The 72,089-nt window shown below is 27.7% G+C and overlaps 17 protein-coding genes across 17 annotated transcripts; 10 read left to right on the top strand and 7 right to left on the bottom strand.

Annotated features, from left to right (window-relative positions):
* Nucleotides 1–304: 304 nt before the first annotated feature.
* On the top strand, nt 305–3,365 carry PmUG01_11056300 (polypyrimidine tract binding protein, putative; the record flags this gene model as incomplete). Its single annotated transcript, XM_029006237.1, has 5 exons — nt 305–1,787; nt 2,155–2,291; nt 2,472–2,729; nt 2,965–3,168; nt 3,279–3,365. The coding sequence occupies 5 exons, from the start codon at nt 305–307 to the stop codon at nt 3,363–3,365; spliced, it is 2,169 nt and encodes a 722-aa protein (XP_028862747.1).
* A 1,120-nt stretch (nt 3,366–4,485) lies between these two features.
* Nucleotides 4,486–5,329, top strand: PmUG01_11056400 (conserved Plasmodium protein, unknown function; the record flags this gene model as incomplete). Its single annotated transcript, XM_029006238.1, has 5 exons — nt 4,486–4,538; nt 4,629–4,677; nt 4,825–4,963; nt 5,095–5,156; nt 5,258–5,329. 5 exons carry the CDS (start codon nt 4,486–4,488, stop codon nt 5,327–5,329), a joined length of 375 nt encoding a protein of 124 aa, XP_028862748.1.
* Nucleotides 5,330–6,290: 961 nt separating this feature from the next.
* On the bottom strand, nt 6,291–6,659 carry PmUG01_11056500 (conserved Plasmodium protein, unknown function; the record flags this gene model as incomplete). Its single annotated transcript, XM_029006239.1, has 1 exon — nt 6,291–6,659. The coding sequence occupies one exon, from the start codon at nt 6,657–6,659 to the stop codon at nt 6,291–6,293; it is 369 nt and encodes a 122-aa protein (XP_028862749.1).
* Nucleotides 6,660–7,640: 981 nt separating this feature from the next.
* Nucleotides 7,641–9,354, top strand: PmUG01_11056600 (ubiquitin-conjugating enzyme E2, putative; the record flags this gene model as incomplete). The annotated part of the gene is made up of 5 exons (XM_029006240.1): nt 7,641–7,726; nt 8,177–8,237; nt 8,647–8,755; nt 8,929–9,054; nt 9,269–9,354. The coding sequence occupies 5 exons, from the start codon at nt 7,641–7,643 to the stop codon at nt 9,352–9,354; spliced, it is 468 nt and encodes a 155-aa protein (XP_028862750.1).
* A 2,015-nt stretch (nt 9,355–11,369) lies between these two features.
* Nucleotides 11,370–14,065, bottom strand: PmUG01_11056700 (RNA-binding protein, putative; the record flags this gene model as incomplete). The annotated part of the gene is made up of 4 exons (XM_029006241.1): nt 11,370–12,752; nt 12,988–13,131; nt 13,404–13,659; nt 13,941–14,065. 4 exons carry the CDS (start codon nt 14,063–14,065, stop codon nt 11,370–11,372), a joined length of 1,908 nt encoding a protein of 635 aa, XP_028862751.1.
* Nucleotides 14,066–19,531: 5,466 nt separating this feature from the next.
* PmUG01_11056800 (conserved Plasmodium protein, unknown function) lies at nt 19,532–23,464 on the top strand (the record flags this gene model as incomplete). Its single annotated transcript, XM_029006242.1, has 1 exon — nt 19,532–23,464. One exon carries the CDS (start codon nt 19,532–19,534, stop codon nt 23,462–23,464), a length of 3,933 nt encoding a protein of 1,310 aa, XP_028862752.1.
* Nucleotides 23,465–25,279: 1,815 nt separating this feature from the next.
* PmUG01_11056900 (long chain polyunsaturated fatty acid elongation enzyme, putative) lies at nt 25,280–27,137 on the bottom strand (the record flags this gene model as incomplete). Its single annotated transcript, XM_029006245.1, has 5 exons — nt 25,280–25,447; nt 25,725–25,830; nt 26,112–26,276; nt 26,499–26,626; nt 26,829–27,137. 5 exons carry the CDS (start codon nt 27,135–27,137, stop codon nt 25,280–25,282), a joined length of 876 nt encoding a protein of 291 aa, XP_028862753.1.
* A 4,506-nt stretch (nt 27,138–31,643) lies between these two features.
* Nucleotides 31,644–37,568, top strand: RAD50 (DNA repair protein RAD50, putative; the record flags this gene model as incomplete). Its single annotated transcript, XM_029006246.1, has 1 exon — nt 31,644–37,568. One exon carries the CDS (start codon nt 31,644–31,646, stop codon nt 37,566–37,568), a length of 5,925 nt encoding a protein of 1,974 aa, XP_028862754.1.
* Nucleotides 37,569–39,159: 1,591 nt separating this feature from the next.
* PmUG01_11057100 (conserved Plasmodium protein, unknown function) lies at nt 39,160–39,987 on the bottom strand (the record flags this gene model as incomplete). The annotated part of the gene is made up of 1 exon (XM_029006247.1): nt 39,160–39,987. The coding sequence occupies one exon, from the start codon at nt 39,985–39,987 to the stop codon at nt 39,160–39,162; it is 828 nt and encodes a 275-aa protein (XP_028862755.1).
* A 2,809-nt stretch (nt 39,988–42,796) lies between these two features.
* Nucleotides 42,797–49,727, top strand: PmUG01_11057200 (nucleoside diphosphate kinase, putative; the record flags this gene model as incomplete). The annotated part of the gene is made up of 7 exons (XM_029006248.1): nt 42,797–42,853; nt 43,188–43,262; nt 43,623–43,813; nt 43,985–44,264; nt 44,451–44,499; nt 44,658–44,800; nt 44,973–49,727. The coding sequence occupies 7 exons, from the start codon at nt 42,797–42,799 to the stop codon at nt 49,725–49,727; spliced, it is 5,550 nt and encodes a 1,849-aa protein (XP_028862756.1).
* A 1,521-nt stretch (nt 49,728–51,248) lies between these two features.
* On the top strand, nt 51,249–53,405 carry PmUG01_11057300 (cyclin dependent kinase binding protein, putative; the record flags this gene model as incomplete). The annotated part of the gene is given in 3 exon segments (XM_029006249.1): nt 51,249–52,274; nt 52,289–52,936; nt 53,331–53,405. The coding sequence occupies 3 exon segments, from the start codon at nt 51,249–51,251 to the stop codon at nt 53,403–53,405; spliced, it is 1,749 nt and encodes a 582-aa protein (XP_028862757.1).
* A 204-nt stretch (nt 53,406–53,609) lies between these two features.
* On the top strand, nt 53,610–54,086 carry PmUG01_11057400 (calcium-binding protein, putative; the record flags this gene model as incomplete). The annotated part of the gene is made up of 1 exon (XM_029006250.1): nt 53,610–54,086. The coding sequence occupies one exon, from the start codon at nt 53,610–53,612 to the stop codon at nt 54,084–54,086; it is 477 nt and encodes a 158-aa protein (XP_028862758.1).
* A 1,159-nt stretch (nt 54,087–55,245) lies between these two features.
* Nucleotides 55,246–57,488, bottom strand: PmUG01_11057500 (serine/threonine protein kinase, putative; the record flags this gene model as incomplete). Its single annotated transcript, XM_029006251.1, has 4 exons — nt 55,246–56,026; nt 56,466–56,537; nt 56,779–56,873; nt 57,375–57,488. The coding sequence occupies 4 exons, from the start codon at nt 57,486–57,488 to the stop codon at nt 55,246–55,248; spliced, it is 1,062 nt and encodes a 353-aa protein (XP_028862759.1).
* A 1,255-nt stretch (nt 57,489–58,743) lies between these two features.
* Nucleotides 58,744–60,197, top strand: PmUG01_11057600 (conserved Plasmodium protein, unknown function; the record flags this gene model as incomplete). Its single annotated transcript, XM_029006252.1, has 6 exons — nt 58,744–58,920; nt 59,184–59,310; nt 59,420–59,517; nt 59,707–59,834; nt 59,969–60,029; nt 60,153–60,197. 6 exons carry the CDS (start codon nt 58,744–58,746, stop codon nt 60,195–60,197), a joined length of 636 nt encoding a protein of 211 aa, XP_028862760.1.
* A 1,670-nt stretch (nt 60,198–61,867) lies between these two features.
* PmUG01_11057700 (RNA-binding protein, putative) lies at nt 61,868–64,468 on the bottom strand (the record flags this gene model as incomplete). The annotated part of the gene is made up of 1 exon (XM_029006253.1): nt 61,868–64,468. One exon carries the CDS (start codon nt 64,466–64,468, stop codon nt 61,868–61,870), a length of 2,601 nt encoding a protein of 866 aa, XP_028862761.1.
* Nucleotides 64,469–69,669: 5,201 nt separating this feature from the next.
* Nucleotides 69,670–70,254, bottom strand: PmUG01_11057800 (50S ribosomal protein L24, putative; the record flags this gene model as incomplete). The annotated part of the gene is made up of 1 exon (XM_029006254.1): nt 69,670–70,254. One exon carries the CDS (start codon nt 70,252–70,254, stop codon nt 69,670–69,672), a length of 585 nt encoding a protein of 194 aa, XP_028862762.1.
* Nucleotides 70,255–71,332: 1,078 nt separating this feature from the next.
* On the top strand, nt 71,333–71,964 carry PmUG01_11057900 (conserved Plasmodium protein, unknown function; the record flags this gene model as incomplete). Its single annotated transcript, XM_029006256.1, has 3 exons — nt 71,333–71,380; nt 71,547–71,725; nt 71,907–71,964. The coding sequence occupies 3 exons, from the start codon at nt 71,333–71,335 to the stop codon at nt 71,962–71,964; spliced, it is 285 nt and encodes a 94-aa protein (XP_028862763.1).
* Between the last annotated feature and the right edge of the window lie 125 nt (nt 71,965–72,089).

Here is a 72,089-nt window from a genome sequence, read left to right on the forward strand (position 1 = left end):
CTTGATGTATTGCTGGAATTGTAAAAATAAGCAAAAAAAAAAAAAAAAAAAAAAAAAAATTAGAAAAAAAATAGGAAAAAATAAGAAAAAAAATAGGAAAAAACAAAAAAAAAAAAATAAATAAAATATAATAAGAAAAAAATAAAACAACAAAGTAAAGCTACAAAATAAAACAACAAAACAAAGAAACAAAGAAACAAAGAAACAAAGAAACAAAGAAACAAAGAAACAAAGAAATAAAGAAATAAATAAAATAAAGAAGCAAAACAACAAATCGGAAAAAAGAGAAGAGCAAGATAAGAAAATGAATAAGAGAACATTATGCAATGATGAAAATGATGATGAAAAAAATAAAACTGGAGTAAAAAGATACTTGATGAGTAATGACGATCCTTTTGAAAATCAAAAATTATACCATGAAAAAAATTGTACTCCAAAATTAAACTCAAATAATCCATTACTTGAAATGAAGGAAGAGGAGTATATGATAAGTAACATAAATAGCAGCATAAACGTAGGAAGTAGCAACAACATAAACTGTAACAGTGGGAAAATTGAAAACGATGAAAATGATGAAATTAAGGAAAATGATGAAATTAACGAAAATGATGGTGACAATGGTAATAGTATAAGTAACGACAACAATGACGAACTTAACAGGAATTCTAATTCTGACTACAACAATATGATTAGCAGCAATGCCAACAGCAGTGCCAACTATAATGTTAACAATAATGTGGACGAGTTCATGTATAATACTAGCGGCATTATCACAAACAATTTTGGAGGATGTAACAATTTTAACAAGAATAACGAAAATGATTGTAATAATCCCTGCTCTAATATATACTACTCTGGGGATTGCAAAAAAAGGAAGGGTAGTAGATATGTTATGCCATTTTTAAAAAAAGAAAAAAATAGTGTAAATACAGAATTACTTTTAAAAAATGTACCAACGGATGCAGATGAAGAAGATATAAAATCATTTATGCGTCCATTTGTAAATAATAAAATACCTGAAATACTTTTTGATGAAGATGGAATAGTCGTTAAGTTACATGACGATGAACTTAATGAAGCAATTTTTAATTACTTCAATGAACATCCTACCCAAATAAAAGGTTCTTTTGTAAAAGTGAAGCTAGCAAGAACCACTGATGATAGTAGTAATAATAACACAAACGGAAATGCAAATAGCAGCGCGAATAATAGTACTACTAACATTGCGAATGACTGTGCTGCGAACCTTATAAATCAGGAAAATTTGGAGCATGATATTAATAGTAATACTATTAACAAATATAACAATAGTAGTAGTAGTAATAATAATAATAATAATAATAATAATAATAATAGTGGAAACCAGAAGGATGTGATAGACGCGGTGGACAAAAAAAATATAAAATATAATAAAAATGAATGCTCAAAAGTTATCCTAGTATCAGTTGTGAATATACATTACCCCGTTGATATAGAATTAATTTATTATTTATTTAGTAAATGCGGAGTAGTAGAAAAAATTATCACCTTCTCAAGAAACCCAGTTGTATACCAAGCATTAGTACAATTTAAAAATATTGAAACAGCAAAAGAAGCTATTAAAAGTTTGCATAACAGAAATATATATGATGGTTGTAATACTATTCAAATACAATACTCTTTTTTAAAAGAATTAGTAGTGAAGGCAAATAATTCAAGCTCATGGGATTATACTATTTCCAGTGTACAAAAAAATAAATATATACCCAATTTTCAAAATTTGCACGGTGTCTTACCTACACCAACAAGTAAGAAAAAACGACAAGGAGCGCTGTACAGCTTATGTACGACTCATACTGTGCGCAATGTAAAAAATGCACATCGAGTGGAGTGGCACACGTATGGGAAAATTAATGAAAAGGGGGAAATAATAAATGAAAATGAGAAAAAAAGGGGAAAAAATAGGAAAAAAAAGGGGCAAAAATAGGAAAAAAAAGGGAAAAAATAGGAAAAAAAAGGGCAAAAATAGGAAAAAAAAGGGCAAAAATAGGAAAAAAAAGGGCAAAAAATAAGAAAAATGGATGATATTTTTCCATATATTTCTTGATTGTTTATTACACCCCTTTTATGCCTTTTCATTTTTTTTTTTTTTTTTTTTTTTTTTTTTTGACAAAGGAAAAAGTAAAGACTCCGAGTTGTACCAATTAATAGAAAGAAAGTTCAAATTGGGAGATTTTGAAATGAAAAATGCATCGAAAACGCCTGTACTAATTTGCTACAATATACCAAAGGATTATACCGACGTGAATAAGGTGCATAGAAATATGTATATATATGTGGATATATTTTTATATGTTCGTACATTTACGCGCATATATATATTTAAATACGTATGAACGTGTGAATGGATTTGTAATTCTCTTTAATGATGTTTAAGTCTATAATATAACGGCATATCCATTTTATTCTCCTTTTTTTTTTTTTTTTTATAGCTCTTTAACCTATTTAGCGTATATGGCTTTGTGTCAAGAATTAAAATATTAAGAGAAAAACCCGACTCGGCCCTTATCCAGTATTCAAGTCATTTGTTTTCTTCATTAGCCCAGGAATACTTACAGCACGCAAAAATTGGAAATGAAATTATCGAACTGCATTTTTCGAAAATACATGATATAAGAATTTCACCACAGCAAAAAAGGAGTGATATGTACAAGGCCAAACTGTTCAGCAATTATGATCAGAGATATTTGGTTTGAACGAAAGAAAATACATATATAGTTGATGGGTGTATAACGTGTGCACGTGCGTGTATATATGTTTGTTCTTGTGTATGTGTATGTGTATGTGCATGTGTGTGTATAAATGTGTATACATATATGCATTTATTTATGCATTTTTTTATGCATTTATTTATGCATTTTTTTATGCATTTTTTTATGCATTTATTTATGCATTTATTTATGCATTTTTTTTTGTTACAAGTAGATGGCCGATCAAGTGAAATACATAAAAGGAGCGTGCAAACCGACTAAGACTTTATTTATATCGAATGTGAGCGAGGATGTGAATGAAGAATGCATAGTAAACCTACTTAACAAATACGGAGAAATTAATAAGTTAAAATTTCAACCAATAAAAGAAGGAAAAAAACATCTAACCATAACTGTTGAGTTGAATTCTGAAGATTCGGTAAACAAATTGGGAAAATAAAAAGAACACACAAATGACTATAAAAAAAATATAAAAAAATATATATTTATAAAAACGTGTGCTTATTATGTGACCTGCTTTTTTTATAGGCAACGAGAGCATTAATGGACCTGCATAATTTTCATTTAAAAGATCGTTCTATAAAGGTATCGTACACAAAAACTAGATTAGTTTAATTAAAAATGATAAAATAAAAAAAAGATATGAATTGAAATGAATTGAAATGAATTGAAACGAAATGAAATGGATCTAAGAGATTATTAGCTGTAAACTTATCAGCATCAAAACGGATACGCTGCAGAAGTATCTGTTACGCTTTTTAATGAGTTTACTACTTATATAATCTTATTATAGATATGTAGTTGATAATTTTAAGTGTAAATATTATGCACTTTCTAATCTTCTTTTTAATTTTCAATCAACATGTGTGTGCACAGATGACGAATTCCTCATTTTCGATATATTGTTAGAATGAACGTTTTTTACCTTATTCCTCCTACCTTTCGCATCATGTTTTTCGTTTCATTTATTATCCTTCTTTTGTTTTGCTTACTTTTCTTATCTTTTCTTTGCTATTTTTCCTTTTATTTTTTATCATTTCCGCCGTCATTTAACTTATGCTGAAATTATCCCTTTTCTATTAAACCCATCTCCCCTTTTAAATCCGTTAATTTATATTATTTTATTTTTAATTTTTAAATTAAAGAAGGAAAAAATAAATAATTTCTGATAAGATTATAACCTTGCAATTTGAAGAACAATTAACTTTTCTGTTCTTACCTATGTGATACTGATTTTCCTGTTCTTATCTGTGTGTTACTGATTTTTCTGTTCTTACATTTTCTTATTTTTTCTTTTCTTTTTCTTTTCTTTTCTTTTTCTTTTTCTTTTTCTTTTTCTTTTTTTTTTTTTTTTTTTTGAGCATCTTTTTGCAACGTGCGAAAATAGCACGGAATTTTTTAGTTTCATTAATAATAGTTGATGTCGTTTTGGCTGATAAAATTTGTTTATCGTTATGTGTATGATTGTATATACATATATATATATACATATATATATATATATATATATATATATATACATATATATATATGTATATAAATAGAGAGAGATATAAGAGCGTAGATACATTTTTTAAGTGGTTATTACTTTGTTTGTCCTACATACTAACATTGTATTTTTATGTAACAATAAACATTCTGTTGTGATATTTTTGTTTTTATTAGTCCACAGCTGGATTAGTAGTATACACGCCATCCTTTTTAATTTAATTTGATATTTTTGTTTTTCTGCATAATGGATTTAGCTGTTCTTAAGAATGATAAAAATTTATCATTCAGTAGCATTAAGTAAACGAAAAAAGACGAAAAAGTAAAACAGGAAAAAAATTTTATGTCTAAATCTTAAATAACTGACTATTACGAAAACGTTCTTTTTAGTAAAATAGTGGATGACATTTATAATGATAATCTAAATTTTCTTCTAAAGGTATATATGAGTGTGTTTTAGTGATAGTGTTAATGTGTGAGGAATTAATATACACAATAATTATGAGCAGTTCAGGTGATTATTTAAAACTTATGATCTTTTTTTTTTTTTTTTTTTTTTTTTTTACAAATTCTAACCAATCTGAAGAAAAATAAAAATGAATTGGAAAGAAAGGAAATCGATCAGTTCAGCTATAATATTGAAGCCCTGTTAAACTCGTTAGATGAGGAAGGATTAAGATTACATGAAGAAAGGAACAAAATGAAGGAAACATTCCAAACTATAGGTTTTACAAATGTCATTTGGGGTTTAATATTACACTGCCATACGTATATACACACATATGTACACATATAAATGTTTAAATGTTCATAGTGTCCATAAGGGGATTATCTTTTCTTTTTTTTTTTTAAACAGCTCAGCAATTAAAAAACGTGAAGAAATCAATCAAAAAGACGGAACAATATATTGAGAAAAAGGTTCATCTTAATAAGTGTGTAGCCTTATTTACCATACTATATATATATATATATATTTAACGAATAAAAATGTGTACTCTTTTGTTCCTTTGTAATTTTAGGTAAGTGGAGAACTTTTCGAGGACTCACATAAAACATTTGAGGCTATTAAAAAGGACATTGACAATTTATAAAACCTTGTTTTATTTGGATAAAAATTTCTTTTTTTTTTTTTTACTAATTGATTAATTTATTAGTTTATTAATTGATTAATTGATTAATTTATTAGTTTATTAATTGATTAATTGATTAATTGATTAATTTATTAGTTTATTAATTGATTAATTGATTAATTTATTAAATGATTAATTTATTAATTTATTAAATGATTAATTTTTTTTTTTTTTTGTCTGGTTGTTTTATACTATTTAAATATTTGCATAAACTTGAAGTGAATATTAATTATTATACTGTGTATGTACATATACAAATATACATCGAATTAGCTGAACGCCCACGCGGGTACAAAAAAAGGTAAATATGTTTACAAGCTATAAAGGGGTATTACTATATATACATGCACTTATGTGTACATACGTAGGTACGTACACACACATAAATAAATAAATAATATTAACGTTACAGTAACATTTTAAAACTTTGCAAATAAAACGAAAAATATGATATATCCTTTTAGTAGTTACCTGAACATAAAAAAAAATGGACAAAACTGTATATATATATATATATATATATATATATATATAAACACATTATCGTAACTCAAAAGAATAAAAATTAAATAGAAAGGGTATGCAGCGCTGTCATATTATAAACTTCATAATACGAAAATCTAAAACTTATTAATTAAAAAAAAAAAAAAATTAAAAGGATGAACGGGTGAAAGAATGAACGAATTAACAAATAAACGAATGGGCAAATTAACGAATGTGCTAAGAACGAATGTGCTAAGAACGAATGTGCTAAGAACGAATGTGCTAAGAACGAATGTGCTATGAACGAATGTGCTATGAACGAATGTGCTGTGAACGAATGAATGAATGAACGAATAAGTCTGTTACTAAACAAAAAACAATATAAGAGTGGCAACAAGGACTGAAAAATAGATCGTGTAGGGACAGAAATATTTGCGTCTTATCTTCTGAAATACATGCTGAGATATATATCCTTGTACATTTTATTTATTATATCATTTTCAGCCATTAAATTATTAATTCTTTTATTTTTTACTTGTATATCATATTTAAAATTTTTTAATTTATTTTCACATGACCGAATTTTATCTTTTAAATAATTATTTTCATTTTGAAGTGCATCAATTCTGAGTTTATAATTTTGAATTTCTTGTTTTAGTTTAAAAAATTCTTTTTCTTTAATTAAATCATTTTCGGTATTAAAAATATTATTTTGAAATATTACAGCTTTTTTAAATCTTTCATTATCTTCATTATCCCTCTGTATAATCATATTTTTGTAAAACCTTTCTTTTAGCTCAAAATTCATCTTTTCCTTTTTTCAGCGGTGTCGTTTGTATATACACATATGTATTTATGTGTATATTTATATACACATAAATACATATATATATTCATAAATGCATATGTGTACAGTACATATATATCTATGTTTCAAGCTATACATTAGCATTTCCCTTTTTAACAAATACCATGCTTGCTCTCTACTTAATTTAAAAACTTATGCGTACGGTATTCCTTCTTTTTTACTTGTTATTCGGCATTGCCAATAAATGTATATTACGAGCATTCTCAGGTAAATATATATGATTTTTTGTGTGTGGTGCTACCGGCATAGGAATATTTATCTGTGATTGTACTGTTCTCCCACAAATTCACAGAAAAAAAGCAGTAAAACTAGTTGAGAAGCAAACGGATGTAAACATAAATAAAAATAAATAAAAGATAATACACGTAAAAATGCGTAATAAGAACCAAAAATACGCAAAGGGGCACAAAAGGAAGTAAAAGGAGGTAAGACAAGAGAGATAAAAAAAAAAAAAAAAAAAGATTTATGTTTCACGATTTTTCCAATGCAAGTAAACTATGTATAAAATAAAAAAATAAATTGTCAAGGACTCACTAAGAAATCCTTTTAACACATGTTGGTGTGTGCATAAATCTTTTTTAATTACATAAATAAATAAATAAATAAAAAAAAAAAAAAAAATTATCTGTATAAAAAGCGTTATAACGCAAAAATTCCAAAAAATAAAAATATATGCATGTTTGCATTTAGTCCAGAGACCAAAACAACACATAAAAAACAGGAATAGTTTTTTACTTTGTCAAACTATATCACATACAATAAACATATATATATATATATATATATATTTATTTTTATCCCTTTTTTAACTTCAATTTTGCTGTAAATATTTTCATTTGCAGCTTTACCCATCGCCAGCACACATTTTCTTTCTTTCTTTCTTTTCTTTTTTTTTTTTTTTTTTGTTTTTCATGAATTTATATGAAAATTATGACAAAGAACAGACTTTTAATAGAATCTCGTGAAGCTAAAAAGCAAAATGACCCAGATATTATCCTCAGTCACAGGTATACATAACCATTTAAAAGAAATGAAAGAATGAAAAACACTGATAACGCAGCTTCTTTGTTTTATTTCTAAATTTATTTCTGCATCTTTTACATGTAAATTTTTCACGCATTGCGCTTATGCATAGAAGTACACATGTGTATAAAGTGGATAAACCTTTATTATGATTATTATTTTTTTTTTTTATATCCGGGTACATATTTTAAGCATTCACTATTCCATGAGTATGTTTTAAATATTTATGTGTTTTCCTTTTGAATTGTAATATCTGTACACCATATGTGTTTCTACCATGGGTACGTCCATATATATATGTATATATATGTATAGGTATATGTATATGCGCGAACGCTTACCCATTTTAGTATATTTCTAACTTATGAGATAGATAATTTTTTTAACCTATATTATTTTTCATTTTTTCCATTTTTCTGTTTTCCATTTGTTAGTGAATATAATTTGTACGAGTGGCAGGCCATTATAAAGGGACCGAAGGATTCACCATACGAGGTAAAGGGGCATTATATATAAATATATACATATATAAATACATATATATATGTATGTGTTAATGTATATTTACGCAGCTGTACACGTATTGCCATATTTCTGTATCCACCAGATACATTTCCGTACGACATAAATGTGTGTATCCAAGTTTTCATATATGTTAGCGTTATGTTATATTCTTTGTTTTGCCTTTTTTTTTTTTTTGAGAACGCGTGCACGGTTTTTATTCCATATATATGTGCACGTATATACACGTACATACATACATACATACACACATACATACATACATACATACATACATACATACATACATACATACATACATACATACATACATACATACATACATACATACATACATACATACATACATACATACGTACCAATATTTCATATTGATCCAAAGGGTGGACAATGGAAATTAAGCATAAAATGTAAAAGTACCTATCCCATCGATCCCCCCATGATAACATTTATAACGAAATTTTTTCACCCAAACGTAAATTTTGTAACAGGTATATATTTATCAAAATTATTTAATGAAATAAAATGTTGTTATATGAAGGGACAAGCAAGTATATATAGGTGTACATTCATAAATTCATATGTTCATGTGCACACATTTGTATAGACATTTATGTACGTATTATTATGCACACATACGTATATATGAACTTCCCTTCTTCAGGAGAGCTATGCATGGATATACTGAAATCAAATTGGAGTCCAGCCTGGACAATTCAGTCCATATGTAGAGCTATTCTTTTTCTTTTTACGGAACCAAATGCTGAAAGTCCTTTAAATTGTGATGCAGGTTTTTTTTTTTTTTTTTTTTTTTTTTTTTATAATTATATATATGACACTTTTAAATATGTAACTACATGTATGTACATATGTACATGCACATAAATATATAAATATAATACATAAGCACGTGTACATATATACATGTACGCCGTAGAGCGTTTGATTGCTTACCCTTGCCAGTATAAGAATAAAATACAAGTAAAAACATTTTGTGTTTATAGGAAATCTAATACGTTCTGGTGACCTTAGGGGTTTTCAGTCCATGGCAAAAATGTACACACATGAATATGCAATGCAAAATGACTGAAGTTTAAAAAAAGAAAAAAAGGCATTCCTGTTTATATTTTTGCAGTAAATGCATCCATGTTTTAATTATATTTTTGAAAAAATTACGAGATACACTGTACAATTGTGTGCCGTCTGCGTCTTATTATTTTATGAAAGGAGGTATAACTCTTTGTAGAAGAGAAAATATATACATACAAATATGTGTATATATATATATACATATATATATATATATATATATATATATATATATATATATATATATATATACATACATATGAATATGTGCACACGAGGTATTATATGTGCGCTCGTAAATCATATCCGCAGATATCGTGCATTTTTTTTTTTTTTTGTTATTTTAAGTTTGTGTTAATCTTCATTCGCTAATTCGTTAATCCATTCGTTCTTTCAACCTTTTTCTCTTTTTTATTTCCCTTTTTAAAAAAAAACTCGTTAAAACCAACAAAAACGCCATTTCTTCTTTACAAAAATGTGTCAAATGTATATATACTGCTTCACATATGTATGATAATACGTGTTGACGTACATTTAAATAACAAGGATTTAAAATAAAAAGAAAAAAGTGTACTTCTTGCACGTTTAAAATTATAAGTGGAATACATTAGGAAGTCAGCAATATTTTGTGTTCGTACTTGCACCCTCCTACATTTATATCATTGACGGATGTACGCCATTTTTTTAGTAAGGAAGGGCGAACATGTAGTTATATCCTATATATACGGATGTACACATATGCAAATATGCCCAATATATAGCTAAAAAGTTAGCATCATAACTCAGCATTTTTGCAACGTATTATGTGGTACATGTATACATTATATATATATATATATATATATATATATATACTTATACGTGCACATACCTGTTTAATGTTAATGAGGGAAAAAAAAAATTTTGCTAACAAAAAAAAAAAAAAAAAAAAATTTTAAATAGCTTAAAATGGAACAAAAATAAAACACATCAATATGGTTGTATGTGTTGGACGGGGAAGGAAAATAATTGCAATATGTCATTTTTTATGATAAAAAAAAAAAAAAAAATTACTATACAAAAATTTTTCATTAGGAAAAGCAATATTTGTTTCTGCATATACATCCATACATATATATTATATATATATGTATAACTTTTTATAAATGCATTTACAACTTATTCTTTATGCGAATACACAAGTGGAGGCGTCAATAATTTAACTGGATTCTAGGGAATAATAGGAAAACACATATTGCGGATGAATACTTCGGTAGCATATATATATATAAATATAGGAACGCATACATACAAGAAAAACGCAATGTATCAAAATTTGCAAAATGAATACACATATGACTCGTATACATAATTGTCATGCATTTATACATTTAAAAAAAAAAAAAATAAAAAAGAGGTGAGATATGTAAAGCAAGAAGAAAGGCAAAAGTATGTGGACGTTCCCCCTATAATTATCAATACGAATTACATGTTGTTTTACCTTTTAAAATTAAAAGTGTTAAATGGGTATCCAAGAATGTACACGTAAAACAAGTGTACATGCATGCAAATAAATACATACATATATATATGTAATGTATGTACGTATGTATGCACGTATGTATGCACGTATGTATGCACGTATGTATGCACGTATATATGCTTGTACATATACTTGTATGTATGCTTATATGTATGTTTGTACGTATGTTTGTATGTATGCTTGTACGTATGCTTGTATGTATGCTAGTACGTATGTTTGTACGTATGCTTGTATGTATGCTAGTACGTATGTTTGTACATATGCTAGTACGTATGTTTGTACGTATGCTAGTACGCATGTTTGTATGTATGCTTGTACGTATGCTTGTATATATGCTTGTATATATGCTTGCATGTATACACGTATGTATGCATATATATACATACGATGCAGCAATATTTTAAACTTCTTTTTTGTAATTACATTTTACCGCAAAAATACGTGCAAAAGGGTTATAGTACAGTGTATATGTCACAGCTTATAAATAATTAGTATTACCTTCTATATCTATCCCTATATGCCATTTCACGCATCTGTTTTTCCTTCAATCTTCGCCTCATTTGCATCTTTTCAGATTCTTTTACCCACCATGGTTTGTGACTACTAGATTCTCTATGTCTTCTTCTTCTTGATGAATTAGAAGATTTGCTATAACTGGGAGAAGAACTATAATAATTTTTTCTAATTTTAATTTTTTTTTTTTCTTTATTATAATAATACCTATTATTTCTTTCTGTTTCTGATGAACTTCTAGAGTTGCTTCTAGAATAGTTGGGACTTATAGAACGGCTGTTGTTATGCTTTTTTCTTTTTCTGCTTTTATGTTTATTATATATATGTTTCCTTCTTGAAGACGTTTTGCTGTGCCGTCTGTCATTATAGTCGCTTTCGCTTCTACAGTTACTTCTGCTTCTGTAGTTGCTTCTTTCTCTCTTTCGGCTTCTTTCTCTCTTTCGGCTTCTTCCTCTAGTGCGGCTTCTACATCTGCTCCTAGCGCTAGGAGAACAAGATTCGTCACGGCTAACCGATAACTTATTTTTGCAATTACGAGAATAACTCCTTCTTTCAGTAGAACGGGAGATATTGCTATATTTGCTACAACCTTTTTCTTTTCCTTTCTTTTTTTCAATTCCTTCCTTATTGTCATCATTAGAGTTACTATCACTATGATAATCATTGCTATCATGATTGTCCCTTCCATCATGATTATGATTTTTTTTCTGTACATCCGTTTTCCCACTTCTGACACACTCCTCATAACTGTTTGTTAGGACCTTTTTGCATTCAACTATTTTTTTTTTGCCTTCATGTTTTTCATTATTATTATTCAGACTATTGTTATTATTCACATCGCTCTTGATATAATTACTAATGTTGTTAATGTTATTAGTATTACTGCTGGCATTATTTTCACCCCTATCTGTCGTACTTAGCAAGAGCTGATTGGCCTGGACTAGGTTATTTACTAAAAGCAAATTCGGATTGTACATGGCACATAATTTCAGAGTTAATTTTTCTTTTAGTGCTAGGACCTTCTCTACTTTTTCATTAACAACTGGGTTTTTATTTATTACTGTCAGATGATCATTCTTATTTTCTCCTTTCGTATTATTATTACTACTACTAGTACTATTACTATAAAATGAAAAATTGTTTTTTATAATATCTTTTTCATTTATTAAGCTATATGCATCTCTTATTGATATCACGTTTTTTCCTACTTTTATTCCATTTAAATTTAATGCGGCTTTTGCTTGTTCTTCGTTCATAAATTCAACGAATGCAGCATTTACTTTTTTCTGCTCGTTGTACTGAAGTTTGTAACTGGTAGTATTTCCCACATTTTTGAAAAGACTTTTGACGTCTTCCTCGCTGTACTGCAAACGGATGAAAAGCAAAATCAATAAAAGGGAAGTGTTACGCGCATAAGTTAATATTTAAAGTGGTGTAAATATAAGCAAACGGCGGGATACGTACAGCTAAAAATATATATACATGTATACTTCTACGAATATGTATATGTACATATATACACGTCTACTCGCACGCTGGCATGGCGGTACGTTATTATATATGGTATTTGCCGCCATATGTTATGTTTCATTTCCTTACGTTGTGCGGTAAGTTTTCTATATATATAATCTTCGAAAACACATCGAACTTATTATTCTGCTCATTTAACGAATTTTGAAAGTCAACTAATCCTTTATTCTGCTCAGAAATTAGTTGCTTATGCAGCAGAATGTTCTGTAAATTCTGCATACCGGAAACAGGGGGAAAAGTCAAAAAAGAAAAAAAAAAAAAAAAAAAAAAGAAAAAATGAAAAAAAAAAATTTGTACAAGCATGTGCTAATATAAGTACAGTAAATACAAACATACATATGTACTACTATATATATATATATATATATATAAATGCGTGCGTGTAAAAAATCAAGCCAAAGTGAATATAAAACCGGGGAGGGGCATATTCACTTTATGATATATAAATCCATTTTCATAAAACTTGGTGAATTTTTAAAAGTTACCTGATATTGTATATTATTCTGAACATTGTTATTAGTAGAGTTACTACTTCTTAAATCTAAGGGATTGTTTACATTTTTTTCAGTTTCATTAATATTAAAATTATCGGTAACACTCTGACTATGTATAACAGGCTCGATGACTGTTACAACCATGGGGACATTCAGCAAATGCTCTCCATTTAATCTTGATGCTTTTGTTATACCTTCTGAACTTTTAAATTCTATCTGGCAGTATTTTTGATTTATCCCAGGGAAGCTACCAATTTTGAGAAGGAAACCAGAAGGAGCGTGCAGAGGGAAAAAGAAAAAATGATGTAATAATAAGAAGAAAGCGTGGATAAGGAAAAAAGGAGTGCATTTAAATGCTTTACGCTAGCGTTAAATGTTCTACCTCTGGCCAAGAATGCAAAAAACACGACACGTATGTATTCATATGCATGAACAGATATGTACATACAAGCACATAAAATCACGTACATACAACGTGCATAACTCATAAAGCCAACAAATGGACCGCTTAATTTTTAATCAACTTACTTCTTAAAAGTAACGCTAATTATTTCATCGCATGATTCAAACTTTTCCTTTATATCTTTTTCTGTTACGTCTGTTGAAAGATTTTTTACGTATACTACATTAGCTATACTAAAATTTAAACTCATATTAATTTAACTTTATTTTATTTTTTTTTTTTGGACTTCTGCGAAGGTAAAACGTGCACAAAATGATGTAAATATGTACATAATACTTATATTATTATATATATATATTTTGCTATATTTACGATATATGAACTCTTCAACTATAAAATGAAAAAATAAAGAAAAAAAAAAAAAATTGAAATATTAGCTGCTCATAAACTAGTAATAGGCAAAAAAAGGAAAAAAAAAAATTTTTAAAAGCATTATAGTTTTTAATAGCTTATCAATTTTTCTCTTCTGTTGTTGAGTATTAATTAGTATTATTATTGTAAGAGCATGCGCAGCGTATATTTTTTCTTTTTTTTAATTTTTCAAAATCAAAGAAGAGCATGTATGTATGTATGTATGTATGTATGTATTTATGTATGTATGTAATGCGTACAATTATTCAGTACAAATTTATAAGAGAAAAAAAAAAAAAAAAAAAAAAACATACAAAAAAGAAATAAAAAACAAAAGAAAATTATGCTTACAATAAAATTTTATTACATTAAATTACAATCGCATAGGGTTACTAAATCATTTAATAAAAAGAAAAGAGTAAACTTTTTACAAATCACGATTTTTAAGAAAAAAGCAAAAGCATTATACATTGATCATAAATATATGTATACATGTTTAGGTAAATTTTTATTTTTTTGTATGCATTATAATCTACGTGTAAATATACATATATATGTTTATATTTATACATAGCACTCATCACATTGGGGGCTTTTTAGTTTTGCAATAAGAGTTTTGATGCAACTCACTATTACGAAATGACAGTTTATCAGTAGGGTAAAATTTTAGTTATTCGAACTGTGAAAAATAGTAACTTGATACAAATTCGATTACTGTTCTACGTATTCCACATTTAGGAGTAACATACGTATATATATGTAGAAGAAGAATGAGGTTACTGAGCTGGAAAAAAAAAAAAAAAATAAAAAACTATTACTATTGTTGAATTATCTTAAAATAATGCAAAAATGTGGTTATTTAGTGAACGTTATACAATGAGAAATTAATTCAAAATATGTAGCATTTATTAAAATTGTAAAATTAGAAGTAACTCATTTATAAAGCTTTAAAAAGAAAGGTTTACTTCTCTTTACTCACACATATATATATGTATGTATATAAATAAAAAAAAAAAAAGCATTTAAAATGAATAGTTTTTGTATGGATGTAAAGCTAGTTATGTCCTCTTAAGAATGGTAAGTACAGTTACCTACAAATATGTGTTTGTATATATGTTTGACGTAATACAGTCTATACTGTTTTAATTAGTAAGCTCTAATTTTATATAGTCTAAACTTCTTAACGGGGGATATATATTTAAGTTTATTTTATTTTGTTATTTTTTTTTTTATTCGTTTATTTTTCCTCAAATTATGACTTGTACAGGAAACGGCATCGTATGTTTTATAAAAAAAAAATATTGTTAAATGGACATCTTAAATTATCTATTCCCATGTGCTTTTTTATATACAAACATACACATGTGCATATATACGTAGTATACATGTATACACTTATGTATATGATTATACCCCTTTTATGCTTCTTTTCTTATGCATGATTAACCATTTGACAAGGTTATAATATCAGTATATTGTATTAAATTGAGCATATGTAGAATATGTGTGTCATATATTTTTTAACTTCTTAAAAGCTGCTAAAAATGGGGTTAATGCAAAAAGCGCAAAATTTGTGAGGACATTTTTACGAACTCTTTTGAAATGAAAAAAGTATAAACGTTAAAGTAATTTTTAAAAAATAGTACACGAAATAAAAAAAAAAAAAATGATATAAAATAAAAAAACGAGAAAAAAAGGTGTAAAATAAAATAAAAAAAAAAAAATAATAAATTGAAGGCTGACAGAAAAGTAGAGAAGTAAAAAAGGACGCATGCATTCTCCTGTACCATTCATATAAAACGAATACTTTATTTAAGTATGATATTACCTACATAATACATACAAACAATTTCTTTTTACAATTTATGTAAATATATTAGTTATTTTTTAAGTAAATCATTGATATTACTATAAACGGGTAAGTCGTAAAATTATTTATGATGGTACACTGTACAACTGCTCTTACATTGTTGTACATCCATACAAAAATTTTGTTTATTTCAATGCAAAAGATGAATATTAAACAGAAAAGCGCTGTTTATTGTCCTGTGTGAAACTCTAAAAATTGGCAGTTATAACCTTAGTAGCTAAAAGTACCTCGTTGGATAAGTACTCATATTTCAGCATATACAAGTATATGTATATAAATATCTATATATGTATATATATGTTTATGTATTTATATATATTACATGTATGTCTGTGTATGACCCTTATATATCATCACTTATTTTGGTTAATATAGCAAGCATTTGCCTTAATGCAAAATGCACTGAGGTGGTAAAAATGTTGTTATAGGAATACTTTGACATACCCAGAAATGTATTAACAAATTGTATTTAAAAAATAAAAACAAAAGAAAAAGGAAAGAAAAATTATATGTTTTTAATCGATGCCATTCATAATATTTTTCGAGCTCATTAAAATTTAAGTAAATGCATGCAGCTTACTGTTTCTTCCTTCATTCGGGGTTAAGACGAATGATCATTTACATTTAATTGCAAAATTGTTCCGTTCATGTTAAAATAATTTAAATAAATAATGTATTTGTGTAATAACATCGCTAATTTGGGAATTATGCACATGTTGATATACATATGCACGCAAACATGCGTAAATATTGCGTATATATACTTGCAAGCTTTTATTTTTTAAATGGGAAAATGCATATGAACTCTATTCAATTTTTTCCTTACAAAAAAAAAAATAAATAAACAGTTCCATTACGGTTATACTATTTTTATGCATATGTTGTAAAAAATGTTTTTAAAAAAAGCCTAATAGGTACTTCTATATATATATATATATATATATATATATACTTATTTTGTTCCTTTCCCTTGTAATAAATTTTATGTCATGTTATTATTATAGCATCATCTTAAGAATTTTAATATATCCGTGAAGCATTAAACATTTTAAAATGTATTTATATACGTGATGTTATATTATAGTTAATGCTATATATAAATAAATTTAAAAAAGGGAATTGCTAATCCGATGAAATAAAAAGTTTTCAAAGAATGTCTTTATATTTACATACAAGCACATATATGAACAGTATACGTAAAAATTATATATATATATATATATGTATGTATCTTATGTATAAATAATATAAATGTATATGGTTACCGTCGTAATTTCCTTTTCCTTATTCCTTATATTTTTTACATGCGTTAAAAAGGATAAAAGGGGAACGAAGTTGAAAATAAGCGCACAAAAAAATGTAACATACAATTTTTGAAAATTGAAGTTGGAAAAAAGTAAAATAAAAAACAATCCAATAATTTTGTCATCATCATATATGCATAAATATATGAATATACGCATTTTACATGTTCATAATAATAAAAAAAAATATATACATATATATATATATATATATAATGACCTTCAAAACGATATATACAATAAAATGCTTTAATTTCCTTTAAGCATTATCATTTGGAATTAAAAAATTGTATGTGAGGAGTAAATGTTTATTACATATAAAAGTATGTTAGAAAAAAAAAAAAAAAGAAAAGAAAAGAAAAAGTGCACAAGTCTTTGAATTCAAAAATAGTCATATTTCCTTTTTTTTTTTTTTTTTTTTTTGTATAAAAAAAATTAAAAAAATTTCTCATTTTGCTTTGTTTCTACCTTCATTAAGAAATAAATAATAAAAAAAGAATAAATAAATATATATGTATCATATAAATACTATGTATTATATATTATATATTATAGTAATATATACATAAATATATATTTGTTTACCTTTTTTAATTAATAACACTGCCATATATTATGTACATACGTATATGTATAATTTTTATATACATTCATAAAAATATAAATATATATATATATATATATATTTTATTTATGTTAATATATTTTTTACCACAGATATTTTTTTATTTTATTGTTATAAAGATATATATACGGTAAAAAAAGACGTTCTGTTGAAAAGAAAAGGGAAACAGTAGAATTTTCAAATTTTTATTTTTAATAGAATAATTATTTAAGAAAATTTTTCTTGTTTTCTGCGTTGTATGTTTTCCTTCCGTATTAGTATATACATATATGCATATTATATATATTTATATATATGTAATTACTTCAATTCACATTTGCTGTTTTTTTTTAAAATATTGCATATATACATCTTACATTTATATATATTCACTGCAGGTTTTCTGTTCATTTCTATACATTTTTTTTTTCCGGTTTTTTAAAATAAATTTGCATCATTGATTTTAACACTTTTATTTATAGAGGTGTTTTACTTCATTTCTCATCGTTTTCCTATTATTTTATTTTTTTTTTATTTATAACGGATTTTTAAAGTTTTAATTTTTCTTCCATATCAGTATATGGTTGATATGAATATATTGTCCCTGCGGTGATATTATTATTTAAAAGTATTTAAGTAGTATATATGTATTAATGTACATTTTGGAATATAATTAAAAGAGTAAAATAAAACAGAAAAAAAAACAAAAGTATGTACTCAGAAGGTCCAAAATTTGAGCATACTTTTGAAAATACAACAAATAGTTTGGAATATATTGCAAATATATTTGTAGGTTTAATATATTTGAAATATATGTCTATATCTGTTTAAAGCCCACAGTTGTGTTTTTACAATATTATTAGGTGTATTTGAATTTCTTTATTTTATGTATATTTATGTGCAATATTTAACAGATTCACATAAAAATAAATAATTAAAGAATTCGAGCTTCAGAATACACAAAATATTGACAACTATATAAAAATTACTACCAATTTTTTTGTTTGTTTTAGTTGTTTTATTTTACACTTTTTGTTTTGTTTTATTTTTTTTATACTTCATTTTGTACTATTTTTACTTCTCCTAATTTAACTTCCTTTGATTATTAATCATATTTTACTGCACTTTATTTATCTTAATTCTGCTACACGTTATCGTGATTTTTACGTGCATTCCTTCTCATTCCTTTACTTCTATTTCTTTAATTTTTCTTCCCTTTTATTGCCTTGATTTTTATTTCCTTAAATTTTATTGCCTTGATTTTTATTTGCCTTGATTTTTATTTCCCTAATTTTTATTTCCCTAATTTTTATTTCCCTAATTTTATTTCCCTAATTTTTATTTCCCTAATTTTTATTTCCCTAATTTTTATTTCCCTAATTTTTATTTCCCTAATTTTTATTTCCCTAATTTTTATTTCCCTAATTTTTATTTCCCTAATTTTTATTCCCTTAGCTTGTCTTTCCTGCCCCTTCCCCCCTTACTTCCTTTACTTTTTTTTTTTTTTTTGGTATATGATTGCAAAAAATGAATGTGAACAGTTCTGGTAATAATGATAATAACAACGAACAAAATAATGACGTTTTATGGGAATCGTTGTATAACGATTTTAACGAAATAACAAACACGAATAAAAAGCACTTTAACTATATTGAAAACAGTTTGTACAACTTTTGCAAAGGAGTCAGCTCATCGGAAAATTTAAGCTACGATGTAAAAAGTAGATCAAAAAGTGTATTCTTAAGTGATAAAAAAAAAGGGTACTACTACAACATGAGTAGTACAGGAGATAACGACACAGGGAGTAGTAGAAATAATATAAGTAACATCAAGAACAATAACAGTGACGTTATGGATGGTTGGAGTTCTTCGAACGGGGAATTATTACTGAACAGAAATCAGCACAAGGAAGGGGATTATATTTTTAGTAGAAATAACAGTAATTATAGCAGTAATAGTAATCCCAATAGTAATCCCAATAGTCATCATAATAGTCATCATAATATATATCGTAATGGTAGTAACAACATTGTTAATAAGAGGAGCACGAACCTAATGATGTTGCACGATGATAGTAACACCGACTACTCCAAATTGCCTTATCATCAACACAGTTATAAAATCGATGATTTCGAAATAGAATATTTTAAAAACAATTATTTTAATGTCGATAGTGAATATTTAAAAAATGAAACATATATTAGTTGTAATGATATTATGAACAGTGACAAAACAAGAAATTCTGATAGCTTTAACCAAACATCTTTTCAGTTAAATCATATGTCGAAAATGTCGAATACTAATATCTATAATTTTGATGAAAAAAATAATGCAAGCAGTAGTAGCGAGTTGAGAGAAGGAAAAAAGAATGTGTTTAATCTAAGCAAATATAAAAACGGTATTGGCCATATCAATAGTGTTAGTAATGGTAGTGCCATTAACGGTATTAACGGAAGTGCTAATTTTGCCAACATTGTTAATGAGTATGAAAATGGTAGTAGCATTGACTTGACAAATTTCAGATCGCACAAAGAATATTTAAACAAAAGAGAGGATCTTACATATTTAATGGGCAATAAAAAAATATATGATAATTTGAAGGAAAACGAAAAAAGAGGAAAGGATTTATTATCATTTAATGCGAACTATAATGTTGTTCATATTAATGATAACGTTAATGCGAGTGATAACATTATTAGTAATATTAATAATGGCACTTTCGATAACATTAGTTGTAGGGAAAAGAACAGCATTTTGCATAACATGTACAAGTACAGAAATTTTACGGTAAAGTCGGTTGACAATCTCACGTACCCGAATTACAGTTATAATGGAAGTGATAAGAATGATGGAGACCACATAAGTATGAACCACGTTGGTAATAACAACAACGAAATTAACATAGACAATAGTGATAATAAACGTTACAGCAGTTGCAACTCTCTGGAGAAATTGGACATGTTGCTGAAAAGTAAGTGTATTTACCTGAATAGTGCAGGCGAAACTGGTTCGATTTTTTCCAAAAAAAAGAAAAAGGAGAAGGAAAAAGGGAAGAAAAATGAGGAGAAAAATGAGGAGAAAAATGAGGAGAAAAACGAGGGGGGAAACGAGGAGGAAAACGAGAAGGAAAATGAGGAAGAAAACGAGGAGGAAAACGAGAAGGAAAATGAGGAAGAAAACGAAAAAGTAAACAGAAGTTTTCATAATAATTACAGTAGTTGTTATAACAACTACGGTGGTAGTAGTAGTGAGAATTTCAAAAAGTCCTTTTTAAGCTGTGATATTTACAAGATAGACTCGGTCATGTCTGATACGTTTAATAGGAACACAGAAATGGACAAAATTGAATCACCTGCATCGGAAAATATACAAGAGATTATTCATAACGAGTTAATAAATAGATCAAAGAGATTATCAGAAATGAGTAAAAAGTGCTTGAATGGCTACTCAGATATAGACAATTATGATAATAGGACTACCGATTCGTACATAAAAAAAAAAATAGATAAGCATAATAGTTATATGAATCATGCAAAAGATATCACAAGTATCACTAGTAGTTACAATAACATAGATGAATATTTACACTACATAAAATGTTTAGATGGTGCTAAGGCTGTCAAGTCTATACCAGTGCACACACCAGTTCATGGACCATTTTACCGTATCAATAATAATAGAAATCATATTAATGACAACAACGAATATAGTTATAGTAACGAAGAGGAAGAAGAAGAAGTGGAAAAACAGAATGCCTATTGTGCTTTTAATATAATGAAAGAAGAACAAATGAATAGTAGAATACACGAACAAAGAAAAGGAAAAAGCGGAATTGGAAAGGGCGATAAAACCAAAAGTTACAGCAACAACGAGAGAAGTGAGAAAAATAAGAAACATGACAAAAAGGAGGGTAATCAGAAAAAATATAATAATAGTAAAAATAAAAAAAGCGGAGGAAACGGAATGAGTGATGCTTATGATGTAGAAGCGGAAGACGTGGAAAACGTGGAAAGAGCGAGAGTAGCAAGTGAGGAAAATTGCAAAAGAGTCAGTAAGTTATTTGACGCTTATGATAAAGAGAAAATTCTGGAAGGAGCAAGCAGCATGAACAAAGGGTGTTTCGCTAATGGAGGCATTGGAAGTGTAGGTATAGATAATGAGGATATTAGGGAAAAAAAAAAAATTAATAATAATAATAATCAAAAGGATTATAACACTGAGAGAAATTCTGGTTTGACAAAAGTAAAAAGAAATGCGACGTTTCAAAATGATATTAATGATGAGAAGGGGCAGGAGCAGAAGCAGCAGAAAGCGGAGCACGATGAGGGAAATTGCAGTGGTGAAGATTCTGACTGCGGCAGTGATTTTAATTTGAATATTCTTTTCGGATACTGTGATACTCCAAAAAACGAAGGAGGTAGTAGTTGTAATAGTAGTAGTCAACATGGCAGTGTGAACGAGGGTGGTAACAGCAGTTTGACACATATCTACAAAAGCACGCGTTGTGCTCGAAGGAGCACATACAGTTATGAAATGAACAAGGAAGATGAAGAAGGACCTAACAGTATCATTGATTACAACTTAGATGATGTCGAAATGGAAAAAGGAAAAAATGGAAGAGAGAGGGCAAAAAATAAGAGCAGTAATGATAACAGTAATAGCGGCAATACCACTAGAAGAAACTATAACAGTATTGGAAACAACTGTGATAAGTCGAAGACGAACAGCGTTTTGCGTAAAATCATAATGCACCCACATTATTCTGAAAAATATTGTTTGGAAAAAAAAGAAAATTTACCTTATGCTGAAGAAATGAAAATAAGTAATGGTCAGAAGAAAGCTTTGGAACAGTGTTATGATACCATTAACCATGCTCATGATGTGAAACGATTATATCGAGAAAAATATTTTTTACAAGATTTATGTGAAAAACGAAAAGTTATGATACAAAAAAGTAAAATCGAAAATACAAAATTAAATGTTGAGATAAAATCGCTATTAAGTTTCAATAATAATTTAAGTTATGCATTAAAAGAAAAAGAAGCAGAAATAAAAATTTTGAAGAAACAAAAGGAGGAATTAGAATTAAATTTAATGAATAGACTCAAAAAGAATAGTAGTAATAACAACCAATATTCCTTTTTAACCAATTTCACAACTCATCAGCAAGAGCAGAAGAAAGATCAGAAGCAACTACAAAAGAAACAATATAATTATAGCAAAGAGGGAAAATTTTGTAGTAATGTTGATGAGGATGATGATAGTCTTATCTCTAACAGGATGATGATATGTAATAAAAATTGCACGATCCTTAGTAATGTTAGTGATGATAGTAATAATAATACCTCGATAATACAAAGTTATGAAGAAAAAATACAGGAGCTTATAATTAAAGTTAAAATGTATCGGACACAAAACCGCGACTTGCAGGAGCAGTTGAAAATATTTATGAACGGGTAAGGCGAAAGGAGAGAGAGGAAGGAGGAGAAGTGGAAAAGGGACAGGACTCTACATATATTTTATGGTCGTTTTTTCGGCTGAAGAGCAAGAACAAGTAAATGGCATGATTTAAATAAAAATTATGAGGAAAAAGTGGAAGGAATAAGATGGGGAGGATAATACATATTAAATCGGAAAAGGAGAAAAAAATGAAGGAACAAGCAGCAATATTGAAGCGAAAAATGAGGAAAAAATAAGGGCTCGAAGAAAAGACCCCTTTCCGCTCGAAACCTGTGCATTCTGTTAGGTGCATATTTATCACAACTTATCGATTGAGAGAACTAGAAGTAGTAGTAGTAGAACTAGAAGCAGTAGTAGTAGAACTAGAAGCAGTAGTAGTAGAACTAGAAGCAGTAGTAGTAGAACTAGAAGCAGTAGTAGTAGAACTAGAAGCAGTAGTAGTAGAACTAGAAGTAGTAGTAGTAGAACTAGAAGCAGTAGTAGTAGAACTAGAAGCAGTAGTAGTAGAACTAGAAGCAGTAGTAGTAGAACTAGAAGTAGTAGTAGTAGAACTAGAAGCAGTAGTAGTAGTAACAGTATATTTATCCTTTTTATTTATATTATGAATTTTTCCATTTCCGAATTTTTTATGTAATTTTATATGATTATATGTGACTGCATATTTATCAAAAAAAAAAATTTTTAATTTTATTTGCACATATAGTACATATGTGTCTGTTATATATATATATATATATATATATATATTTATTTATTTATTTATTTGTTTGTTTATTTATTTTATTTTTCATTTCTTTTTAATATATAATAAATAACTGTTTTATTGTGTATGAGATTTTTAACTCAATTTTTTTAAAACATCATTTAACCGAAAAATTATATATAATAAAAATAAATACGTATAAAACACAGAGTATATGTAATACAATATAATAAATATGAACACTCATATAAAAATAAGATTGGGTATAATGCAAAATAATAAGGATATAAATAGGCCCCCATCCCAGGCACTTACAGAATACATAAATACATACATATATGTGCATATATACTTTTTTACGGCATTACAAATTGCACTATGAGAAAATATGTATTTATAGATATATATGTATATATAAACACTCTACCAGCAAAATAAACAAATTATATATAGAGTACGCGTTATAACATAAATTTTCTTTTTCTTTTTTTTTTTTTGGTATCTTAAAAAAATGAAAAATTCGTTAAAAATATACAATGTATACATAATATATATATATATATATGTACATACATACACACGTATATATAATAATACATGTAACATTGTGTGTTCAAGCATATACTATGCTCTATGTGTACTATGTACTATACACTATGTACGTGTGTGTGTTTGTGCATGTACACTTATGTTACATGCATAGTATATGTACATATAAATATATATAATTTTGAAACGAAGAATTTTGCAATTTATTTAAATTCCTTTTTTAACTATGTTTCTAAAATTAATTATTAATCACAAACACATATCTTTAATTATTACATAAATATATATACATATATATTATATTAGTTTTAATTGTATTTATAACTTGTGAAAAAATGAAGTGAAAATAAGAAAATTTAAGATAAAAAAAAAAAAATAAAATAAGAATATAAAATAAGAAAATAAAATACGAAAATAAAATAAAAAAATAAAATACGAAAAAAATAAAAATAAAATAAAAAATAAAATAAGAAAATAAAATAAGAAAATAAAATAAAAAAATAAAATATGAAAATAAAATAAAATAAAAAAAAATAATAAAAAAAAATAATAAAAAAAAAAAATTAAGCGACCTTCTTTTTTGGTCGGATATAAGCATTATACGCAAATTGCGCAAACAAAACTAATAAGGTGATGCTGTAGTAGAAACTCAAAGCCATTAATTTTCTTGGATATAAGGAATTATATTTCAAATACAAAACGCTGGATGTTGGGATCATTATGCATATGAACTGTAAATGGAAAGGGGGGAAAAATAAATGTAGGGGGAGGGAAGTTACAAGGATTTGAAGGTAAAAGGCGGTATGAAAAAAAAAAAAAAAAAAAAAAGAGAAAAGAGAAAAGAGAAAAATTAAACAAACGAACAGAAAACAGGTAAAATAAAAACAAATATACACAGATATGTTTGTAAGCATATGTGTACGTATATATATTTGTAAGCATATGTGTACGTATATATATTTGTAAGCATCATGTATACATACAACTATGCACGCTTTTTCTTTTTACTTGTATCATTTGAATATAGGTGACACACGCTTTAGCAAATAGTGGTATACTAAATTTTAAGCTTGCAATGAAGTAGTAAAGGTACATAATGAAGTGTACAATAGAGCTGTTAAGGGTAAAAAAAAAAAAAAAAATATATATATATATATATATATATATATATATATATATATATATATATATAAATATAAAAATAAATATCATATATAAACGCGTGAATACGCATGTGAACAAACAAATGAATATGCAAACAAATCAGTGCTGCATTTTTTTTTTTTATTCCATAAGATATTCATGGGGAACACATCAAGAAAAAGCCCGTTCTTCTTTTGCATTCCACTATAAGGCTTTATTAATATCCTATGCTTCTTTTCCTTTTTCTCTTACTTGATAGTAATGACATAATATATATCCCCATCGTAACCAACACTTGTGTTAATCCACATAATTAGAAAGACAGATATATGGTGATATATATGAAGGAAGGTAAATTGGTTCCATTTTCTTCTCAAAAAAATTAGTACGGTGTCCATAAAATCAAATAATTTATTTCTGAAGGGGAAATAGGAGAAATTACGAATATGCACATGTGCGTACATATATATATATATATATATATATATATACATGTGAATGTGTGTGTGTGTTTATATGTATATACGTGTGATACTCTTACGGATATGCATAAATAACAAGCGCTGAATGCATAACTGTATATACGTATATGTGCGCAAGTGCGTATGTATGCGCATGTTCATTTTTCCTTGGACTTACAAGTAAAACAACCAGCAACAAAAGGCAATATTTTTTTTGGAAAAATCTACGTAATTGTAAAAAACCGAAAACTTCCTTTTTCTCGCTTCATATATTGTCAACACAGTTATTACTAAACTTAATAAAATCTAAAAAAGGAAGGGGAGAAAATGGTGCATAGTATACATGTGCATACGTATATCTGTACGCGTGTATGCATATGCGCTACGTAGTGGATATCTTCGTACGTGCAAATGGTTAGGCATATATGCTTTTACGCATAACATAAACGCCTAAACATATTAACCACGTGCTTCCTGCACATATACATGCGTGTACTAAAAAACCTACTTGTATCAAGTTGTATACAGGCAACAATTTCTCTACTACACCATCCAAGCGAGTATGTTTATACTTAGAACTAGAAGAGCTTTTTATTTTTGATGAGCTTCTATCGTATTTTTGTTTTGTAACAAAATAAGCCTTATATACATATGCAAACACAATAAAAAGAACATATAATAAAAATGCTAAAAAAAAATGGGTAGGGTTCACGAGGAACCAGTTTTTAGTAACCCTCCTTCCATATTTCAAATTGGGATTGAAAAATTTTAAAATGTTTTCTCCAAAATTATTTATAAATAGTATATTCAGTGGCATTTTGGCGGGGATATAATTAAAAATGTATAGTGTATATATGTAATTCTATTTTTTTGTATAAATAAATATATATGTATATATGGCACATAAATATATTTACATCAGATAAATATATTGCCTATAAGTATATTGCATAAATATACTGAATAAATATATTGCATATATATACCTAATATATATACCGCATATGTATATACTGCATATATGTTATGCGCGATTTAAATTAAAAGAACGTAAACTATTTATGAAATTAAATTGATTTATGTTGTTCACAAGGGGCAAAATTTCTAACTATGAAAAAACAAATAACTCCATAATTTTATATGAAACAACTATACAAAAAAATTAAAAATTAAAAATGCACTAGCATTATATGTATATATTTATTTATAGTATGTATATATGTACGAATTTATGTATGTACGAATTCATGAATGTACGAATTTATGAATGTACGAATTTATGAATGTACGAATTTATGAATGTACGAATTTATGAATGTACGAATTTATGAATGTACGAATTTATGAATGTACGAATTTATATATGTGCGAATATATATAAGAATATATGTATATATAGTTTTATAAAAAACCACGTATATTTTTTTAAGAATGGGGCTAATGATATGTCGTAGCTGCTAACAAGTTCAATGGACCTAAAAACAAAATTTTACTACTCACATAATAACGTTTTACTATTCACATAAGGCAATATATTTATATATATATACATATATATATATGTATATATATAGTACACAAAGGGTTATAAAAACTTTACACGCTTTTATAACTTGTAAATCTTCAAAACGTGAAAACAGGTTGGGGAGATTTGAGGTTTAATTAAAAAAAAAAATTTAAACATAAAAAAAAAAATGACATGTTATTTTACATAAGTTTTATGCGTTATAATGATAAATGTAAGGATAAATAAAATGATAAATGTAAGGATAAATAAAATGATAAATGTAAGGATAAATAAAATGATAAATGTAAGGATAAATAAAATGATAAATGTAAAGATAAAATGATAAATGTAGGGATAAAATATAATAATAAATGATCTAATAGTAAAATTAAAAAAAAAAAATTTCAATCAATGAGAAAATTTTCTATAATGTAATAACGTGTAAAACAAAATTGTAATAAAAAAAAAAAAATTACTTTACAAATTTTTTTTTTTTTTTTTTATAAATAATAGTAGTAAATAAATTTTAATTTGACATAATTTAATTTTAATTCAATGAAATTTATAAATTTTTTTACAAAATTGTTTGCTATAAATCGCATTAATTACGTACATATTATGTGTATATATATATATATTATATATATATAACATTAAAATAGGTATATTATACATATATATATATATATATCTATATAATTATGTATATAATGTTATGTGTATAATTATGTGCATATATAAATTGTGGTATATTATTCCGTTACTTAATCTTTTGTGAAATATTTTACTTTTTTCCCCTTCTTTTTTTACACCCTTGTTTTTTTCACTCCGTAAGTTTTACTCAGATCTTTTACTCCTTTTTTTTTGCCTCCAATTTTTTAGCGCATTTTTCTTTTTTAATTGTACACGTACGTAAATTAAACTGACTTGTGTTTAAATGACAATATATAAAAAAAAAAAAAAAATAGTAATATTTACAAAAATGGGAATATTGTAAAAATGGGAATATTGTAAAAATGGGAATATTGCAAAAATTGAATAAATTGTAAAAATGGGAATATTGCAAAAATTGAATAAATTGTAAAAATGGGAATATTGCAAAAATTGAATAAATTGTAAAAAATGAAAAAAAATTAAAAATTTTTTTTTTTCAAAATTGTTAAAGCAAATAATAATTAAAAAAAAAATAAATGTAAGAGGAAAAGAAACAGGAGCCTTCGAAAATTATATTATCAACATATGGTTTTTCCGGATATGGTAAATCTTAAAGGGTTCATTAGATTTATTAGTGCTTTTTCCACCAGTAAGAGAATTAAAAGAAAATAGTTACATATATGTATATATATATATATATATATATGTGTGTGTGTGTGTGTGGGTATATATATTTTCCGTTGATTTATTACACCAATTTAAAAAATTTGATAAAAGGCTTGCGCACCCCCATCTATTATTTATTTTACCTTGACATAAGTAGTTACTGTTAAGATTTGCACTATTGTTCTAGTTGTGTACGTAGTTCTATATATATATATATAATATACACCAACTCCCCTTGCTAGCGCCATATGGGAAAATAAGCTAGCGGATCATCGCGCCAATATATATGTAAAAATTGAATATAACAGCATTACATATAAGAAAGGAGTATAAATTTTTAAGGTCAACACTTTACATATATATATATATATATACAATATGGAACGCGTTGTTACACTGCTTTCAGTTTTGTGCTTGAACGGGACTCATTTTTTTAAGGTATATATTTATGCATCTATATAATGAGGTATAAATTTTATTTAATCCCCACCTTATTACTTATAACCCAGGAAGTGTGTGTATAAGTATATTTAAATATTGACTGAGAAAAAGTAATTTTTATTAAAACCAGTAAAGGTCGTGCGGGAAAAAAAATAAACAACCTACAATTGGGTTGTCGAGGTTATATGAATATAAAAGAACAAAAAATATATATGTAATGTGAAAAAATCAACGTTTACTTTAAACAATATATATATATATATATATATATAATTAATTTAAATGTTATAATTTACACTGAGGCTTACCAGTTTCCTTTTTTGCAAAAATTATATGTATATATTTACACATGTACGAACATATATATATATACCCACACAAGTATAACCCAGTCGAGATTTTTTTTTTGATGACATAGCTTTATAAGTAGGAACTTTGAATACCCCTTTTGTTCATGCATTTATTTATTAGTTTATTTGTTCCCTCTTTACCATTACAAATAATAAAGCTATAAAAAATAACATATATAATTTAAAAAGTAAATGAATAATAAATGGATAATGAATGAATGATAAACGAATAATAAATGAATGATAAACGAATAATAAATGAATGATAAATGAATGATAAACGAATAATAAATGAATGATAAACGAATAATAAATGAATGATAAATGAATGATAAACGAATGATAAACGAATAATAAACGAATAATAAGGCAAGGAAAATTATTGCCGGACATATATATGTTAATATGTAAGATGTTCCCCCATAATTGTACGTTTCCAGCTTTAGTTAATACATCTTCGGAATAGTGCTACATTTCGTTATGGTTCTGTTCATAAAATATAAAATGATTTATGGTATAAATAAATACTTCCCCTCTCTAAGTCTTCTTTTGTTCAAAGAGGGATATTCGCATTTATTAATGCTTAAATAAAAAGGGGAAAAAAAGGGAAAAAAAAAAAATTATAAAAATGAAGAAGATTATAAGTTTGCCTTGTTGTATCCTGAAGATGGGGCTACAAGTGTCTGCTTTTAAAAAAATTTTTTTTTTTTCCCTTGCATAAATTTTTTAGCTTTAATATTCCTTTTAGTTTGAATTATTCTCATATAAGACCTTTGCTACATTTTAAGTTCCTTTTTATTGAAGTTATGTGTTCTTAGCATCAGTATGTAAACGCATATGCGTATGTGTTTATACTTATGTACATATATATATATATATATATATATATATATATATATATATGTGCATATACCCCCTATTAGAACTATATTTAGCCCTGTGGTGTGTACATATGAGAAGAGATATACATTGTGCATACACCTATGTCCATACCTGCTTACTTTGTTTACTTCTTACCGACTAATTTGTTGTATGTAAAAAAAATAATTTTGAATATATAAATTTTCTGGTACTACGGGTAATATAACTTTGCTTTCTTTGCGGTTAACACATTTAATGATATAAAAAAAAAAATTATAAAAAATTAAAACAAATTAAAACAAATTAAAACAAATTAAAACAGATATACTCCAATTAAAACAGATTTACCCAAATTAAAGCAGATTTAAACAAATTAAAACATATTAAAACAATTAAGGCATATTAAATCCATTAAAGCATATTAAATCCATTAAAGCATATTAAAACAATTAAGGCATATTAAATCCATTAAAGCATATTAAAACAATTAAGGCATATTAAATCCATTAAAGCATATTAAATCCATTAAAGCATATTAAATCCATTAAAGCATATTAAAGCAACTAAAGCATATTAAAACAATTAAAGCATATTAAAACAAATTAAAATGAATATCGTGGGAATATCCCCTTTTTAAAGCTCAAAAAAAGAAAAAAGAAAAAAGAATGCTTAAAAAGGAACAATTCCATTATGTTCTTCTATGATATTAATATATACATACCCGTGAACGATTAACACGTATACACATGTGCTATATCTCACGCACCCATACACACAGGCATTATATTCGCACCCACATTCGTGTCCTACCTTCTTTATCGTGCATGCATCCATAGCCTTTTCGATGACGACTTTCGAAAGGATAGGAATTCAAGGGATACGGAGCTACTGTGATGATGTGGTGGAAGAGCTGGAGTTCTCTTCTCCTATCACAATAATATATGGAAATAATGGGAGTGGAAAGTCAACAATTATTGAATGTTTGAAGGTGAGTTGTACAGGTGATTTTCCACCTAATGCAGAAAAAGGAAAATCATTTGTTCATGACCCATTAATATCAAATAAAATGAATATAAGAGGGAAAATAGACTTACTTCTTAACAATTATAATAATAAAAGGATAGGTATATCTAGATGTTTTAATTTATTTTATTCAAAAGATAAAAATAAGAAAGTGAAACATACCTTTCGAGCATTAGATAATAATATTATTCTTAAAAAAGAAAAAGGAGAAGATATTATTATTACTAATAAATGTGTAGATATAAATAGTCATATACCTAAATTGATGGGAGTATCTAAAGCTCTTTTAGAAAACGTAATTTTATGTCATCATGAAGAAAGTCTATGGCCTTTTAGTGAATCTATTAAAATAAAAAAGAAATTTGATGAACTATTTGGTGATGATCATTTTTCTAAAATATTAGAAGAATTAATAAAATGTAAAAAGGCTGCTAATGATATTTTAAAAAAGAAAGAATATGAATTGATAATGTTAAAAGACTGTTATGAGAAAAAAAAAAATATGAATGTTGAAATTGAAAAAAATGAAAAAGAAATTCAAAATGCAAAAATGAGTATACAATTAGACCAAGAAAAAATAAATGAAAATACTACCATAGTAGAAAATTTAAATAAAAAACGTACCATTTTATATAAACTAATTTCAGATATAAATACTCATTTTGTTTTATTTGAACAATTTAAATACGATATTGATCAGTATAAAAATTTAAAAGAAATTTATCAAGAAAATTCAAAGGAACTACTTCAATTCGCTGAACTTTTTAAAGACGACTTAACAAAATGTCAACACTTGATTGAAAATGTTAAACGGGATATACTATACCTAGAAAAACAAAAAAGTGAACGTTGTACACAGTCTTTTGACACTTTTAACGTAAAAGAGAGCGATGAAATTAGTCATGCTATTCATGTTTTAGAAAAGCGGGAAAAAGACCTGCTCGAATTTCTGGAGAGTATTCTACAAACAGACTATACTGCTCTGAGCAGCTTGGTGAGCATCACGATGAACGACTCGATCAATAGGCTGATGAGTAGCACGATGAACGACTCGATGAATGGGAAGACGAACACACTGTCTAACAATTTGAAGAATGTAAGTATGAGGAAAATCTTTTGTCAAGAGTACAAGCAACTTCTCTTTTTGGTAATGACAAACGAGCCTGTCTTCTTCAAAACGGCAGAAGCATTTGAAAAATGGTCCAACATATTTTCAAAAAAGAGCCCAAATTTTAAATTCATTGTGAGGGATTGCATAAGAGGAATTGTTATAACAGGTGAAAGATATCAAATTGTACATCGAAAGAATAACCTTGATGAAAACGTAATCCATGGAGTTACATCAATGGAAGAGGAATTAGGGGATAACAGTATTAGTAGCATGACGTTAACACAAAACACACGTGCCAGCACCCCTCCAGAACAAAATGCTGTACGGAAAAATATGATATTTCAGTTAGGAAAAATCAAAAAGATTCACACCAAGAAGTTGAAGATAATTAGACGATTTATAAATCAGCACAGGACACGTCGTCATAAAAATTTAAAAAGGAACAAAACTCTACTGGAAAAAGTAAAAATGTATAAAAATAAAATTGAAAAAATTGATAAAAAAGTAGAAAGGATAGAAAAGTATAAAAATAAATTAAGTGGATTTAAATTGAAGGATGAAATATATGAAGAGAGTTTGAAAAAATTAGAAAACTTGAATCAACTGAAATGTGTGTTTGATTCTTCCATCATCTTAAGTGAGATGGACATGTTTACTTCTGACACTAATAAGATGTACAACTATGATGATTATATAGAGAAAAAAAAAAAAGAATTGAACAAAATAAAAAATTTTAAAAACGAATTAAACAAAATGATGAATATTGTAACTAACTGTAACTTAACATATGAACATTTTGATATCGTTCAGAAGACACATACGAATATACTAAATTTTATAAAAGAACAATATGCTTTTTTTTTAAAACTGAAAACAAAATGTTATAAAATCTATACCACTATGAAAGATAGCCACAGTGATGTCTTTATATATATACAAAATTTCTTGAATTATTATAATGACTATGTACAAGTGCATTTCGAAACGAAGCATCAAAGTGAAGAATCGAGTAGCTGTTCTACTGTAGAGGCATGGGATGATACTTCCGACATTTTGGTGAGTAGACATAACTACAGTGAGTGTCAATTTGAATCATCTGGTATGGAAAAAACAAATCATATAAAAAATACGAAACTGAATAAGGTGATCTCGCTCGGTATACCCAAAATACAGACGAATCAACAACAGTGTCTAGATAATTTAGAAATAGACGAGGAAGTGAAAGAGCAAATGAAAAAAAGAAATAATGCCTTTATGAACGAGTTAGATTCCAAAATAAAAAAAAAAAGGAAGAAAACTTTTGATTTCTCCTTCCAGATTGATGAACATATGTTACATCTACTGAACAGTATTATGAACAAATATTTGGACAAATATGAACTAAAAATAGTTGATATAGAAAGAGAAGTACAATTACTGAAAGAAAGATTAATATTGATATCAAAAGAGTTACATGATATAAATAAGATGGTAAAATCATATGCTGATATTCTATCGGAGTTTCATATAATGCTTGAGGAGAAGCAAGTAAGAAGTGTGAATACCATGGTTACCTGTTTTCTTTGTAACAAAAAAGATATAAAGAAGATTAAGCAGAGCATATCTACCTTACGACATAGGGACGAAACTTTAAATAATTTTTTTGGAATGGTCGAAAGTACTAAACAGTGTAATATGTGCACTAGTACAATATTAGATGAGCAACTAACCAATGTTAAGCTAAATGTATGTAGAGAAAAGGAAGAAATATACAAACAGATAGAAGAGAGTGAAAAGGAGCTAACCAATTTAAAGAGGAAAAAAAGGGAAATTTTGCCAGTTGTAAGATTCTATCATAGTCACATAGAACATATCCATCGGGAAATTATTTCACAAAATGATGATTTAAAATCGGTGCAAAAACACATGACAGATATACAAAGTAAATTGGATAGATGTGCACTTAAAATATATAAGATTAATGAGAAGCATACATTAATAAAGGAGTTACAAAAAACTTGTGTTCATTTAATAAGTAGAGAAAAAGACATCATTTATGAAAGGGATCAGCTTATTTCGTGCCATGTCCACATGGTAGAAGTGTTTAGCTCCTTTCAAAAAATGCAGAACGCCGAGGATAAGTGGAGTGAAGCCATATATCCTTTGTTGGATTCGATGGAAAAGGAAGAAGTGGGAGAAGCGCGAGGACTGAACGAAGAGAGAGAAGTGAAAGAAACAAAGACGACAGTCCTGAAAGAACTGAAGGGGTTCCTGAACAACTTCATCGAGCTATGCAACCACAAGAAGAGTATGGTATGTATTCTGGAGAGAAGCAATGAGTATATTAATGATATCTATGTTCTCCTCGGAAAGCATGTTGCAGATGACAATACTGGAATCGCTGAAATAACTGGAAGCAACATTGGTAGTAGTAGTTGTAGCAGTAGTAGTGGTAGGTGTTACGACTATTTAAAAGGTAGAGCTATAACTAACCATGAAAATATGTTGAGAGAGGGAAAAAACACATTAGAGATAAGAACAATGAATACGGAGAAAACAGAAGTAGGGAAAGAAACTATTAAGTCAAATGAGGGGGTTAATGTGATGACGAGTTTGAAATTAGTAAAACATGAGTCATATGTTGATAATATTAAGAAGGAAGGAATAAACATGATTGCTGGAGAGAGTAATACAAACGACATAAGGATCACCATGAATAACTGTATGACAGAGTGTAAAAAAGGGGAAGAAAAAATTAAACAGACACAGCACCTTATTCAATCGTATCTTGTAAAAGGGGAGATACAAAATGAAGGGGAAAATGAAGAGAAAAATGAAGAGAAAAATGAAGAGAAAAATGAAGAGAAAAATGAAGAGAAAAATGAAATGTATGAAGAAGAAGAAAAAAAAAATAAGCAAAAAAAAAGGGAAGAGAATTGTGGATTTTCCCCTGACACGCATACTTGTGTACACTACTTAGAACGAACTATTAACAACAATAAATGTTTTGGAAAACCGCACGACAAACTATACGAAAAGCTGTACGACAAATTGATGCTATTCTTAAATACAGAAGAAGCAAAAAAAGAACAGCAATTAGACGTGCTGCACAAAATGAAGTGTTTTTCAAACGATAGAAAGGAATATATCAAGAAAAAGATGCACGAATTGGAAAGCTGCATAAGGACAGAGAGAAAAAAAAGGCAAGTATTAAACAAAATGGAGAGTTACATTTCTTATTATTTAAAAAAAAAGACATGTGTACAGAATTTAATCAACTCTACATTTTTACTTATTAAAAAATGTGATGGTAAAAATAAATATATTAAACGGTGCATAAGAAGTAGTAAGAATAGCATATTTTTTGAAAACCAAAATTATTATGTTAAGATGAACATAATGAAAGAGCTAGCTGAGAATGTCTTACTAACAGAAACTGAAAAAGAACAAGAGGAAAAAAAATTAAAAAAAGTTAAGGAACAATTATATACTAATGAAATAATTAAAAGTGAGTCAAATGAACTAGCAAAAAAAATCAATGAGAAAAAAGAACAAATTTTACGTCTAGAAGCAGAAAAACTTAATATGGAAAAAATGCTTCATAATATTCTTATTAACACAAACTTGAAAAAAATGCACGAAAGTTTTTTGAGTCATCAGAAAAGCTTTATCTCTTCACTAAATGAGCTGAAGAACTCCTTTTGGTATGTGCAAGAGGGGGTGCAAAAGGAGGGGGAAAAGGAAGAAGAACTTACTGAAGTGCATTCTATAGTAAACATGTTAAAGCAAAAGTTCGAAATGAATAGAGATATATATACATTTATAAATGAAACATTTGAATTTTTAATCCATAAAAACAAATTATTCGAAATAATAAATAGAGAAAAAGAAAAGATAAAAGAGAAGATAGAAACATATAACAAATATATCACCAGCTTACAAGTTAAAGAAGCAGAAATGAATGGAAAAATTTGTTTACGTGAAGAGTACATACAGAAGTTAAAAAGTGATATAAAATCTAAATTATTTATGAACATAGAAAAGGAATATAAAAAAAAAATTATAGAAATATTTGTATATAAGAATGTAATAAAAGATATTTGTAATTTCCATAATTCCTTTGATCAAGCAATAATTAAATTTCACTCTTTAAAAATGCAAGAAATTAATATATCAATAAAAAATTTATGGAGAAGGGTATATAATAGTGCTGATATCGATTATATATATATAAAGTCAGATGTGCAAACAGAAAATAATGGAAAAATTAATCAACGACGATCTTATAATTACCGAGTTGTTATGGTAAAAGATAATTGTGAACTCGATATGAAAGGAAGATGTTCATCAGGACAGAAAGTGCTCTCCTCTATTATAATTAGACTAGCCCTAGCTGAATCTTTTTCTATTAAATGTGGCATACTAGCCCTTGATGAGCCAACAACAAATCTTGATAAATCAAATTCAAAAAATTTGGCTAGCTTAATTGCTAATATTGTTGATTTGAGGAAAGACAGTTCTACATTCCAGCTTATCTTAATAACACATGACAATTATTTTGTTGACATATTGTCACAATATGGCTTAACTAACTGTTTCTATAAAATTAAGAGAGATGTCCATGGGTACTCGAAAATTGAGAAAATACGGCAATAGGGCTGGTACATAAAATTGGCTAATATTCACGCTTTTTTTTTTTTTTTTTTGTTTTTGTATGTATGTACCTATCTGAACATATGTATATATACATATATATACATATATATATATATATATATATATATATATATATATATATATACATTATGCGTATTATGCGCACATTTTCCCCTTTCCACTTTTTAAAATTTTGTAGCATTTTCCACATTTACCTGCTTTTAATTTTTAATTTTAATTTTAATTTTATTTGCCGTTTTTGTTTGTCATTAGGTATGAATGTAAAAGGGTATTAGTGCTTTAAAAAAAATGATTTCCTTTTTTTTTTTTTTTTTTCCTTTTACCATTTTGCAAGGGTCATAAAATGTACTATGCAGATATGCGTAATGGCTAGCAGTTGTTTTCAGTTTTTTTTTTAACATTTGTCATGTGTCTACAGTATATTATTTATTTTGTTTCTCATTTCATTGTTTTTTCTTCCTCTTTCCTTTTGTTTTCTGCCAAACGAAGAGACTATCACATGTTAAGAACCGCGAACTTTTGATAATGAACATGAAGTCCGCTGTTAAACATGCACGAATTAATCTTCTTCGTTACGTTGATATTTAATTATTTTAATAATAATGATACGAATGAGTATGCAGTTTTATGAACATTATTATGAACATTAGTAAAAAAGACCTTATAGTTTTTGTGAAAATTAAATATATCATTATTAATAAATTAAAAAAGGAAAAATAAAACGTTACTATATAGTATACGTAAAAAGGGCGGCGAGAAACAAAAAAAAAAAAAAAACAGTAAAAATATTATAGTTATACAATAGCATTGTGTAACAATAGTAGAGAGAAAGAGGATACATGATTTACAACTAACGGACAACTTACAAGTTAAGTTAAAAAGAGCTAGCCCTCTAATGTATCAAACGGGAAAACTTAAAAATTTTTTTTTTTTTTTTTACGAAAAATGTAACAGTCGAAAAAGGGAGTTTACAAACATTTGTAGGATATATATAACTCTTTGAAGAATTAAGAAGCAAACAAAAAAAACAAAAAAAAAAAAAAAAAAAAAAAAAAAAAAAAAAAAAAAAAAACAAAAAAAAAAAGATACATGCATAAAATGTTCACATTTTAAATCAAAACAAAAGAACAAAAAAAAAAAAGATACATGCATAAAATGTTCACATTTTAAATCAAAACAAAAGAACAAAAAAAAAAAAAAAAATTTCTTCAAGTCATAGGTATAAACATAAATATACTATATTTATGTACATAATGTTAAATAATAAATTAAAATTTAAAATGTTCAAATTAAACATTTATTCTATGAACCATAAATTTATGTCTGCTTACGCCTGGTTGTGTGAATGTATATGTTACGAGAAAATGGTATATCCTATTGTCCACATGTTCATTGATTTATTTGTTTATATTTAACAATGCCGATGTTTGAATGCATATGGATGTATTTATGTATGCGTGGGTGTGCCTGTTCCCATGCGCGTGCTTGGGCGTGTGTTGTGTGCTTATGCAGTCGTTTTCTCTCTTTCCTGTATCTCTCCTTAGCAAACAGCGAAAATGTAAGGGAGAAACTAATTCATTAGCTTGGTTGGATCGTATGGCACACCGTTCTCTAATCTGTGCTTGGACATTATTATAGGTTTTACATTTAAACTAACATTATCATATAGCTGCCCGTTTTCATCTAATCCTGTTGCATCTAAATTCTTATTTTGAGATTCAGCTAAAGACTCTAAATATTCATCTACCAAATAGTAGTTGTAGTAATATTTGAATTTGGAATACGGCTCCTCTTCATTAGTGCGCATATAAGACTTTTGTGAAAAATTTTTGTTAAAAAGACAATTATATTTAGAATTAGCTTTTCCATCAGCATTGTTATTGTGGCTATTTTCATCATAGTAGTTGTCATCATAGGCATTGACATCCATATCATCTGGTTTGCTTTTTATTCTGGAGGCATTTAGTTCTTTTGAAAGTTTATTCTGACTGTGAACCCAATCATCTACAACATCATCGGGTAAGGATATTTTTGTGCTACAATCTTCCACCGGTAATTTTATTTTACAGGTTTCATGATAAACAGGTTGCCATTCTATATTTTGATCATAAACAGGAGTACATGTTTTTAAATTTTTAGAATTATTTTCCTCTTCATGTACGTTTTTATTAATTCGAAGTTTTGTTTTTTGGAGATCCCTTATGGATTGATCGTATTTACTTGAAAATAGTCTTCTTATTTTATCCTTGATACTTCCTCCACTAGTTTGTTCTTCATTATGACATTCTGATCTACTTTTAATATTTTGTTGTATTAGGCTTCTTGCTCTGTTTTTATATATAACAGTTTTATGAAATTGCTCATGTTCATTTGAAGCTAGCGAGGAACAATTATTCATTTTAGCAACAATCTCGAATTAAAAAAAAAAATATATGACAGTAGAGCAAATGGCGGAAAAATGGAGCAATATAGGACAGGAGAAAAATATGGTAAAACACAGCAAAATAAAAATGTTTAAATTTTCAAAAATGGAGGAAACTTATTCGTAACTTGCAATTATATATATGTACATATATTAACACGTATAAGACAATAAATAGAATAATATGTTTTTTATTTTTTAATGAAAATAATCTCTACATATATTCATACGGCTTTTATGTGGAATCTTATTTCTATGTTATAAGAAGTATAAATGAGTAGGGGAATAATTAAATAGGGAAAAAAAAGGAAAAAAAAAAAAAAAAAAAAAAAAGAACGCACAATATAGGCACATAAAATTTATACTTAATTTTGGCTATATATTTTTTTTTTTTTTTTAACCAAAATTACATGAATTGTTCATAATATTTAAAATGTTCCTCCGATATTTTTAAAAAAAAAACATGAAAACCATAACAAATGAATGTGAAAATATATACAGAATACCTTAAAAGAAGTAGAACATTTAACGGATTTTTTGTAAAAGATAAAAGCAAAAAGGAATGTTGTAGATCTAGCATAAGCATTTTTGCGAATAGGATTATTTAAATACCCGTTAAAAGTTCAACCATTTTAGTGCCTTTATGTGTAAAACAGAAAGTGTGTACTTATATATATGTATATATATTATATATATTTTAGGCATTCGTGAAATTAATATCATTGTGTGGCCCTTATATACCCTTATTTTGTGTTTCATGAAAATGTAATATTTTCACATCTCTAATATATGTGCATACTTTGTGCATTTAAGACTTGTGAAAATTTTTGTCGTTCCACTGTGTGCAAAAATATATATATATATATATATATAATCATTTTTTTTAAATCAGTCTTACGACAAAACGCAAAATTATTTACTTGCAACATCAAAAGAACAGTTCAAAAGAAGTAATATGAAACTCGTGTAATCTTAAACTAGTAAATATAAATAAGAATAAAAAGTACAAATTTGATGAAGCAAAATTTAAATGGTTGTACATGTGTAATGAGACCTATACTATTATAATTGCAAATGCATGTTTATAATTAGCTAGAAAAAAAAAAAAAAATTTATGAATATATACATATAATAATATTTAACATATTACGCGTAATAAATTCCAAAAGAATAAAATATTTACAATTTACATTCGCTGTTAACCTGCAGGATATCAAAGCACGTTTGGTGATTTTACATATTATATATATATATATATATATATATTTATATTTATATACATAAATGAATAAACAAATAAATAACAAAACTTTTATACTCAACACCTTTTACTGTAAAATATTACTTCCTAATGGTAGTATCTCTTTGCTCACAATACCAGGAAAAGTAAATAAACTGAGGATATGTTAACAGTTGCACACAACTTAAAATGGCAAAGTACAACAAGAGTTTCTTAAAATTGTAGATTTTCCTTAAAATTATTTTCTACCTATTATTTATTATATACCATATTTTATATATTATTTATTATATATTATTTATTATGTATTATGTATAATGTATTATGTATTATTTATTATTTATTATTTATTATTTATTATTTATTATGTATTATGTATTATGTATTATGTATTATTTATTATTTATTATATATTATTTATTATGTATTATTTATTATTTATTATTTATTATGTATTATTTATTATGTATTATTTATTATGTATTATTTATATATTCCTTCTTCTTTCTAGAATATATGAACAGAATTTATAGCAAGAAAGAGACATTTTCTATCTTTACGCAAATCTTATATATAGGTTAAACATTTGAAGAGCCACAGAAATTTTAAATTTGACGAGTTAACATATTGCAAACATTTACACAGTAATTCATTTTAAAAAACATACTTTAATAAAGGATCACTTATAAGTTCATTTTTTGTATTCCTAGTATAAATTTTTTTTTTTTTTTAAATATACATTTACATTTTATAATTTTACTAGTTTCCAAAACATCAGTGTCATTTTACTCTTTATTAAAAAAGATCGTTTTTTATTTTTTTATTTTCTTTTTTTTTTTAAATAAATTAAATATCTTTTATTTATCATAAAAAAGTAAGGGAAACATTTATTACATAACAAACAGGAATCTTCAAAAAAGCAAAAAAGTAAAAAATGTGTGTTTTACATTCACAGTAAAAATGAGTTAAGCTTTTAACATATTTTTGTGTAAAAAAAAAAAAACATAATGTTTAAAAAAAAAAAAAAAATTGTCTTCTTATTTTTTTAGAATATAAGATTTTAATGAAATCAGGAAAAATAATTTTACGTTAGAAGTTATGATATAAGGGGTGTCCATTTACACTATTTTTAATTTAAATGAATTATATATATATATATATATACATATCTTTGTATATATGTATGTATGTATGCATGTACGCTTTCCAAACATGTAGTATGATATTCTAAGCACAATTTTTGTAAGCATAATGGAATCATATGTACATTATTAATCCATAAGTAATGTCTAAAAATAGTGCTTATTTTTTTATATATTAATTTATATAAAAATATAATTTTCGGAATGAAAAGGAAAAAACTAAAATAACGTTAAGATATTAACAATAGATTTCTTAAAAATATGTGTATCGAACGAAATCGTGGTGAACTATATAATTTTAAAAGAAGTAAATATATTTGTTTATAAGAGTCCATTATTTAATGCTAATATACTACTTTTTAATGTATCTTTATTTTTTTAATATTACTCCTACTAAACTATAATGAAGGACGAAAGGTGTATTTTTGTTATTTTTCCTGATGTTACTAATAATTTTAAAGTAAAAAATTAAAAAGCAGTTATCAGACGAAATGATACCATTTAGGCAAATAAATTGGGATACCAAAAATAAATGTGTGTGTACATGTATGCATGTATACCTTCATGCGCATAGGCATAAACATAGAAAACGCAAAAAATACACAAGTATGTTCAAACGTATATATTCACACATATATGTTCACATGCATATGTTCACGCGTATATGTTCACTCGAATATGTTTATCCAAATACATGTTCACAACTATATCCACACAACTGCGTCTACACAACTAGGTCCAGACAACTATGTTTACACAACTATGTTTACACAAATATCTTTACATCAATGTAGGATGAAGAAGTCATAAAAAAATTAGAGGAAAAAAATTTCATTATTTTAAAGAAAAAGAAAGTTCACTTAACAGAAGTAAATAATTACTTATACTGACCTCTCAGAAATACATGCACATAAACAAATATAAATATCTATGTATGCTTGTATGTATATGTGTGTGTATTATCACGCAGCGCGCAATTAGTGTATGAAATATTTAAATGTTCGGTAAAAGTGATGAAAGAAACATTTAATATTAGTATAAAGTAGTGTAAACGAAAGAAACATAAAATAAAAGTTATAAATGTAGATAAGGTTGCATGAGTTAAGAACAAAAGGAATCTTTGGCATATCTTGTACAAATTAAAAATAATCAGAAAAATATTCTTTATTTACGCTTTTTTTTTTTTTCTTTCTTTCATTCTTTTTTTTTTTTCTGCTTTATTCTTGAAGAATGATATAAAAGAAATATTTAATTATAAACCTGAGCAATATAAACATATAAATGAATTTTATGAGTACATAGAAAGTGGGGTGTCTGTTATTTCTTTGCTCGAACATATGGATGGAGATACATCAACAAAATTAAATTCTTTAATTAAGAGCACGTCCATCTTGATAAAGGACGAGAAATACTTTGAATGGTAACGCACACCTATATGTGTACATGGGTATACATATTCATGTTTTGTATGGGGGCAGTTGTACCCGTATTCATATACGTGGGTGTGCATGCAAGTATGCATATATATATATATATATATATATATATGTGTATACGTATAAATGTTTCCCTTTTATAAACTTTTCGGTAGCTTGGAATATCAGTGCAATTTGAAGTGCAGAAACATCCCCTTTTATTTTAGCAAGAATAACTGGTATTTTAGCAGAGACCTGAACTATTTTTTCCCGTTATATAACAATAACAATTTGGAAAGAACTTTAATAATATTAAAACCAGACATCATAGAACAGAATAACATAAGTAATATAATTAACGATATTTTAAACTTCGATTTATTAATAGTAGCTATAAAAAGGGGAACACTATCCATTGATCATGCAAATAAATTATATGAAGATTCATTAAATAAGGTATTACATAATTGTTCCATACAGAAAAAAAAAAAAAAAAAGTAAAAGTGATATACGTAAAATAAAAAGTGGTCTCACACTTTCGGTATCCTTCTCCCTTTATCTTTATCCCTATCTCTACCCCTAACTATATATATATATATATATTTTTTTTTTTTTTTTTTTTTTTTTTTCTCATGCAACTAGCCTTATTACAACTCTCTGATAGACTTCATGACCTCTTCCAAGGGGATAGGTTCGGGACTATGGGGGAAAGAAAAAAAAATTCAAATGAAATATATGCATAAATGCGTATATATAAATATGTGTATATGTGTGCTAGTTTGCATGCATATGTATGAATGTACATCACGCACTAAATTGGTTACCTGTTTATCCTCCATCTTTTCTCAGTCTGCTTGGTAATAGAAGGCAGGAACTGTAAAAAACGAGCACACATTCTTTGCGGTCCCCCTGTATCAGAGGTTAATTTTGACGACATGCCAAAAAGTTGCCTAAAAAGAAAATATGGAACTAGCGAAATCAGAAATGCCGTGGTATTGAGAAAAACACAGAAAAAAGCAGAAATAAAACGCAGAAAAAAATGCAAAAAAGACAGGAAAAGAAAAAATTCTGCATTGTATCCATGTGTATAGTATGCTCGAGTTAGCTTCTCCATACCCACATGCGATTTTTCCTTTTTGCAATTTTAAGCACACTCCAAGCGAGGACAAAATAGACAAAGAAATAGATCTATTTTTCGGTGATGATAACTTTAAGTGTGAAAAGGGAATTATATTAATTAAAAAAAGCGCATTAGATCCAAAAGATTTAAATAATTTGAGGATGTATTTAGACTATTACGGATTTCAAATAGTAGAAGAAAAAATAATATCAATGAAGGATGAGAGTATAAATAATACGATGGAAGAAGAAGAAATTAGGAATATGTGTATGAGTGAAGAATATATAATAACTATTATGGTATCGAGAATAAACTGCATTATGTGTCTTTATTATTTAATGGGATTAAGTACTGTAAAAGAGTCTGTATTGAAAAGACCAAGAAGTATAAGAAGTATATTTTTTAAAAATGATGATGATATATTATTTGTAAAGGATAGCAAGAAAATAAATAATCTTGTAAAGAAATACTTTACTTTTGAAAAATATAATAACATTATTACAACTGATATGGTGAAGAATTTTATATTTTGTAAAAGTGTTACTAATTGGAAGCAAGATGAAGAAAATATAAAATTGAAAGATATCCTATTGGACTGTTTTACTAAAATTTGTGAACTGAAACCAAATGAAGATTCAGCCATATCATGGATAAGCAAATGGCTTAACCAAAAGGGGAAGGAGATAAATGAACAAGTAAGAAATAAAGAGGAGGTACAAAAAAAAAAGGAAATGCTGGATTTGTTCAAAAATAAGAAGCAGAGAAAAGAAGGAGAAAAAAAAACAAATGAATCAAAAAAAATAAATCACAATGAGGATAATGAAAAAGATACAAATGACAATTTTAATATATCATTGAAACATACTGTTGAAGTGATAAAACAAGATACGTGTAATAAAAAATTTGTGTTAATACATCAGATCTGGATGGACGAAGATACACAGGGAAGTGAAGACAGGGATAATGAAAGGGATAAGTTAAAAATTATAAAACATCTTGAAAAATTAAATTATGTTAATTTAAATTTTAGCGAATTATGTGAAAAAGAAGAAAAAAATAATACTCTGCTTGGAAAAAAAATTGAATACACTAAGAGGAAATACAAACATTTAACCGTTGACTTAATAAAACGTATTTTAAAAGAAAATATAGATGTAAATAAGTCGTATAGTAATTACATAGTAACAGGTTTTAAAAATATTGTAGATTATTCTTACCTAACTAGGGAGGATATAATACCGAGCTCCTTTTGTGTATTAGTCGTCAGGGGAGGGAAACATCTCCATAGGGATGAATCAGGCGAAGAAGACAGAACGACCATAAAATACAAACCGTTCTTAGAACTTTTGCATAGGGAAAACCAGAATGGAAATGATGACTATGAGAATGACAAAAGTGGATATTTGTTAAGGACGTTTTTAAATAAAGGAAAAATATTAATATATAGAAATACACAAAATTATTTCTGTGAATTTATAAAATTGTTTCAAAATGAAATTGTTCTCTTTTTTGGAATAAACACTAATCATATAAAAAATATAATTTTATTCCTTGTACATAATTATAATTATTATTTTATAAAATATGATATGTTAGTTAAGGAGGAAAAGAAGAAGAAAAGAAAAAAACATAGTAATAACATGCATGTGTGTGATGGTCAAAATTATTCATCTTCTGCTAACTTGTTTTCTATTCTAATTGAAAAAATAATGATTTTAATGAACAGAGATTATAGGAAGTTTATTTTATGTAATTTTTTCCTTACCCCACAGCAGTTAGAAGTTCTAAATCAGAGAGTTAACTCTAGGTTGATTTTCTTCCATTTTAAGTGCAAAGTTGACGTGGACTCACGAGAGATTGCCAAGGGGGGAAGACTCATATTATCACCGCTGTACGGGAGGGGAAATAACAAAAAAGGGTTGAACAGTGGTGTGGTGAGTAGCAGTATGATGAAAAGCACCATGGTAAAAGACAGCGCGCCATATTATTGCATGCGTACCAGTGCAAAAATAGTAGAAGACAAAGACTTCATTACATTTACTATTAAAAATGATGCAGAAAAGATGCTGGACTGTACATCCTTTCTATTTGATATAATACAAGTAGCAAAAAGGAAAATAATCCTTATTTGTAATTTAACGACTGCAAATGTAAATTTCATAGGTCTCTATCTACAGTATGAATATCCTAATATTGCATTTTGCGACTTGGATTTCATAAATGAACATGACAGGTATGTGGTTGAGCAGAGCTCACTAGGAACACTTGTGGATGATGCATTTTATACAGAAAAGGGGAATAGTAAAAACATAAGTAGTATAGATGTAATAATAAATAAAATGAAAAATGTTTGCTCTAAAATGAATGCAAGCTATTTTGTTTTTTCAAACTTCCCATGTAATTTACAGCTTGAGGAGTATCAAAAATTGCAATTTTTTTTTGACATAAAATTATGTATCCTGATAAGTAAGCAGGGGGATAGCTGCATAGGTAGTACAAACATTTCGGGTTTTTGCGAATGCCCACTTTCTACCTTATTCTATTATTTCGATAGCAGGGGGTGCTTGTTGATGATAGACTTGGGAGAAGCTAGTGTAGTGGGAGAAGCGAGTGTAGTGGGAGAAGCGAGTGTAGTGGGAGAAGCGAGTGTAGTGGGAGAAGCGAGTGTAGTGGGAGAAGCGAGTGTAGTGGGAGAAGCTAGTGTAGTGGGGGTAGCAAATGTAATGGGAGAAGCGAGTGTAGTGGGAGAAGCGAGTGTAGTGGGAGAAGAGGGAAGACCAGAGGGGATAAAGAATATCCACAGTGATGAAACTGCAGAGCAAACTAGCAGCAATTCGGGGGTAATAGAAGAGAGGGGGAAAGGAGTAGGTATAAGTATTGATAGAGAAAAATGCGTAGTGCAAAACAAATTAGATGGTAATATTTTGGTGCAGACGTCTCATGAGGAGTCTATTACAGTAAAGAGGAGTACAACTGACAATAGTAACATGGCTAGTCACAAAAAAAATGGGAAAAAAAAAAGTGAAGTGGGTGAATTAAATGATGAGATAAAAAAAAAAATATTAAAAAAAATTGAAGAGAGAATAAAGCCCAAACTGATTTGTTATTATGCTTCTGATAATTATGATTTAAAAAAATTTTTAAAAAAAAAAGTTAAGAACAATAATCCAAATAATAGTACCTCGTTTCATTATATGTCTTATGAAAACGTAATAAAGGAATTCATATTATTGAGTGAGAGATGGCCAAAAATATATTTAAAAAAAATAATGAATGATATAAAAACGAGGAAGCAAAAAATGAAAAATGAAATATACTTAATAATTTTAGAAAATGTTTTAAAACATTCAAGTAGTTACTTATTTTCAAATATTATTTTGTGTAATATACCTCTTTTAAATGACTTAGATGAATATGTGTTGAACAGATTTTTTAATTTAATTGAGTTTAAAAAAATAATTTATTTTGTTCATTATACCAAATCGGAACCATTAACATGTGAAGGTACACACCCTCTAGTTTTCAATGAAGATAGAATAATTCTGAACAGTAGTCCAAAGGCGGGTACTAACTTTTGTTTAGAACCTAGCATGGAGAATGATCAATGGAGTAACAGCGATAATGTTGATGAAGACGGAAAATTCATTCTAGCTAAAGAAGCTAGCAACAATTGGAGCACCAGAATGGGCAGTGATATGAACAGGTCGATGAACGAACAAGTCATACACGGAGGTGACAGAGGTGTATGTGAAGCAGATCCGAGTAATAATAATGGTAAACAAGGGGTGGGGGAAAAGAATGAAGAAGGGAATAATACCCCGCCAAACGACGAAGTAGGAAGTAGTGAAGAGGGAAATAGCGAAGGGGAAAAAGGACGGCACAACAGCAGCAACCGCTCAAGTAGCAATGGGCAAAAAGAACAGCATAACAGTAGAGACCGCTCAAATAGCGATGAGATAAAACAACAATATAACAGAAAAAGCGAGAGAGTAAAAAAGTTGTTCATGCAAAAATACTCGGACGTTGAACAGAGCACAATATATATAAATAAAAAGATGCCACGTAACACTGACAGTTTGTACTTCCCCCAAATAATCCTTGTGTTTATTCCGCAAAATGAACAATTACAAATGTATATATCATCACTGTTATGTTCTAATTTAAAAAATTATACGCCTATTAATACAGCGAGCCTGATTCGTGAAGAGATGATTAAGGCAAAAATAAAAGGTAAATTTCAGAGTTTTCAGAGAGGAAGGGAGGAAGCACAGGAAAGGGGAAAAATCGTTAGCAGCATTAGTACTACCACTACTGCTACTAGTAGTAGTACTACTGTTGACGAAAAGGAGATTCGAATGCGCACCTTTCATTCCTTGTTTGAAAAAATAAAAAGTGCAGACAGTAACATATTGTTAACAGGTTTTCCAGTTGTAATGAATAAAAACGATAATGAAAGTAGTAACGATAATAGTAATAATGAAGATTGGAACCGTGCTAATGGTACCCCTGATAGTGGTAACCATAACTGCTGTAATAATAATATGAGTGATTACTTTTACCAACTGAACTTTTTAAAAATTTTCAAAATTCATGGCATCATATCTCTTCTATTTGATGATAACTATTTGAAAAGTATTTGCCCTTCGCCTGAAAACATTTCTATAGACAAGTATAACGAAATAACAGAGCTGATGCATAAAGATCTATATCACAAACATAAATTCTATTCTGACAAAATAGGCAATCATGAGAACCTAAAACACGCGCTTGAGGTGGTTAAAACGTTCTTTTCTAAGTAGAATTTTGTTAATAGTGTAGTTTTATTTTGTTAATTTTTATTTTATTTATTTTGTTTTCTACTCGCATATGTGTTTTTGAGCATACTTTAGTTGTTTTACTATGGGAGGATTTTTTCCTTAAATATGTTAGGCATTTTGCCCCTTCGCTTTGCGTTTCACTTTGCCTGTTCATTTTGTGCTTTTATCTTTCGATTTGTATTATTTTTCATATTGTTAGCTCCGGTGCGCTTCACTTAAATTTGCTATAAAAACCCAACTCCAATAAAAATGGTAATTAAAAAAAAAAAAAAAAAAAAAAAAAAGCATAATTGAAATGCATAGAAGTTATCTGACAGCAATGACTAAACTGCGGCAAATGAGTAATTCTCATTTTTTGAACTGATTAGTCTTTTTATTATTTTTATCATCCGTTTGACTTTTCTCTTTAATGGGGCATTTTATCGACTATCATTTTTTTTTTTTTTTTTTGTTCGTATGATGTAGTATCGTTGTTCATTTGAAATATTCCCGTATAACAATTGGTGTACTCGGAAGCGTAAATAAATAAATGTACATATATATATATATATATAAATGTTTATGTGTGCATGCATGTATGATACAGGGAGATATATTTACGCAATGCAGTATATTTGAACACAATCCATTTTCCTATTTAAAAAATTATATGATTTTTTTTTTTTTTTTTTTGACTTGTATTTTATATCACAAATTAGCAATCGATCATATATATGTATCTTGTTAATAAATTTTTGCCCTCATTTTTCACCAATTTGTGCATGTATTTTTTTGGGAGACAGCATGCTGCGCACTTACAGTAAAGTGAGCATTTTGCTTTTTCATTGCAATTTAGTTCAGCCTATTATTTTGTTTTATTCAACTGCGTTATATTCAGCTGCGTTATGTTCAGCTGCGTTATGTTCAGCTGCGTTATATTCAGCTGCGTTATGTTCAGCTGCGTTATATTCAGCTGAGTTATATTCAGCTGGTTATATTCAGCTGTTATATTCAGCTGCGTTATATTCAGCTGAGTTATATTCAGCTGCGTTATATTCAGCTGCGTTATATTCAGATGAGTTATATTCAGCTGCGTTATATTCAGCTGAGTTATATTCAACTGCATGATATTCCATTGCACTTTATTTTATTTTGTTTTATTCTTTTGGTCGTGTATCTGTTGAGTCGCATTAGCAAGAACATTATTGAAGTGCTTTTTTTTTTTTTTTTTTTTTTTTTTTTTTTTTATGAAAGCTTTTTTGTGGCAATACGCAGAGGAGACATGTTAGTATGTGAGTGTGAGTAATTGAAGAAATAAATGAACAAACAAGAATAGGAATATACACGTGTATAAATATATACACTGCATAAAATGTAAAAATATATAAAGACATAATCGCATGCACATATGAACGTGTGAATGTATTGACATATAAATGTAATGTACGAGGATACAACTACACCAATAATACAAACGTTCGAATGTGGTATCCCCACTAGTGATTCAAGGAAAACATATCTTAAATGAAAGAGTGCGAATACTTTTCTATTTATGACGAATTTTTTAAAGATGCAAAAAATTTCCTGAACACTATCACTGAAACAAATGATAATGGGCCAGATAGTAGTAGCAGCGGTGAAACAAGTGTAGATGACAAGGATGGCAATTGTATATTGAAGAAGGGAAAAAAGGAAAAATTTCTTGATTTTCACCTGGACATTGAAAACAACAAGGTCGTATGGCACGAGGGTATTATTAACGATAACATCAATGATGGTAGTTGTAGAGGTAGTAGTAGAGGTAGTAGTAGAGGTAGTGGTAGAGGCAGTAGTAGAGGTAGTGGTAGAGGTAGTAATAGAGGTAGTGGTAGAGGTAGTAATAGAGGTAGTGGTAGAGGTAGTAGTAGAGGTAGTGGTAGAGGTAGTGGTAATGGCAGTAGTAACGGCAGCTGTACCAATGTTACTGATAGTGAGTTGAACAAAAACGGATTCAATCCAATGTACCCCTCTTTGAATAGAGAGGCACCGAAAATATTACTCTGTTACGGAAAGAGCCATAATATGTGTTTGTCATACAAACTTTATTACGATAATATTAATCAAGAGTCCACAAATGTAAATTATTCCTTGTCTATATTCAGAAAAAAATTTTCTACTTATGATTATAAGGCAAAGGAATATAATTTAGAAAAAAAAAATGAAAATAAAATAAAAAGTTTTTTGTTTAGATTAGCATTTTGGAAAAGGAGAGCACGTGAGGAGGATCTTCTTTTTATGGACGATGGAAAGAAACAAATAAAATATGATGGAAACAATATAACATATGAACATACGGAAGCTCGTATGAGGAAAGATAAATATTACAATGCGGATAGGAGCAGTAATGAAGTAGTTATAGATCACCATCACAATCGTCATCTACATTATGAACATCATCGTCCGCATTATCATGATCGCGGCAATAATCATGGTAATAAGAAAAAAGTAAAAGACGGACTGGATGAGGAAAAAAAAAGACTAACTTTCAACGAGTTGAAAAAAAAAAAAAAAAAAAAAAAGAAAGGGAAAAAGATAAGGAAAAAGTGAAAGAAAAAGAAAAAGAAAAGGAAAGAATAAAGAAAAAAGGAGTATCTTATGAATATTTATTAACCCCAAGTAAACATGAGTATGATGCATTTTGTTTATTTAATCCACGATTTAAACAAGGAAAACACCACACAGTTATGTTTCTGCAGAGTTATAATGTATCCATTATTCCATTTGTTAAACCAAAAAAATTAAAAGAAGAAGTGAATGAATTATTTAATGAAATAAATCCATGGATTGATAAATCATTAACTTTATCAAAATTAAGGAATTTGAAAATTGACATTTTTAACTTAATAAATAGTATCCCAGAGATAGACATTTCTACCATATCCTGTGCATGGGTATTTTTTGAAAGATTAGTAATAAAAGGGTATGTTCATAAATGTAATAGAAAATTATATGCAGCTACTTGTCTTATTTTATCCTTGAAGTTTTATCAACATGATGATATTCAAATTTTGGAAAAGTTATTAATCTATATTCAAAAGTTAGATAAGAAAGAAAATTTAACGCCATCTTTAATATTTTCAGTCGAGTTTTTAGTTTATCGTTTACTCGATTTCTCTCTACAACATACCTATGAAAATATTCGAGCCCACATACATCAGTACTTGGAATCAAAGGTTAGTTAATACCAAAAATTATAAGGTGTGTACACTTTTATATATAGAATAACGTGTCTCTTTAATTTAGAAAAAAAAAAAAGAGAAGGCTTAGAAATGAAATTTTTTTTTTTTTTTTTTTTTTTTTTTACGGTATGGTTTTTCCATAACTATAGAGTGAAGCCTTATGTTGATAAGAAAATTTATGTGCACATGTAGAAGCATTTCAGTGGGAATGTTTGTAAATGCTCACACATAGTTTTATGGCACATTACTATGGCGATATGTTTTTTTCTCCCTGCGCGCCGTCTTCCATTTCGTCTTCCATATTTTCCATTTAGTCATCCATTCCCATTCCCATTTCTACTTTTACTTTTACTTTTACTTTTTTTTTTTTTTTTTTTTTTACGCGCAGGAATTAAAGTTTGAAGACGTATATGGTATTAGTGAAGACGTGTACATATGCTCAAACTACTGCAAGGAATCATAATCCTTAGTTTCCTTTCCAAATGGTATTCGACTGCTTTTGCACTTATTTTGTGTAGCGACCGTCCTACCTATAGTTCTATTGCGTCCTTTATTAATGAGGGATATGCGGCCTCGTTATACCGCTCGCTATACCTGCGCATCACCCCCCAATTTATCAGTTATCACTTCCCACGTCTTTTGCGCTTTAAAATAGTAAGAGCCCAAAATGGATGAACAAGAAAAGGAGGGGAAAAGAAAGGAAAGCACCTACAAATATTTAAACTCAGATGAAATAAATAATTTGGAGTACATTTTCAATAAAGTAAAAAAAAATAAAAATGAAAATGTATCTATTCAGAATTTACAAAAATTTCTCCTGAACAGTCATAATAAAGATATATGCGAGGATTTGCTAGACTTTTTTCATATATATGGTAGTACTATAAGCTTAGATGATTTTCTAAATTGTCTTAATTGTGATATAAATGAATTCAAATCGAAAGAAAAAATGAAAAATTTATTTGAGTTGATAGACACAAATAAAAGAGGTTTTATATCGTATAAGAATTTCATGGAGGCAGCCAAGGAGTTTGAAAATGAGTTTAACGAACAGACGCTAAAAAATATATTTAACATAATTGACCTGAGCAACAGCGACAGGATGCTTTTCGAGGACTTCAAGAACTCCATATCAAACATTTAGCTGCACGCACATACGTTCCCGCTCGTTTGTTTGAGTAGGAGCTTGTGTTTGTGTATGTACATGTGTATGTACCTGTGTATGTACCTGTGTATGTACCTATGTATGTACCTGTGTATGTACCTGTGTATGTACCTGTGTATGTACCTGTGTATGTACCTGTGTATGTACCTGTGTATGTACCTGTGTATGTACCTGTGTATGTACCTGTGTATGTACCTGTGTATGTACCTGTGTATGTACCTGTGTATGTACCTGTGTATGTACCTGTGTATGTACCTGTGTATGTACCTGTGTATGTACCTGTGTATGTACCTGTGTATGTACCTGTGTATGTACCTGTGTATGTACCTGTGTATGTACCTGTGTATGTACCTGTGTATGTACCTGTGTAATGATTTTTTATTTTTTATGTTTTTCTTCGTACGTTTTTCTTTTTATATTTGAATTCTTTTCTTTTTTTTTTTCCTCCTCTGCATATCGATACCGCAGAACGGCCAATCGTTGAGCCACGTCAAAAACATACGACATTTTCCTCCATCAACTGGCAAAATTCACTTTCTTATTTTTACAGTTCGCTTCAAGGCGACCGCAAGGCAGTATATATGTGCATATGCCTATGTGGGTATGCAAATGTATAAACATGCGTACGTTCTTCTACGAATATATATGTACCCACATACATACCCCCCCAAAATATATACATATATATATACGCATTATGCACTTGTGCGAAGAGATCAAGTGCGCAGACATATGATCATTCGCTTACCTGTGCGTGAAGGTTATACGACACAGTTGGTCGTACACTGTTAAGGGGTACAGCACGCTAAGCCGAGTTTTTTTACATAAAAAGATTAAAAAATTAAAGGCCAAAAATTTCCGTAAGTCGTGGCAAAATGAAAGATTAAAAAATGGAAAAAAAAAAAAAAAAAAAAGGAAAAAAAAAAAAAGGAAAAAAAAAAAAAGAAAAAATAATATGAACGAATTTCAAACTGATGTTAATTCTGGTTATGTGAAACGCACGAGTAAATTTTTTTTTTTTCTTTTTTTTATAAGAGAAAAAGTGGGAAAGGGTTTTCTATAAACAGTTATGAGAAGAGTACTCGGAACAGTCGAGTGAATGGTGCCTGCCGCTATTCCCCTTTACGTACCTACAAAGTCATTTATTGTGAAACCAAATGGGTGTAAGGAAAGATCCATCCTGCTCATTAAAACCCTTATGACTTAGTTTAGGTCCTTGCTTACCTCTAGGTTGAGTAGCATAGGATTTAATACATGGTCTATTTTTATTATGAACAAAAATAAAGGGATGTTGAATAAGTGATTCGGCAGTAGGTCTTTTTTTTGGATTTTTGTCTAAACATAAATTTAAAAAATCTTTAAATTCTGGTGATAATTTATCTATTAAATCTTGTTTTACATTTTCACAAAACAATTGACTCCAATGATAATCCTGTATTCTATTCATGATAATATTTTCTCTTTCTTCATTTGTTGAACCAAATGGAGGTCTACCAAATTTCAATTCAAAAGCTAAAATTCCAAGGGTCCATATATCTGTTTTTTGATCAAATTCACCAAAATTTTGTTTCTTTTTTTGATGCCTTGCACATTGTTCAGGAGACCAATAATCATGTGTTCCTCTATAATGGGATATTCCTTTTTTTTTATGTTTTGATCCTATATGTGCTGATAAACCAAAATCAGCTAGCTTACATTTTTCTTCATGATTCACTAATACATTTTCTGGTTTCAAATCCAAATGTGCTATTCTTTTATCATGGCATGTCCTTATAGCCCATATTATTTCAAATAGCATCTCAGCTACTTTTTTTTCAGCAAAAGGTCCATGTTCATTCAAATACGTAAACAAATCGCCATTCGAACAATATTCCATAACGAAAAATACATGACTGTTCGTGTGAAACCACGTGTACATGCTGCACGAACGTATAAGACATGAACAAGACAAGTGACACAAATAAGATAAGTGGCATGAACAAGACAAGTGGCATGAACAAGACAAGTGGCATGAACAAGACAAGTGACATGAATAAGACAAGGCATGAACAAGACAAGTGGCATGAACAAGACAAGACATGAACAAGACAAGCGACATGAATAAGACAAGCGACATGAATAAGATAAGCGACATGAATAAGACAAGCGGCATGAACAAGACAAGCGACATGAAAAGACAAGCGACATGAATAAGATAAGCGACATGAATAAGATAAGCGACATGAATAAGACAAGCGGCATGAACAAGACAAGCGACATGAATAAGACAAGCGACATGAACAAGATAAGCGACACAAATAAGATAAGCGGCATGCATAACACGTGTAACATATCTCTTTAACAATCTTTTTTTCGTACCATGCTATATGTGGGTGTTTTAAATGAGCCTGCAATTCTATTTCCTTCCTTAGCAATGCTTCCTGTGTACTCCTTACGAGAAGAAGGAGAAGAAAAAAAAAAATAATATAGGAATTACGACAAAAGAGGTGAGGTAACACAAAGGGAAAGAAGTAAAAGGAACGACAAAAGAGGTGAGGTAACACGAAAAAGGGGAGGAAAAAAAATCTGCGTATTTAAGTATCTGTAACTGACTGCGCACAGAGAAATGTTCTCATATGCAACTTTCTGAACAGTGCAGAAAATGTAAAGGATTTGTTTGAAAGCATTTTACTTAACTAGATGAGACTTCGATATACACTTCAACACGCAAATAAAGTTTGTCCTCCTTTCACAAGCTAAGAAAACGCTACCATGTGCCCCATCCCCCTGAACGTTGGAAAAGGTATCAAATAAAAAACTTAAAAAAATAAGTGAAATAGCAATAAAAGATTTTAGCCATTCTGGTCATTTCAGCAGTTTTGGCCTTTATGGCCATTTCCATTTATTTATGAATGAAGATGTGTTTTCCTAGTGGTATAGAGGGCATGCAGTTTGTTATATGTGAGGATGAACATATGTATGTATGTACGTATGTATGTATGTACGTATGTATGTATTTATGTACGTATGTATGTATTTATGTACGTATGTATGTATTTATGTACGTATGTATGTATTTATGTACGTATGTATATATGTATGTTTATATGTATGTATGTATGTACGTACGTATATATGTATGTTTATATGTATGTATGTATGTATATATGAATGTATGTATGTATGTATATATGAATGTATGTATATATGTATGTGTATATGAATGCATGTATATATGTATGTATATATGCGTGTGTATGTGCGCGCATGCAGGGTTGTGTAGGTTACTAAAAATCCAGCTATGTCAAAGTCTTTTAAGCTGAAGGTGAAGGAGTGCAGGCTGCTTTTTAAGGCCATGTCTCTGCATGTGGCCTTGATTGGGCTGCTAATTGAGTCGTTCATCTCTTTGCTATAGCGAATACTTACGCAAAAAAAATAAAATAAATACGTATGTACATATACATAAGCACAAACATATATATATATATATATATATATATATGTAGTACGCACAAGCGAATATATATATCTATATAGTATGTCCAAATGTACATATATGTATAGCATGCACAAATGTACATATATGTATAGTATGCACAAATGTACATATATGTATAGTATGCACAAATGTATATATATGTATAGTATGCACAAATGTATATATATGTATAGTATGCACAAACGTATATAATATGTACACATGTAGGTATTTAATTACACTGATAAATGACAGAGCAAAAGGTATGAAATATTTTTTCATATTACCTGAAATTACTTTCTTTAATGAAACACACATTCCCATTGTTTACAAATTCGAAATCGGCAATATATTTCCTTCCGTAACGCTTTTCAAAAAATTAAATATCTTTATAAAAAAGAATAAAAAATAGGGACATACGTAATATATATATTTATGCATATATATATGTATATATGTATGAATTTCCGTATTCTATTAAACCTACATTGGGATAGTGTGTAACTAAAAAAAAAAAAAAAAAAAAAAAAAAAAATTTTAACAGAACACAAAAAAGCACAAATATGCGAACGATACAAACGATACAAACGATACAAACAATTTAAACAATTTAAACAATTTAAACAATTTAAACAATTTAAACAATATATACCTAATAACATAAAAATGTAGTTTCACATTATATGTATGGTAATGTAATAAAAAAACAAAAAACAAATACAGAATATATTTTATTCCCCATCAATATTTTCATTTTGTTCATGTTCAAATTAAAAAGGGTTAAATGAAAGTCAGCATGGAAAAAAAAAAAAAAAAAAAAAAAGCATCAAATGTTTTTCGCTGAGTTTTTTATTTTAAAAGGGGAAATAATTTATGCGCTAATTTGAACATGCATATATATATATAAACATATGTACACGTGTATGAGTGCATATATATAGTTTATTTCATTAATTCGCTTTTTTTAATTTTCTGTAAAGCTATATTAAGGGCGGTAGTAGAAGGAGAACTTCCGTCGCTTGGAACAAGGAGAAACATAGTTTTGTTCCACTTTGTTCGACTTATTCCGTTTTGTTTCTCCTTGTTCAAAGCGACAGAAGTTCTCCTTCTACTGTTTCCCCCGCGGCTTTACGAACTGCCCTTTTATGTAAACCACTTAAGAGAATACACACAATTTAAATGATACCCACACCAGTTTCTAAAAAAATAAGAAGTAGGTTGAATTTGTCTATTCAGAAAAAGCCTCATTTTTTATTTCGGCAAAATTTATTATTTGACAAACGGGAAAAATGGGAACCAAAATTGAGGAAAGGTTATCCCGAATTTGCAAAGCAGTTCGACATTTTGAATCGACAGGTAAATTTAACGAAACAGAAATGTGTGCACAGTGTATATATATCGTGTAATGATGGTGCACCTAACTGGGAGTTACAATACTTAACGCGTGTAGTAACCTGCACAAAATGGACATATGTTTATGTGCATATGTGTATGCGCGTCCTTTTTTTTTTTTTTTTTTTTTTTTTCTTCTCATCCCTTCGTTTCTCATTGCGTCATTTTCCATCCCTTCGTATCTCTTCTCTTCTTGTCTCATCAATTCGCTTTTTTCCTTTTGATAGGTTACGGGGTTTCGAAAATACAGACCACCGATTGTGAAAAAAGAGGAAATAAAAAAAAATTATGATATAAGTAATTTTCACGAAGTAAAATCGAAATTTAGGTTTGAGATCAACGGATTTTTTGAAGGTTTGTCTGAAAATTATTTTTTTTCCTTTTTTTTTATTTGTGCTAATTTTGTTCATAATGGATGAAATAGGATGGTATTAATTTGTTTTTCTTTTTCTTTTTTTTGAAGATGGTGGAAACGTTTTTTGTGAAGAGTTGTATAGAACTGCAAGACGAATGTTCATAGTTGGCTGGATTAAATGTCGAAGTCGATTTGCCATGGGTCACGTAAGAAATTATAGAGAGAAAGCTACGCGTTCTCTTGATTGCAGTTGTACGAACATATTCATAGGGATGATCGCACATTTATGTGTATATGGACATATGTATATATATGTATTTGTGTGCATGTATGCATATATACGTTTCATTTCTCAGCCCATGGAACCATTTTTTTTACCGTTCCCCCACTCACAGTTTCAAGGAGATTCTTATGCTATTTCCTACTTGAGACATTGGTTTGACATGTATTCATCAGAAAAAAATAAAATTGAAAAATTGAAAGTATTTGATGAGAACCATGGGATTCCTACTTTTGATTACTAGTATGTGTTGAAGTACATGTTCTTTTGGAATGCTCAACAAGAATGTTACACATTCACACGCATATATATATATATATATATATATATATATATATTTATGTATACGTGTTTATTTGCCACCTATGTTATCGCAGTAATATTACAGTAGTGAAAGACTACAGAACACCTGCAAAGAAAAAAATGCATCACATTCAGGTAGACACTCTTACCAATTAAGAAAAAAAAAAAAAAAAAAAAGTAAATTATTTACAGCACTAAACCCTCATTTAATTTCCCATTTTTCTGTTAAATTTTTTTTTTTTTTTTTCTATATTTCAGAGTCAGGATTTTTTAAAAACAAAGGCACTATTCAATTTAAAATAAAGACATACTGTTCCTACGGCGTACCTCGTTGTTGCTCGAATGAACAGAGAAGATAGGAGGTTAAAAAATAGGTATTTTGTATTTGTATGAATTAGTTGAATGATTGTTTCTTTACTTTTATATTTTTTATTTTTTTGTTCTGATTCGCTTCATTTCGTTTCATTTGTGTTTTTTTTTTTCTTCTCTTCCTTTTTGCTTTAAACCAACTCAAAAGTGCATACATGCTTAAGCATCAACGGAAGAAGAGCGTGGAAAAAAGGCATCGGGGGAAGAACTATAACATGTAAAGAAGTAAATTATCTTTTCACAGGCATAAAAATATATCACAATAATATGTGAACTGTATAAACAGACAAACTTTTCATTTTTTTTTTTTTTTAAACAAATCTAATGCACGTTATTTAGCGATAAGATGATATTTTACTACATTTTTAAAAAGATTCTTTTTTTTTCGTTATTTTGATGATATTCTTTGTTTTACTCATTTTCCTTCTTTCCTTTATTCTCCTTTTTTTTAATTTATTCCCCAACTTAATTAAAAATATATATATTATAATTACGCAAAATGTTAAAGCGCGCATAGAAAGTTCTTCCTTTTTGCTTTAATAAAATATACAAACAAAAAAAAAAAAATGATTTCAAAAAATTTTAACCTGTACGTATTGTCTATTTTTACTTTTATTTTGTTTTTATTCCGTTTTGTTTTTATTTCATTTTATTTTTATCTTATTTTGTTTTTATTTTATTTTGTTTTTATTTTATTTTGTTTTTATTTTATTTTGTTTTTATTTTATTTTAATTTTTGTTGAAGATCAAGTGGTAGATTTAATCCATGCTGCGTCTTCCTCTGTAACTTTGTTCTTTTTCATTTTTCCTTTATAAGAAGAGTACAAGAGCAAGTGGGAATGAAAATAGATTATTAATGAGCTATTCCCATACAGGCATATATATATATATATATATATATGCATGTATATATGCAGATGTAACTACTCGCACATACATATATGCGTGTTCGCAAAATTTTTTGATGCATTTATAAATGATGAAAGGATAATTTATAAACTACAGGAAAAAAAAAAATAATAATAAAATAATTTGTTAAATTGTATAAATGTTCAGAATGTTTTCAAAATAGCTAAATTACAATGACTGAGAGTGAAGATCTACATACATACACACATACATACATGTATACATACAAATATATATAAATATATGCCTAGAGTGCTCATAAAGAGATGTTACTTCCGAGAATTAAAGGAAAAATAATAATTATGACTACACGTTCGTTGAAAAAAATGAGAAAAATATAAAGGGGGGTAGAGTAAAGCATAAGAATTTGGGTTGTTAAAAAAATTAAAATTATAATTAAAAGAAAATTCTTTTAAAAGGGGAATGCATGTGTGTATAAAACATAAGTAAATGTGCCTGTGTGTGTATATGTACATATATATATATATATATATATATATATGTACATATACACACACACACACATACAAACGCTCACATACTCCCCATTGACATTCTTTGTGCACTCACAAATGCGAACCGTTTTATACCACTTATCAGCATGCGTACGTACACATGTGAACTTTTGACTACATGTGCACAATGTACGTATACCTGTAACATGTACGTACTAAGACAACGGGGAGGGATGGGAATTAAAACCAGTCGAACTGAAAGATTTTCGCTTGGATCATAAGGATAGCTAAAGAGTTTGAGAGTGGGGAACCTGTGATGGATAGATTAAATGTATAAGAAGAAGAATCATTAGAATCAGTACAAATAGAAATATTACAACCTGACTTTTCAATAATTTCTTCTATTAACGATTTTCCATTTTTATTTTGAGAATCAAATGTTTCCAAGTAAACATCAGGCATATTCAATTCAATAGTATAAGGTTGTTTAACCGATAATATTTTTGGCAACGATGAAATAGGAAAGGATTTATAAATTTGCTGCAAAAACATATGCTCAATTTTTTCTTTCATGTCGTTAGGATTTTTAAAATAATTATTATTATTATTATTATTATTAGCGTAGCTACTACTACGGTTCAGAATATTTTCATCATATGGGTAGTTATTACCTGACCTATTAATATCGTTGCTATTACTATCATAGTTATCATCCATACCATTGTGTTTTGAATTGTTATTATAATTATTGAGATTTGAATTATTGTGATGAGAGTTATTATGATGAATATAATTCGGATGCGCGTTGTTGACACTAGTATTGTGGTTTACATTATGAGCACCGCTATGATGATTTCCAGAGTAGTTACTACTACCATATGTGTTACCGCTATTATTTGATGTGTAGTGAGCTGAATGATAATGATCGCTGCTATTATTACCGTTACGCATAATGGTTTTACTATTATGCATTGCCGCTTTGTCCGACGGATTAGTATTTCCTTTTTTGCTGTTAGCATATTTAGTACTATTCATATTTGTACTCATATTCGTATTAGTATTGTAGTATATATCATTTAACGGAATGAGGAGACCCTCTCGAGCTATTTGTGGATTTTCATATTCTTCTAATTTTTGTAAAACCAAAACAGAAGCTAGAATTTTTGATTCTGGTGAACCACTAATTAAAACCAGTTTTTCATTTTCACTTTCTTTATTTTTTGCAACTTGAATTTGAGAACCTGACTGTTCAGTAATATATTTTATGATAGATCCTTTTCGACCTATTAAAAAGCTAGCTGCTTTTCCTGGTACTAACATACGCATAGGATTGTTAATATTTTTTTCTCTTTCTTCCATTTGTCTCACTATTAATTTTAATGCATTAAATTTATTTTCTGCTGAACCTGACAAGGTTAAAATCCGATCACACGTTTTCACATTTTCAATATTGTCGGGTGCATCTACAATTACTGCACCTGCTCCTGTTATGGTTCTAATTTCTTTTATATGACATCCTGATTTTCCAATTATCCAAGCAGTGGTTTCTACATCCAACACAAAGCGAATTACGCATGGACTTACTTCTTTACCAAATTTATGAAGCAGTAAATTTTTATCCCTTGGTACACTGAAATTATCAAAATCATCGCCGTTCATAAGTTCATAAGAGTTATCATTCTTTTTCATGCCGTATTTCGAAAAGCTCATCGAGCTGTTACCATTGTTGTAATTATTGCTACTATTATTATTGTTGTTAGAGTTGTTATTGTTATTATTATTATTACTATGCGTGCAACTTATATTGGTACTCCCCCGGTTTGGATGGTGATTCGGGTTATTTACACTACCGCCAACGCTGCCATTGACGTTACCACCAACGTCACTATTCATACGATTGCTGTTCATGGGAGTACTTCCAACACCTCCTATGCCAATCATGCCACTGCAATTACTAAAACCGCTTACATTATTATTTCCCGCAGCGTTAGGGGTGCTTATGCTGTTGTTACAAGTGCTTTCATTAGATATATTAGCAAGAACATTATTGTTACTACTTGCAGTGCTACCACTACTATTTTTTAAAACACCAGGAAATTCAGACAACGAGAGTATACCATTATCAACAATATCTTCTAATAAGTCATATATAATACCTATGCAATCAATTATTTTACTAATTTTTTTTGATTTAATAAAAATTGCCTTATCCTTTATTCCTGGAACATCATCCTTATGAACATTAATTTCACAGTTAGATCTTTCACTTAATGAAGAAATTTTTGATCCTTTTTGCCCAATTATGATAGGAATAGATCTAGTAGGTACTATTATAACTATGGATTCTTTTCCATCCTCTTCATGAAAATCCATTACATGTTTTGATTTATTTAAAACCAGTTCTAATGCTTTTTTTTTATTTTCTTTTTTACCAAATATCGTTAATATTTTTTCAGAAGGAGGTGGATAAACAGATATATCAAATTCCTTCTGACATTTTATTATTGCTCCACATGCCTTTTCAATTTCACGTACATTATTACCTGACTTCCCAATTACAAATCCTATGGCTCTATTTGGTAACAACAGACAATATGGTATGCGCATTTCAGTAGTAGTAGTAGTAGTAGTGGTAATAGTATTAGTAGATGTGCCATTATTAGGACATATATTTATTATCCTATCATCATTATCATTTTCATCATTTAAACTTCCATATGACCTATTACTACTATTACTATTATTACGTTGCTTTTTAAAAGCACTCTCCTCCTCACTATTGTTGTTACTACTGTCTACCTCCTGGTCAATGCGTGCGTATGACCTTTTTTGCTTTATCATTTTCGTTTAGAACTTGGATCACCCCTGTGTAGCGCTCGGGAGCAACACAGATGTGTAATAAATGCCTTCAGGTGTACACGTGGAAGAGTTTGTATATACCGATATGTACATATAAAAATATATATATATGTATTTATATTTATATTTATATATGTACACATATCCGTACACACTACACAGCTCTATATGGGAATTAAGAAGAATTATGGGAAAACAGGAAAACGACAGCACGACGGGATTAGTGATAACTTGAAGGCTCAAAGAAGGGGAATATAACAAGTAATGGGCCGAGGAGGGAAAAAATAAAAAAATTTAGGGATAATTTTGATGGGAAAAAAAATATATGTGGGAAAATAATAAAAAAAATGAAGGAAAAATTAAAAATACAGAGAGATGTACAATGCCCTGCAAAAAGCGACTACGAAATGAATGATTGTATAATATATACTCGCTTATACGACTACTTATAAAAAGAAGGTACACACTTGTTGCCCAACAATATGTATGGTTGTAAATCTTGAAAATTACGTAAAAATAAGTTCAATGCGTGTAAAAGAAATCCTACGTTAAACGCTACTACTGATGTTATTACTAACTACTTATAACTTAAATGCTAAATCTTATTACGAAGGATAATATGTTTATTATTACTAAGGATAAAATGCTTATTATTGCTAAGGTTAATATTCTTATCACGAAGGTAAATACTCAATACTAGGGTTAATTCTTATTACTATGGTTAATTCTTATTACTATGGTTAATTCTTATTACTATGGTTAATTCTTATTACTATGGTTAATTCTTATTACTATTGTTAATACTTATTACTATGGTTAATGCTTATTACTTATGCTATTATCTATTATGCTAGTACCTATTCCATATACCATGTAATACAAATACATATATATATAATTCAGTATACACAATAATCCCTTTGATCAATTTTTTTTCCTTTTTCCTTTTTCAAACACATAATTTGATATAAAAGCAAAATTTTAAAGAACAATAAATGCTAAATTATATAAAACTTCACCAAAACAGAAATTATTACTTATTGTACGTATAAAGATATATCAATAAAGGGATTAATGTATGTATAATATTATACAGTGATGAATACTTTACCCCCCTCTCCTTTTTCCTTTTTCCTTTTTTTTTTTTTTTTTTTTTTTTACAGCAAAATAGGACGACTACAAGAAAGATATAACACTTACGTCGTGAGAAAAACAAAGAAAAACGAAAGAAATTTTTTTTTTCAAATTAAACCTATATGGGCGTACAGCCTTTTTAAAAGGAAATTAAAAAAAAAAATAAATAAAAATATAAATAAAATAAAAATATATATGAAATAAAAATATAAATGAAATAAAAATATAAATGAAATAAAAATATAAATGAAATAAAAATATAAATGAAATAAAAATATAAATGAAATAAAAATAAAACAAAAATAAAGCAAAAATAAAAATAAAATAAAAATATAAATTACAATAAAATCTGTAACACTCACTCGAAGTCAAAATATTGTACTTGTATATGAACTCATGCAGGTACATCAAATATATACATACACACATATATGCATGTATATATATATACAAAATACACATACAATATATATGTATCACAACACATGCAATACCATTTATATGTTAAATGCACAAAACTTCATTTCCTTCATATATATATACTTAATTTTTCATAATTCGCACATGTACATATATATATATATATAAATATAAATATTGTGTACGTATTTTACAAATGAATTATTTCTTATTTGTTATCACATGACTGCCTGTACCACCAATGAACTTCTTTTACTTTTGGGTCTCTTTCCTTAATTACACAATTTTTTTTTCATAAATGTAATATTATATATACATTCGGTTATGTTAAACAATACATAATTATATATATTCAAATGTAGGTGTATATATATATATATATATATATATATATACATATACCTATACATATTTATATGTATGTACATCCTTATCTGAACATGAAAAAAGGGAAAAAACACATTAATTAAATTTAAAATAAAAAAAACAAAACAAAAAGCTCCTAATTGTAAAAATATTAAAACTATAAACAATTAATTAACAAGCAATATAGTTATTCTCTCATATATATATGGGCTTTCTCGCTTTAACTAAAATATAAATACAAAAAAATGTACACGTATGCTTATATACAAATACATTTGTACATAATATTATATATATATGTATATTTTACATATGCATATTTTTTATATATTTATATATTATATGTACATTTATATTTATGTATATTTATATTTATGTATATTTATATTTATGTATATTTATATTTATGTATATTTATATTTATGTATAATTTATATTTATGTATAATTTATATTTATGTATATTTAAATTTATGTATATTTATATTTATGTATATTTATATTTATGTATATTTCATATATGCATATTTTATATATGTACATTTGTATGTATGTATGTATGTATGTATGTATGTAATTTGTACTAATGTACATTTATACATATGCGCGTATAATAAAGTATAAAATTAATTTGACGCAAAAATATTTTCAGTTTGATCATAAAAATGTATATAAAAAAAATAAAATAAAATATAATAATCCCCTCACATTTTTTAAATATAATTTTATAAAAAAGGTTTCTTAAGTATTATATGAATAAAAATGCATTTGCGCTATTTTACAGTTAAAAATGAAATAATTCGGAAAAGCAAAAAAAATATAATAATAAAACATAAATAATTATATAAAAATGTACATATATTTTGTTTACGCATGTATAAATATGTATATATATATAATTTATTATATGTAAGCTCATATGAATTATAATCCTATTTCTGTGGGAATAAAAATCACTTTTTTTTTTCCTTTTATAAAACCTTTCACTTTTGTTGCATTACATATTTTTTCAAATGCTCCATTTTATTTTTTTCACCTCCACGCGCAATAGTATTATATGTATATAAATAAATATATATTATGTACATATGTATATATATTATGTACATATGTATATATATTATGTACATATGTATATATATTATATACATTATATATATGTGTTTTGTATACATATATATATATATATATACTACATACATATATATATATATATACTACATACATATATACGTATTTACATACAATAAATATTTAATATATAAATGTAAGAGCTGTTAATAAGTGTGCCCGCAATGCATAATTTTTAATATACAAAAAACGTACATTTTGCAAAAGTTTGATAAATAATATTAATAAACAATATATATGAAAGCATATGAATATGTATTATATATATGTAAATGTAAGCATATGTATATATAGATATAGATATATATTCGTATATAGAAGTGCTTATATCTTTTTACCTGTTTACTATGTATGCATTTATAGCCCATGCGCCACAACACAGTTTTTCATAGTCCCTATTGCGAATGAATTTTTAATAACCTCAGGGGGAAGAAGCTTATATGAATTTTTTTTAATATTTACAAAAAAGTTTAATTTAAATAAAAAAAATTTTTAAGATATGTAATAATGGTAAAGTTAAAAGTTTAGCATAAACTATAAATTCAGAAGTGAAAGATAAGGAAAAAAAAAGAAAAGAAAAAAATGGAAAATTTAAAAATATATATATAATTGTTGAAAAAAAAATTTCCTCATTATGATACTCCCCCCCCACAAAAAAAAAAAAAAAAAAAAAAAAAAAAGAATTTAACGTACATACTTATATATTTTAACAAAACAAAAAAAAAATATATAAATATAAATTAAAAAACAACACAGATAATTTTATGTAGTGCAAAGTGTCTTGATAATATTAAAAGTAGAGGAGGAAATATTTAAAAAAATGTAAACTAGTAATTAAAAGACAGATAAGGGGAACTTGGTATCGTAGCCCCCATTAACGATATAAATTGTATACAATGTTACAACATTACCATGCGTTAATATAACATAATATAATACAATACACTATTATAATAATTTATGTTCAATACTATATATATATATATATATATATATATATATATATATATTGTATTATTTTCTTGTGAATATTCTTCGTACTTACAAGACATATATGTAAATATGTATATACATTTATGTATTTATAATTATGCATATACTTTTTACATATTCTCTTTTAAGTACGTTACTACTTGTTTTCAATATGAGCATGCTGCGTAAAATGCGGAAAAATATAAATCACCAAGACGTGAAACAACACTTTAATTGCGTTATATACTATGTGCAATATATAGTATTGTAATTATTTTATTTTTGCAAAATGCCAAAAAGAATAAATTGGCAATATATCTGTTTTTTTGTATTCATAATTGTGCAATAATGTGGTTTGAGGAGACAGCATTAATTTTATTCCGGGAATACATAAAAAAATAAATACACAAAAAGAGGAAGTATCAATTTTTTGAATTCTCGTATTCCTCGAAAAAATATAGAAAATAAAGAAATATGCTGTATATACTAAAAATACGCATTTAAAATTTTAACTTTATTTTTACTATTTTGTGTATATTCATTTGGAACATTTTTACAATTGTGATGAGTAGGAAAACTAGACATTTTTATGAGCCCATTTTTTAAGCATATCCATGCATATATACATATATATATATATATATATATATACATATGTGGATGAATAGGATAAAAGATATATGCTGTAACAATTTTTGACATTAAAATTGTATTTTGTTCAATGCTGCTAAACTTTGTTCAATTCTATTAAACTACTTTCATTTTATTTTATTTTTTTTGCTCCTTTTTTCGAATGTTCTGATGTGAAGAGTCTGTCTTTTACATTCCGCACAAATAAGATTCTTTGTCCTTATTTACAAAACGACATTTTATTTTATAAAAGTATTTCATTACATGATTAATAAAATAAATGAACGGTTAATGCAAGAGTTATTGGTGAATATTGTGATAAAGACAAACGAACGTAAAATACAAGTTTTGCAGGAAGGCATATGAAATATAATGATGGGGGGAATGTGCTCCTTCAAATAAACATGGTGCATGTACGTGGGCATGCATATATATTGCTGTTCGTACATATATATATATATATATACATACAAGCGAATGAACGGGAAATAAGCACATGATAGGCGCTAAAATGCTAACCCAGCTAACGCGCTAAGACAACTCACGGTTGTACTTATTAACGGTCTGTCGTAATATATTCATAAATTTTACATCAGTTTTATAGTCATACGTTTTTTTCAAAGCTTCCTGCGGTGCAGTATCCAATGGATTTTCTTCCACTTGCTCATACTCGTCTTCTTTTTTTTTATCATCAGGCCATGGTATAACAACTCCTGACTTTTTTGATATGCGAATTATTTGATTATCATCTGTATATCTAATACATACTTTTGTATTTGTTTTTAAAAAGCTATCAATTAACTGAACATTAGAGTAATGAATTTTTTTTTCAATATAAACAAATTTATTGTCAATAAAAAGTTTTCTTAAATTACATCCTTTTACTTTCACCATATTTCTAAATCTATCACAGCATAACACTTCTCCAATTTTTCCTTTATCTTTTCCAGATATTACTTTTACTTCATCCCCTGTTTTTATCTTCCATAGTTTAATAATATTTCGCGGCTTAATTATTTTATGATTTCTCACCTGAACAGTTAATAAAAAAAAGTTACTCACCTTGCTCGGCAATACATGATTGCTAATTTTACTCGTAAAAAGGGAACAAATCATTTTTTCCAAAATCTTAACAAGCTTTTACTTCATCATTCCATGGGTAACTTCAAAAAGGGAAAGGAAAGGATAAAAAAAAAAAAAAAAAAAGAAAAAAAAAAGAAGTTAACAGGATGGCTTAAGCTCAAAATGGGTCAGAGGATGTACCTGTATACATATGAATATGTATATACATGTATATGTTCATTAACTACACACTTTGCGTAAAAATAAATTTATAATACAAGCAAATTGTAGAAGAAACTTATTATACCTTGTGGGGATATACATTTTTGTAAACTACCTCAATGTACACCTTTAAGATCCGATCCGAGTGAATGGCTAGGCAATATATTTTTACAATTCATTCTTTTTAAAAAAAAAGAAAAAACCATGACAATATGAATGTATATGAGAATGTGAAGTGATTTAAGTGCGTTTGTGCATGTGAATGGGACTCTGAATGTCAATGTAAATGTAAATGTGAACGTAAATGTAAACGTAAATGTAAACGTAAATGTAAACGTAAATGTAAATGTTTATTAAAAAAAATATATAGAGAGAGCACTGCAAAACGACTGTTTAAGATTTCCCATTTCCCATCGACCAGCCAAAAAAAAAGGTAAAAAAAAAAGAAAAATTAAACCATACAAAAAAAAAATTATAATATAATAAAGAAAAAAATAGCGAAAAAATATTAAGTAGCAAAAACATAACCAAATGTAGCAAAAACTGAACGAAGTGTAGCAAAAACATAACCAAATGTAGCAAAAACTGAACGAAGTGTAGCAAAAACATAACCAAATGTAGCAAAAACTGAACGAAGTGTAGCAAAAACATAACAAAATACAGCAAAAAAAAAAAAAAAAAGAAGAAAATATATAATGAAAAAAAACCACGATGCGTTAAAGAAAGAACAAGAAAGAGCTGTCCAAACAAACGCAGTATACCCCCCCTCCCGTGCATAACTGCAAACATTGCCTGAACCAATAATATATTTTTTATTTTATAGAAAGCATAATATATCTATCATGTGTTGAAGTGGTAAATTTATACATCACTATTTTACAAAAGGACGGTTTGATCGAAATTTTGGAGAATGGACAAATTGAAAAACCTACTTTTTGTCAAAAATGGAAATTTTTCCGTAAGTTTGAATCAGCCGAAGGGCATAGAACAAATGAGATAGGAAACATACATGTATATGCGTGTGGGTTTTTTGTGTATATATTTTCTCGTTTTCGCTTTTATGAATTTGTTTGAACAGAACTGCCCAGTAATGATCATATGTCTGCCTTTTCTCTTCATTTAAGAACGCACAAATAAAGCTATTAGCTTTTACTTCTTTAAGCATGCTGATATTAATGGTAACGGGAGATGGCATACAAACCCCCTTGGGTTACGTCAAACATGTTAAGAAAGAAATGGAAAAAGAAAAGGAGGCCAACGAATCACTTGAAAAGAGATTATTAAAAGAACTGGGATATACCACGTAATTTTTTTTTTTTTTTTTTTTTTTTTGAAAAATCATAAAATATCATAATTAATTAAAATCTATATGGAAATGTAAAAAGACGTTGGACAAAATTTTGTTACGTTTGTGTGTGTCCATTCGTTTTGCGTTTTTATTTTTTATATTTTTTTTTTTTTTTTTTCTCTTGCCATTTCCGAAGTTATCACGAATGGAAGAGGGCAGGCATTTTACCACCAGATGATAAACGAAACGAATAGGAAATATAATCTTAGTTTTACCTCAGCAGTTACTATGTTGAGTGCTGTCATGTATTTCTCTCTAAAAATTACTGATATATTATAATTCTTCAGAGGGGTTTTCAACCAGTTACTGTTCATCTTGT

The sequence above is a fragment of the Plasmodium malariae genome (assembly GCF_900090045.1).
Source record: "Plasmodium malariae genome assembly, chromosome: 11".
NCBI classification, from domain to species: Eukaryota; Apicomplexa; class Aconoidasida; order Haemosporida; family Plasmodiidae; genus Plasmodium; species Plasmodium malariae.